Source organism: Pseudoliparis swirei, chromosome 19 (assembly GCF_029220125.1).
Source record: "Pseudoliparis swirei isolate HS2019 ecotype Mariana Trench chromosome 19, NWPU_hadal_v1, whole genome shotgun sequence".
Classification (NCBI taxonomy): Eukaryota; Metazoa; Chordata; class Actinopteri; order Perciformes; family Liparidae; genus Pseudoliparis; species Pseudoliparis swirei.
The window spans coordinates 5432939-5505027 of record NC_079406.1 but is presented as its reverse complement, the minus strand read 5'-3'; the positions used below and the strand labels follow the sequence as shown (position 1 = coordinate 5505027).

Sequence of the window (72089 nt, the reverse complement as noted above, 5' to 3'; positions counted from 1 at the left end):
TCAGGTAAACAATCAGGTAACAGGTAAACATCAGGTAAACATTCAGGTAAACAATCAGGTAAACATCAGGTAAACATTCAGGTAAACAATCAGGTAAACAATCAGGTAAACATTTAGGTAAACTCAGGTAAACATTCAGGTAAACAATCAGGTAAAGGTAAACATTCAGGTAAACAATCAGGTAAACAAGGTCAGGTAAACATTCAGGTAAAAGGTAAACAATCAGGTAAACAATCAGGTAAACGTTCAGGTAAACAATCAGGTAAACATTCAGGTAAACAATCAGGTAAACATTGGTAAACGTCAGGTAAACAATCAGGTAAACAATCAGGTAAAACATTCAGGTAAACGTATCAGGTAAACATTCAGGTAAACATTCAGGTAAACAATCAGGTAAACATAGGTTCAGGTAAACATTCAGGTAAACAATCAGGTAAACATTCAGGTAAACAATCAGGTAAACTCAGGTAAACATAGGTAAACATTCAGGTAAACATTCAGGTAAACAATCAGGTAACGTTGAGGTAAACATTCAGGTAAACAATCAGGTAAACATTCAGGTAAACAATCAGGTAAACAATCAGGTAAACATCAGGTAAACATTCAGGTAAACAATCAGGTAAACATTCAGGTAAACAATCAGGTAAACGTTTAGGTAAACATTCAGGTAAACAATCAGGTAAACGTTTAGGTAAACATTCAGGTAAACAATCAGGTAAACAATCAGGTAAACAATCAGGTAAACAATCAGGTAAACATCAGGTAAACATTCAGGTAAACAATCAGGTAAACATTCAGGTAAACAATCAGGTAAACAATCAGGTAAACGTCAGGTAAACAATCAGGTAAACATTCAGGTAAACATCAGGTAAACAATCAGGTAAACAATCAGGTAAACATTTAGGTAAACATTCAGGTAAACAATCAGGTAAACAATCAGGTAAACATTTAGGTAAACAATCAGGTAAAGTAAACATTCAGGTAAACAATCAGGTAAACATTCAGGTAAACAATCAGGTAAATGTTGAGGTAAACAATCAGGTAAACAATCAGGTAAACATTTAGGTAAACGTTCAGGTAAAGATTCAGGTAAACATTAGGTAAACATTCAGGTAAACAATCAGGTAAACAATCAGGTAAATGTTGAGGTAAACAATCAGGTAAACATTCAGGTAAACAATCAGGTAAACATTTAGGTAAACGTTCAGGTAAAGATTCAGGTAAACATTTAGGTAAACATTCAGGTAAACATTCAGGTAAACAATCAGGTAAACGTTGAGGTAAACAATCAGGTAAACAATCAGGTAAACGTTGAGGTAAACAATCAGGTAAACATTCAGGTAAACAATCAGGTAAACAATCAGGTAAACATTTAGGTAAACAATCAGGTAAACAATCAGGTAAACATAGGTAGGTAAACAATCAGGTAAACAATCAGGTAAACATTCAGGTAAACAAGCAGGTAAACAATCAGGTAAACATTTAGGTAAACGTTCAGGTAAACATTCAGGTAAACAATCAGGTAAACATTCAGGTAAACAATCAGGTAAACGTTGAGGTAAACAATCAGGTAAACAATCAGGTAAACAATCAGGTAAACATTTAGGTAAACGTTCAGGTAAAGATTCAGGTAAACATTTAGGTAAACATTCAGGTAAACATTCAGGTAAACAATCAGGTAAACGTTGAGGTAAACAATCAGGTAAACAATCAGGTAAACGTTGAGGTAAACAATCAGGTAAACATTCAGGTAAACGTTCAGGTAAACAATCAGGTAAACATTCAGGTAAACGTTCAGGTAAACATTCAGGTAAACAATCAGGTAAACATTTAGGTAAACATTCAGGTAAACATTCAGGTAAACAATCAGGTAAACATTTAGGCAAACGTTCAGGTAAACGTTGAGGTAAACAATCAGGTAAACATTTAGGTAAACGTTCAGGTAAACAATCAGGTAAACATTCAGGTAAACATTCAGGTAAACAATCAGGTAAACGTTGAGGTAAACAATCAGGTAAACATTCAGGTAAACAATCAGGTAAACGTTTAGGTAAACATTCAGGTAAACATTCAGGTAAACAATCAGGTAAACGTTGAGGTAAACAATCAGGTAAACAATCAGGTAAACGTTGAGGTAAACAATCAGGTAAACAATCAGGTAAACATTTAGGTAAACGTTCAGGTAAAGATTCAGGTAAACATTTAGGTAAACATTCAGGTAAACAATCAGGTAAACAATCAGGTAAACAATCAGGTAAACATTCAGGTAAACAATCAGGTAAACATTAGGTAAATTCAGTTAAACATTCAGGTAAACATTTAGGTAAACATTCAGGTAAACAATCAGGTAAACAATCAGGTAAACATTCAGGTAAACATTCAGGTAAACAATCAGGTAAACATTTAGGTAAACATTCAGGTAAACAATCAGGTAAACATTCAGGTAAACGTTCAGGTAAACATTCAGGTAAACAATCAGGTAAACAATCAGGTAAACAATCAGGTAAACATTCAGGTAAACATTCAGGTAAACATTCAGGTAAACATTCAGGTAAACATTCAGGTAAACAATCAGGTAAAATCAGGTAAACAATCAGGTAAACATTCAGGTAAACTCAGGTAAACATTCAGGTAAACAATCAGGTAAACATTCAGGTAAACAATCAGGTAAAGGTAAACATTCAGGTAAACATTCAGAACAATCAGGTAAACGTTCAGGTAAACAATCAGGTAAACGCTGAATCAGGTAAACATTCAGGTAAACAATCAGGTAAACGTTGAGGTAAACAATCAGGTAAACAATCAGGTAAACATTTAGGTAAACATTCAGGTAAACAATCAGGTAAACAATCAGGTAAACAATCAGGTAAACATTTAGGTAAACATTCAGGTAAACATTCAGGTAAACAATCAGGTAAACGTTGAGGTAAACATTCAGGTAAACAGGTAAACAATCAGGTAAACATCAGGTAAACGTTCAGGTAAACAATCAGGTAAAGATTCAGGTAAACATTGAGGTAAACGTTCAGGTAAACAATCAGGTAAACAATCAGGTAAACATTCAGGTAAACATTCAGGTAAACGTTCAGGTAAACATTCAGGTAAACAATCAGGTAAACATTGAGGTAAACGTTCAGGTAAAATCAGGTAAATCAGGTAAACAATCAGGTAAACATTCAGGTAAACATTCAGGTAAACAATCAGGTAAACATTTAGGTAAACGTTCAGGTAAACAATCAGGTAAACGTTGAGGTAAACAATCAGGTAAACAATCAGGTAGGTAAACGTTGAGGTAAACAATCAGGTAAACGTTGAGGTAAACAATCAGGTAAACAATCAGGTAAACAATCAGGTAAACAATCAGGTAAACATTTAGGTAAACATGCAAGTAAACGTTCAGGTAAACATTCAGGTAAACAATCAGGTAAACATTCAGGTAAACAATCAGGTAAACAATCAGGTAAACATTCAGGTAAACAATTCAGGTAAACATTCAGGTAAACATTCAGGTAAACGTTTATTCAGGTAAACATGCAGGTAAACATTCAGGTAAACAATCAGGTAAATGTTGAGGTAATCAATCAGGTAAACATTCAGGTAAACGTTCAGGTAAACAATCAGGTAAACATTCAGGTAAACAATCAGGTAAACATTTAGGTAAACGTTCAGGTAAACATTCAGGTAAACAATCAGGTAAACATTCAGGTAAACAATCAGGTAAACATTCAGGTAAACAATCAGGTAAACATTTAGGTAAACATTCAGGTAAACATTCAGGTAAACAATCAGGTAAACATTCAGGTAAACAATCAGGTAAACATTTAGGTAAACGTTCAGGTAAACATCCAGGTAAACAATCAGGTAAACGTTCAGGTAAACATTCAGGTAAACAATCAGGTAAACATTCAGGTAAACATTCAGGTAAACAATCAGGTAAACGTTTAGGTAAACATTCAGGTAAACAATCAGGTAAACGTTCAGGTAAACATTCAGGTAAACAATCAGGTAAACATTTAGGTAAACATTCAGGTAAACAATCAGGTAAACAATCAGGTAAACAATCAGGTAAACATTCAGGTAAACAATCAGGTAAACATTCAGGTAAACAATCAGGTAAACAATCAGGTAAACATTTAGGTAAACATTCAAGTAAACATTCAGGTAAACATTCAGGTAAACGTTCAGGTAAACATTCAGGTAAACAATCAGGTAAACATCAGGTAAACATTCAGGTAAACAATCAGGTAAACATTCAGGTAAACAATCAGGTAAACATTTAGGTAAACAATCAGGTAAACAATCAGGTAAACATTTAGGTAAACATTCAGGTAAACAATCAGGTAAACAATCAGGTAAACAATCAGGTAAATGTTCAGGTAAACATTCAGGTAAACAATCAGGTAAACATTCAGGTAAACATTCAGGTAAACAATCAGGTAAACGTTTAGGTAAACATTCAGGTAAACAATCAGGTAAACGTTGAGGTAAACAATCAGGTAAACAATCAGGTAAACATTCAGGTAAACATTCAGGTAAACATTCAGGTAAACATTCAGGTAAACATTCAGGTAAACATTCAGGTAAACATTCAGGTAAACAAGCAGGTAAACAATCAGGTAAACGTTCAGGTAAACATTCAGGTAAACAATCAGGTAAACATTCAGGTAAACAATCAGGTAAACGTTTAGGTAAACATTCAGGTAAACATTCAGGTAAACAATCAGGTAAACGTTGAGGTAAACAATCAGGTAAACAATCAGGTAAACATTTAGGTAAACAATCAGGTAAACAATCAGGTAAACATTTAGGTAAACATTCAGGTAAACATTCAGGTAAACATTCAGGTAAACATTCAGGTAAACATTCAGGTAAACAATCAGGTAAACGTTGAGGTAAACAATCAGGTAAACGTTGAGGTAAACAATCAGGTAAACATTCAGGTAAACAATCAGGTAAACAATCAGGTAAACAATCAGGTAAACATTTAGGTAAACATTCAGGTAAACAATCAGGTAAACAATCAGGTAAACAATCAGGTAAACATTCAGGTAAACAATCAGGTAAACATTTAGGTAAACATTCAAGTAAACATTCAGGTAAACAATCAGGTAAACATTTAGGTAAACATTCAAGTAAACATTCAGGTAAACATTCAGGTAAACGTTCAGGTAAACATTCAGGTAAACAAGCAGGTAAACATTTAGGTAAACAATCAGGTAAACAATCAGGTAAACATTCAGGTAAACATTCAGGTAAACAATCAGGTAAACATTTAGGTAAACATTCAGGTAAACATTCAGGTAAACATTCAGGTAAACAATCAGGTAAACATTCAGGTAAACAATCAGGTAAACAATCAGGTAAACATTCAGGTAAACATTCAGGTAAACAATCAGGTAAACATTTAGGTAAACGTTCAGGTAAACAATCAGGTAAACAATCAGGTAAACGTTGAGGTAAACAATCAGGTAAACATTTAGGTAAACATTCAGGTAAACAATCAGGTAAACAATCAGGTAAACAATCAGGTAAACATTTAGGTAAACATTCAAGTAAACATTCAGGTAAACATTCAGGTAAACGTTCAGGTAAACATTCAGGTAAACAAGCAGGTAAACATTCAGGTAAACAATCAGGTAAACATTCAGGTAAACAATCAGGTAAACATTTAGGCAAACGTTCAGGTAAACATTCAGGTAAACAATCAGGTAAACATTCAGGTAAACATTCAGGTAAACAATCAGGTAAACGTTCAGGTAAACATTCAGGTAAACAATCAGGTAAACATTCAGGTAAACAATCAGGTAAACGTTTAGGTAAACATTCAGGTAAACAATCAGGTAAACGTTGAGGTAAACAATCAGGTAAACAATCAGGTAAACATTTAGGTAAACGTTCAGGTAAACATTCAGGTAAACATTCAGGTAAACGTTCAGGTAAACATCTAGGTAAACATTCAGGTAAACAATCAGGTAAACATTCAGGTAAACGTTCAGGTAAACATTCAGGTAAACAATCAGGTAAACATTTAGGTAAACATCAGGTAAAGATTCAGGTAAACATTTAGGTAAACATTCAGGTAAACAATCAGGTAAACATTCAAGTAAACATTCAGGTAAACAAGCAGGTAAACAATCAGGTAAACATTCAGGTAAACAATCAGGTAAACGTTTAGGTAAACATTCAGGTAAACAATCAGGTAAACGTTGAGGTAAACAATCAGGTAAACCTTCAGTTAAACGTTCAGGTAAACAATCAGGTAAACAATCAGGTAAACAATCAGGTAAACATTCAGGTAAACATTCAGGTAAACGTTCAGGTAAACATTCAGGTAAACAATCAGGTAAACATTCAGGTAAACGTTCAGGTAAACAATCAGGTAAACATTTAGGTAAACAGGTAAACAATCAGGTAAACATTCAGGTAAACAATCAGGTAAACATTTAGGTAAACAATCAGGTAAACAATCAGGTAAACATTTAGGTAAACATTCAAGTAAACATTCAGGTAAACATTCAGGTAAACATTCAGGTAAACATTCAGGTAAACAATCAGGTAAACATTTAGGTAAACGTTCAGGTAAACATTCAGGTAATCAATCAGGTAAACATTCAGGTAAACGTTCAGGTAAACATTCAGGTAAACATTCAGGTAAACATTCAGGTAAACGTTCAGGTAAACATTCAGGTAAACATTCAGGTAAACAATCAGGTAAACATTCAGGTAAACAATCAGGTAAACATTTAGGTAAACATTCAGGTAAACATTCAGGTAAACAATCAGGTAAACATTCAGGTAAACGTTCAGGTAAACAATCAGGTAAACAATCAGGTAAACAATCAGGTAAACAATCAGGTAAACATTTAGGTAAACATGCAAGTAAACATTCAGGTAAACATTTAGGTAAACATTCAAGTAAACATTCAGGTAAACAATCAGGTAAACAATCAGGTAAACATTCAGGTAAACAATCAGGTAAACATTCAGGTAAACATTCAGGTAAACAATCAGGTAAATGTTTAGGTAAACATTCAGGTAAACAATCAGGTAAACATTTAGGCAAACGTTCAGGTAAACATTCAGGTAAACAATCAGGTAAACATTCAGGTAAACATTCAGGTAAACAATCAGGTAAACATTTAGGTAAACATTCAGGTAAACAATCAGGTAAACAATCAGGTAAACAATCAGGTAAACATTCAGGTAAACATTCAGGTAAACAATCAGGTAAACATTCAGGTAAACAATCAGGTAAACGTTTAGGTAAACATTCAGGTAAACATTCAGGTAAACAATCAGGTAAACGTTGAGGTAAACAATCAGGTAAACAATCAGGTAAACGTTGAGGTAAACAATCAGGTAAACAATCAGGTAAACATTTAGGTAAACAATCAGGTAAACAATCAGGTAAACATTTAGGTAAACATTCAGGTAAACAATCAGGTAAACAATCAGGTAAACAATCAGGTAAACATTTAGGTAAACATTCAAGTAAACATTCAGGTAAACAATCAGGTAAACATTCAGGTAAACGTTCAGGTAAACATTCAGGTAAACATTCAGGTAAACATTCAGGTAAACAATCAGGTAAACGTTGAGGTAAACAATCAGGTAAACAATCAGGTAAACATTCAGGTAAACAATCAGGTAAACGTTCAGGTAAACATTCAGGTAATCAATCAGGTAAACATTGAGGTAAACGTTCAGGTAAACAATCAGGTAAACAATCAGGTAAACATTCAGGTAAACAATCAGGTAAACATTCAGGTAAACAATCAGGTAAACGTTTAGGTAAACATTCAGGTAAACATTCAGGTAAACAATCAGGTAAACGTTGAGGTAAACAATCAGGTAAACATTCAGGTAAACATTCAGGTAAACGTTCAGGTAAACATTCAGGTAAACAAGCAGGTAAACATTTAGGTAAACAATCAGGTAAACAATCAGGTAAACATTTAGGTAAACATTCAGGTAAACAATCAGGTAAACATTCAGGTAAACAATCAGGTAAACATTTAGGTAAACATTCAGGTAAACAATCAGGTAAACAATCAGGTAAACAATCAGGTAAACATTCAGGTAAACAATCAGGTAAACAATCAGGTAAACATTCAGGTAAACAATCAGGTAAACATTTAGGTAAACATTCAAGTAAACATTCAGGTAAACATTCAGGTAAACGTTCAGGTAAACATTCAGGTAAACAAGCAGGTAAACAATCAGGTAAACATTTAGGTAAACGTTCAGGTAAACATTCAGGTAAACAATCAGGTAAACATTCAGGTAAACAATCAGGTAAACGTTTAGGTAAACATTCAGGTAAACAATCAGGTAAACGTTGAGGTAAACAATCAGGTAAACAATCAGGTAAACGTTGAGGTAAACAATCAGGTAAACAATCAGGTAAACATTTAGGTAAACATTCAGGTAAACATTCAGGTAAACATTCAGGTAAACGTTCAGGTAAACATTCAGGTAAACAATCAGGTAAACAATCAGGTAAACATTCAGGTAAACAATCAGGTAAACATTTAGGTAAACATTCAGGTAAACAATCAGGTAAACGTTGAGGTAAACAATCAGGTAAACATTTAGGTAAACGTTCAGGTAAACATTCAGGTAAACAATCAGGTAAACATTCAGGTAAACAATCAGGTAAACGTTTAGGTAAACATTCAGGTAAACAATCAGGTAAACGTTGAGGTAAACAATCAGGTAAACAATCAGGTAAACGTTGAGGTAAACAATCAGGTAAACAATCAGGTAAACAATCAGGTAAACATTTAGGTAAACATTCAGGTAAACATTCAGGTAAACGTTCAGGTAAACATTCAGGTAAACAAGCAGGTAAACAATCAGGTAAACATTTAGGTAAACGTTCAGGTAAACATTCAGGTAAACAATCAGGTAAACATTCAGGTAAACAATCAGGTAAACGTTTAGGTAAACATTCAGGTAAACATTCAGGTAAACAATCAGGTAAACGTTGAGGTAAACAATCAGGTAAACATTCAGGTAAACGTTCAGGTAAACAATCAGGTAAACATTCAGGTAAACATTCAGGTAAACAATCAGGTAAACATTTAGGTAAACGTTCAGGTAAACATTCAGGTAAACATTCAGGTAAACGCGAGGTAAACATTCAGGTAATCATTCAGGTAAACATTCAGGTAAACATTTAGGTAAACGTTCAGGTAAACATCTAGGTAAACATTCAGGTAAACAATCAGGTAAACATTCAGGTAAACGTTCAGGTTAACATTCAGGTAAACAATCAGGTAAACAATCAGGTAAACATTTAGGTAAACGTTCAGGTAAACATTCAGGTAAACAATCAGGTAAACATTTAGGTAAACGTTCAGGTAAAGATTCAGGTAAACATTTAGGTAAACATTCAGGTAAACAATCAGGTAAACGTTGAGGTAAACAATCAGGTAAACATTCAGGTAAACAATCAGGTAAACGTTTAGGTAAACATTCAGGTAAACAATCAGGTAAACGTTGAGGTAAACAATCAGGTAAACCTTCAGTTAAACGTTCAGGTAAACAATCAGGTAAACATTCAGGTAAACATTCAGGTAAACATTCAGGTAAACATTCAGGTAAACATTCAGGTAAACATTCAGGTAAACAATCAGGTAAACATTCAGGTAAACAATCAGGTAAACATTTAGGTAAACGTTCAGGTAAACATTCAGGTAAACAATCAGGTAAACATTCAGGTAAACAATCAGGTAAACGTTGAGGTAAACAATCAGGTAAACAATCAGGTAAACATTTAGGTAAACGTTCAGGTAAACATTCAGGTAAACAATCAGGTAAACGTTGAGGTAAACAATCAGGTAAACAATCAGGTAAACGTTGAGGTAAACAATCAGGTAAACATTCAGGTAAACAATCAGGTAAACGTTTAGGTAAACATTCAGGTAAACATTCAGGTAAACAATCAGGTAAACGTTGAGGTAAACAATCAGGTAAACAATCAGGTAAACAATCAGGTAAACATTCAGGTAAACAATCAGGTAAACATTTAGGTAAACATTCAAGTAAACATTCAGGTAAACAATCAGGTAAACAATCAGGTAAACATTCAGGTAAACAATCAGGTAAACATTTAGGTAAACGTTCAGGTAAACAATCAGGTAAACATTTAGGTAAACGTTCAGGTAAACAATCAGGTAAACATTCAGGTAAACAATCAGGTAAACATTCAGGTAAACAATCAGGTAAACATTAGGTAAACATTCAGGTAAACAATCAGGTAAACAATCAGGTAAACAGGTAAACAATCAGGTAAACATTCAGGTAAACGTTCAGGTAAACATTCAGGTAAACAATCAGGTAAACATTTAGGTAAACATTCAGGTAAACATTCAGGTAAACATTCAGGTAAACATTCAGGTAAACATTCAGGTAAACAATCAGGTAAACATTCAGGTAAACATTTAGGTAAACGTTCAGGTAAACAATCAGGTAAACATTCAGGTAAACATTTAGGTAAACATTCAGGTAAACATCAGGTAAACAATCAGGTAAACAATCAGGTAAACGTTGAGGTAAACAATCAGGTAAACAATCAGGTAAACGTTGAGGTAAACAATCAGGTAAACATTCAGGTAAACAATCAGGTAAACGTTCAGGTAAACAATCAGGTAAACATTCAGGTAAACGTTCAGGTAAACATTCAGGTAATCAATCAGGTAAACATTGAGGTAAACGTTCAGGTAAACAATCAGGTAAACATTCAGGTAAACATTCAGGTAAACGTTCAGGTAAAGATTCAGGTAAACATTCAGGTAAACATTCAGGTAAACAATCAGGTAAACGTTGAGGTAAACAATCAGGTAAACAATCAGGTAAACATTCAGGTAAACAATCAGGTAAACGTTTAGGTAAACATTCAGGTAAACATTCAGGTAAACAATCAGGTAAACGTTGAGGTAAACAATCAGGTAAACAATCAGGTAAACGTTGAGGTAAACAATCAGGTAAACAATCAGGTAAACATTTAGGTAAACGTTCAGGTAAAGATTCAGGTAAAGATTCAGGTAAACATTTAGGTAAACATTCAGGTAAACAATCAGGTAAACGTTGAGGTAAACAATCAGGTAAACATTCAGTTAAACAATCAGGTAAACGTTTAGGTAAACATTCAGGTAAACATTCAGGTAAACAATCAGGTAAACGTTTAGGTAAACATTCAGTTAAACATTCAGGTAAACGTTTAGGTAAACATTCAAGTAAACATTCAGGTAAACAATCAGGTAAACTCAGGTAAACTTCAGGTAAACATTCAGGTAAACATTTAGGTAAACGTTCAGGTAAACAATCAGGTAAACATTCAGGTAAACGTTCAGGTAAACAATCAGGTAAACATTCAGGTAAACGTTCAGGTAAACATTCAGGTAAACATTCAGGTAAACATTCAGGTAAACATTCAGGTAAACAAGCAGGTAAACATTCAGGTAAACAATCAGGTAAACAATCAGGTAAACATTCAGGTAAACAATCAGGTAAACATTTAGGTAAACGTTCAGGTAAACGTTCAGGTAAACATTCAGGTAAACAATCAGGTAAACATTCAGGTAAACAATCAGGTAAACAGGTAAACAATCAGGTAAACATCAGGTAAACGTTCAGGTAAACAATCAGGTAAACAATCAGGTAAACAATTAGGTAAACGTTCAGGTAAACAATCAGGTAAACAATCAGGTAAACGTCAGGTAAACAATCAGGTAAACATCAGGTAAACGTTCAGGTAAACATTCAGGTAAACAATCAGGTAAACATTCAGGTAAACATTTAGGTAAACATTCAGGTAAACAATCAGGTAAACTTTCAGGTAAACATTTAGGTAAACATTCAGGTAAACGTTCAGGTAAAGATTCAGGTAAACATTTAGGTAAACATTCAGGTAAACAATCAGGTAAACATTCAGGTAAACGTTCAGGTAAACATTCAGGTAAACAATCAGGTAAACATTCAGGTAAACATTCAGGTAAACAATCAGGTAAACATTCAGGTAAACATTCAGGTAAACATTTAGGTAAACATTCAGGTAAACAATCAGGTAAACAATCAGGTAAACAATCAGGTAAACATTCAGGTAAACAATCAGGTAAACGTTTAGGTAAACATTCAGGTAAACAATCAGGTAAACGTTGAGGTAAACAATCAGGTAAACATTCAGGTAAACGTTCAGGTAAACATTCAGGTAAACATTCAGGTAAACATTCAGGTAAACGTTCAGGTAAACATTCAGGTAAACATTCAGGTAAACAATCAGGTAAACATTTAGGTAAACGTTCAGGTAAACATTCAGGTAAACAATCAGGTAAACATTCAGGTAAACAATCAGGTAAACGTTTAGGTAAACATTCAGGTAAACAATCAGGTAAACGTTGAGGTAAACAATCAGGTAAACAATCAGGTAAACAATCAGGTAAACAATCAGGTAAACAATCAGGTAAACATTCAGGTAAACAATCAGGTAAACAATTCAGGTAAAATCAGGTAAACATTCAGGTAAACATTCAGGTAAACAATCAGGTAAACATTCAGGTAAACATCAGGTAAACGTTCAGGTAAACATTCAGGTAAACAATCAGGTAAACAATCAGGTAAACAATTCAGGTAAACATTCAGGTAAACAATTCAGGTAAACATTCAGGTAAACAATCAGGTAAACATTCAGGTAAATTCAGGTAAACAATCAGGTAAACGTTTAGGTAAACATTCAGGTAAACAATCAGGTAAACGTTGAGGTAAACAATCAGGTAAACAATCAGGTAAACATTTAGGTAAACAATCAGGTAAACAATCAGGTAAACAATCAGGTAAACATTCAGGTAAACATTCAGGTAAACATTCAGGTAAACAATCAGGTAAACATTCAGGTAAACGTTCAGGTAAACATTCAGGTAAACATTCAGGTAAACATTCAGGTAAACATTCAGGTAAACATTCAAGTAAACATTCAGGTAAACAATCAGGTAAACATTCAGGTAAACGTTCAGGTAAACAATCAGGTAAACATTTAGGTAAACGTTCAGGTAAACATTCAGGTAAACAATCAGGTAAACATTCAGGTAAACAATCAGGTAAACGTTTAGGTAAACATTCAGGTAAACATTCAGGTAAACAATCAGGTAAACATTCAGGTAAACAATCAGGTAAACATTTAGGTAACATCAGGTAAACAATCAGGTAAACAATCAGGTAAACATTCAGGTAAACATTTAGGTAAACATTCAAGTAAACATTCAGGTAAACAATCAGGTAAACATTTCGGTAAACGTTCAGGTAAACAATCAGTTAAACATTTAGGTAAACGTTCAGGTAAACAATCAGGTAAACATTCAGGTAAACGTTCAGGTAAACATTCAGGTAATCAATCAGGTAAACATTCAGGTAAACAATCAGGTAAACATTCAGGTAAACGTTCAGGTAAACAATCAGGTAAACATTCAGGTAAACAATCAGGTAAACATTCAGGTAAACGTTCAGGTAAACATTCAGGTAAACAATCAGGTAAACATTTAGGTAAACGTTCAGGTAAACAATCAGGTAAACATTCAGGTAAACAATCAGGTAAACATTTAGGTAAACGTTCAGGTAAACGTTCAGGTAAACATTCAGGTAAACAATCAGGTAAACATTCAGGTAAACATTCAGGTAAACATTTAGGTAAACATTCAAGTAAACATTCAGGTAAACAATCAGGTAAACAATCAGGTAAACATTCAGGTAAACAATCAGGTAAACATTTAGGTAAACATTCAGGTAAACATTCAGGTAAACGTTCAGGTAAACATTCAGGTAAACAATCAGGTAAACGTTGAGGTAAACAATCAGGTAAACATTCAGGTAAACAATCAGGTAAACATTCAGGTAAACATTCAGGTAAACATTTAGGTAAACATTCAGGTAAACAATCAGGTAAACATTCAGGTAAACATTTAGGTAAACATTCAGGTAAACAAGCAGGTAAACAATCAGGTAAACATTTAGGTAAACGTTCAGGTAAACATTCAGGTAAACAATCAGGTAAACATTCAGGTAAACATTCAGGTAAACAATCAGGTAAACATTCAGGTAAACGTTCAGGTAAACATTCAGGTAAACAATCAGGTAAACAATCAGGTAAACATTCAGGTAAACAATCAGGTAAACATTCAGGTAAACATTCAGGTAAACGTTCAGGTAAACAATCAGGTAAACATTTAGGTAAACGTTCAGGTAAACATTCAGGTAAACATTTAGGTAAACAATCAGGTAAACATTTAGGTAAACGTTCAGGTAAACATTCAGGTAAACAATCAGGTAAACAATCAGGTAAACGTTGAGGTAAACAATCAGGTAAACAATCAGGTAAACATTTAGGTAAAGATTCAGGTAAACATTTAGGTAAACATTCAGGTAAACAATCAGGTAAACAATCAGGTAAACATTCAGGTAAACAATCAGGTAAACATTTAGGTAAACATTCAAGTAAACAATCAGGTAAACATTTAGGTAAACGTTCAGGTAAACATTCAGGTAAACAAGCAGGTAAACAATCAGGTAAACGTTCAGGTAAACATTCAGGTAAACAATCAGGTAAACATTCAGGTAAACAATCAGGTAAACGTTTAGGTAAATATTCAGGTAAACATTCAGGTAAACAATCAGGTAAACGTTGAGGTAAACAATCAGGTAAACATTCAGGTAAACGTTCAGGTAAACAATCAGGTAAACATTTAGGTAAACGTTCAGGTAAACATTCAGGTAAACAATCAGGTAAACGTTTAGGTAAACATTCAGGTAAACGTTCAGGTAAACAATCAGGTAAACATTCAGGTAAACAATCAGGTAAACAATCAGGTAAACATTTAGGTAAACGTTCAGGTAAACATTCAGGTAAACATTCAGGTAAACATTCAGGTAAACAATCAGGTAAACATTTAGGTAAACGTTCAGGTAAACATTCAGGTAAACAATCAGGTAAACAATCAGGTAAACGTTGAGGTAAACAATCAGGTAAACAATCAGGTAAACATTTAGGTAAAGATTCAGGTAAACATTTAGGTAAACATTCAGGTAAACAATCAGGTAAACAATCAGGTAAACATTCAGGTAAACAATCAGGTAAACATTTAGGTAAACATTCAAGTAAACATTCAGGTAAACATTCAGGTAAACGTTCAGGTAAACATTCAGGTAAACAAGCAGGTAAACAATCAGGTAAACATTTAGGTAAACGTTCAGGTAAACATTCAGGTAAACAATCAGGTAAACAATCAGGTAAACGTTTAGGTAAACATTCAGGTAAACATTCAGGTAAACAATCAGGTAAACGTTGAGGTAAACAATCAGGTAAACGTTCAGGTAAACAATCAGGTAAACATTTAGGTAAACGTTCAGGTAAACATTCAGGTAAACAATCAGGTAAACATTTAGGTAAACATTCAAGTAAACATTCAGGTAAACAATCAGGTAAACATTTCGGTAAACGTTCAGGTAAACAATCAGGTAAACATTTAGGTAAACGTTCAGGTAAACAATCAGGTAAACATTCAGGTAAACGTTCAGGTAAACAATCAGGTAAACATTCAGGTAAACGTTCAGGTAAACATTCAGGTAATCAATCAGGTAAACATTCAGGTAAACGTTCAGGTAAACAATCAGGTAAACATTCAGGTAAACGTTCAGGTAAACATTCAGGTAATCAATCAGGTAAACATTCAGGTAAACGTTCAGGTAAACAATCAGGTAAACAATCAGGTAAACATTTAGGTAAACGTTCAGGTAAACATTCAGGTAAACGTTCAGGTAAACATTCAGGTAAACAATCAGGTAAACATTTAGGTAAACATTCAAGTAAACATTCAGGTAAACATTCAGGTAAACAATCAGGTAAACATTTAGGTAAACATTCAAGTAAACATTCAGGTAAACATTCAGGTAAACATGCAGGTAAACAATCAGGTAAACATTTAGGTAAACATTCAGGTAAACATTCAGGTAAACAAGCAGGTAAACATTCAGGTAAACAATCAGGTAAACGTTTAGGTAAACATTCAGGTAAACATGCAGGTAAACATTCAGGTAAACAATCAGGTAAACGTTGAGGTAAACAATCAGGTAAACAATCAGGTAAACGTTGAGGTAAACAATCAGGTAAACATTTAGGTAAACGTTCAGGTAAAGATTCAGGTAAACATTTAGGTAAACATTCAGGTAAACAATCAGGTAAACATTCAGGTAAACAATCAGGTAAACATTTAGGTAAACATTCAGGTAAACGTTCAGGTAAACGTTCAGGTAAACAATCAGGTAAACATTTAGGTAAATGTTCAGGTAATGTTTACCAAAATGTTTACCTGAACGTTTACCTAAATCAGGTAAACATTTCGGTAAACGTTCAGGTAAACAATCAGGTAAACGAGGCCCGGACCCCCACCTGACGTGGTCACTTCCCCTCCCCACACCTCAAGCCTGTGTTATGCACACACTACTTTGCACACTGAACATTGCACATACACTTTTGCACTCCTGCCCTGCTTTTTGTTTTGGATTGTAGTACTTATTGTGTTTGTATGTTCTATGTTTTATGTTCATTTTATGTTCACTGTATGCACCTATACACCAGAACAAATTCCAGGTTGGTGTAAACCTACTTGGCAATAAATACAATTCTGATTCTGATTCTGATTTGCAATTATTGAGAATGATCTGGCCCTATAGCTCATTTGAATATACGGACACATAAATGTCACACATAAATAAATGAAGAAATACGTGTGGACACATAAATAGAGATATAAATAAATGAAGAAATGTAGAAATACATTTATTTAATGATGTCCTGTTGAGTTATAACTTATATTTATTAATTTCTGTATTTATTTCTGTATTTATACATGTATTCTTGTATTTATTTATACATTCATTTAAGCATTTATTTATTTATTCTTGTATTTATTCATTTATTTATTTATACATAAGTCATTTAAAGTCCTCCCAGGGCTCCAAAAAGAAAAAAAGGGTTTCTATATATGGAGGCTCCATATATAGAAACCCTTTTTTTCTTTTTTTTATAAACGTCACTTTTCGTCGTCAGCCACCTCCCCCTCTGCGTCATCACGGTCCCCGTCTGATGACGTAGGCAAGTTGGTGTTTACAATGGCGGCTTTCTGCTAATTGAAAGAAAATGTGTGTTTTATAGCGGCAAGAAACGGTTGTGGTTTTGCGAAAACAAGTCGGAAGATATTCCTTTCACGATGAGCAACAGAACCTCTTATTTCTACGACCCGGACGTGGGCAACTTTCATTACGGTAAGTGTGGTTATCGCAGCGAACGGGCCCACAAAGGCGGCCGGTGCTGGAGCCGTTAGCCACATGCTAACGGCTCCAGAGACGCGGCTTTACGAGTCATTTACTTTAGCACTTCTAGTCGCCCTCTGCGTGCTTTGGGATGCGCGTTACGCAGACAGACAGCGCGCTATCTACCGGAGCATCGCGGCGCATTGTGCACATTATACAACGTTTGTTTTGCTTGGCTCGCGTCGGGTCTCGAGTTGGGTCTATTGACAGTTATTGAAATGCTCCATCATGTATCAGATGTCTCAGCAGCTAGAGACCGACACGCTTTAAATGTAGTTATTAGGTGATCGAAATGCAGTTATTAGGTGACCTAAATGCTTTAAATGTAGTTATTAGGTCACCTGAATGCTTTCAATGTAGTTATTAGGTGACCTAAATGCTTTAAATGTAGTTGTTAGGTGATCTAAATGCTTTAAATGTCGTTATTAGGTGACCTAAATGCTTTAAATGTAGTTATTAGGTGATCTAAATGTTTTAAATGTAGTTATTAGGTGACCTAAATGCTTTAAATGTAGTTGTTAGGTGAACTAAATGCTTTAAATGTAGTTATTAGGTGATCTAAATGCTTTAACTGTAGTTGTTAGGTCATCTTAATGTTTTAAATGTAGTTATTAGGTGATCTAAATGCTTTAAATGTAGTTATTAGGTGATCTTAATGTTTTAAATGTAGTTATTAGGTGATCTTAATGTTTTAAATGTAGTTATTAGGTGATCTAAATGCTTTAAATGTAGTTATTAGGTGAACTAAATGCTTTAAATGTAGTTATTAGGTGATCTTAATGTTTTAAATGTAGTTATTAGGTGATCTTAATGTTTTAAATGTAGTTGTTAGGTGATCTAAATGCTTTAAATGTAGTTATTAGGTGACCTAAATGCTTAAGATTATACGTATATCCGGATGACTTATTTCCATATTGGGCGTCGTTGAAGCGGCTGTAACGAGCGAGACGTCCGTACCGTAACGTGGACTCCGCCCCTGTCTGCCAGGTGCCGGTCACCCGATGAAGCCCCACCGCTTGTCTCTGACTCACAGTCTGGTGTTGCACTACGGACTCTTCAAGAAAATGATGGTGAGCAGCACGGATTCAGGCCCCGCGCGGGCTCCTCTCGCCGAAACGAAGCCGCCGCGCCAACGAGCACATCGTTTCATGCTGCCCTCCCCCCCTCAGGTGTTCAAGCCGTACAAAGCGTCTCAGCACGACATGTGTCGGTTCCACTCCGAGGACTACATCGACTTCCTGCAGAAGGTCAGCCCCAACAACATGCAGGGCTTCACCAAGAGCCTCAACACGTTCAATGTCGGGGACGACTGGTGAGTTCTAGAAAGTTCTTAATTCCTTAAAATGGTTGATTTTATTTTGTACACTATTGCAATTTATTGTCCTAGCATTTGAAATCCCCATTGACTCAGTCATTGAATACCAGGTCATCTATAATGGTTACTAGAGGACGGACTAAACCATGACTGAAACGTGTGTGTGTGTGTGTGTTTTCAGCCCTGTGTTTCCAGGCCTCTTTGAGTTTTGCTCCAGGTACACAGGCGCCTCCTTACAGGGCGCCACGCAGCTCAACCACAAGGTGAGACGCCCACGAGTGTCTGAAATCGTTATTGCCGGCGGGGGAAACCAGCGGTCTTCAGGGTTCGTACGGTCATGGAAAACCTGGAAAAGTCATGGAATTTTAAAATGATCATTTCCAGGCCTGGAAAAGTCATGGGAAAAAAACTTAAATCATAAAAGTTTGGGAAAAGTCATGAAAATGTGTTATAACCACGTGTTCATTTACGCAGAGTTTGAAATAATTAATATGTTTTTTAAAGAAAGACGCTCAAAATATAAGCCGGCCATGAAATAGTCATGGAAAAATCATGGAAATCCATTGGTCAAAATGTGTAAGAACCCTGGTTCTTGTCTGTCTTCTTTGAGTTGTGTTATTTTTGGTCACTTCCTGTGATGAGTTCGAGAAGAACACGCGTGTAGCAGACGACGCCTGGATCGCCGGACGTCACTCTTTATGTTGAACCGGCCGCAGCGCTGATCCACAGCCAGCGGTGGCTTTGTGACCTTTAATTGACTTTCATTGCTTTGTTTCTCCAGATATGCGACATTGCCATCAACTGGGCCGGAGGTTTGCATCACGCCAAGAAGTTTGAGGTCGGGAGAAAGCGCCGTACATTGTTCTCGCGTCTCTGCATTTACCCGTGTCTGGTTGAAGGACTGACGGGATTCTTCTGGGTTTTTGCAGGCATCTGGGTTTTGTTACGTCAACGACATCGTCATCAGTATTCTGGAGCTCCTCAAGTAAGAGAGGACGCTTCTCCGAAGGTCACGCGTTGATGCCGTTTCCCTCTTTACGACCGCGTCTCTCTGTGCGTTCCAGATACCACCCCAGAGTTCTGTACATCGACATCGACATTCACCACGGCGACGGCGTCCAGGAAGCCTTTTACCTGACCGACCGCGTCATGACCGTGTCCTTCCACAAATACGGGAACTACTTTTTCCCCGGAACGGGTACGGATGCCTTTCGACGCACGTTTTTTTTTAAATGGTGTCGGAGTGTCGCCTGGCCATTTCTGCACGTCAGCTGAAAGTGCCCCTCGTCTTCATCGTGGCAATTTAACTTTGATTTGTACTCTACACCAAGATGTCTGCTCGCGCCGTCATTCTTTTTTTTAAATGTCGGACTATGTACAGCTAAGAAAATGCATGGAAGTCTATGCAGGAGACATATTTGGTGTGATGTTTGGCTTGTAATATGAGCTGCTTCGTTATGCAGGAATCCTGGTGTTAAATGTAATACCCCATAGGTAAAAAGTCATATTAATCCTCCTGTTACCTTTCGGGTCAATTTGACCCCATTCAATGTTTAACGTCGGTGTTCTTTGGGGTCAATTTGACCCCAGGCTGTTTTTCACTGTCAAACATATAAGAAATATCAACTTTTTTATATATTTAAAGGGCTATTTAGGTAACAAACAAACATAAAGTACCTCACACTTAAATTTGGGAAACAATATTAATTCTAATAATTTTCTGGAGGTTTTAATTGCTGGGGTCAAATTGACCCCGAGGGTAAAATGTGTTGGTAAATGTGAAGGTGACAGGAGGGTTAAGCCTGTGTGTTGGTTTCAGGTGACATGTACGAGGTGGGCGCAGAGAGCGGTCGGTACTACTGCCTCAACGTTCCCCTCAGAGACGGCATCGATGACCAGAGTGAGCTCACGTCCCGCACGTCTACGTCTCGGGTAACACGGAGAGGCGGCAGCGCTGAAGTTCCTGAACATCTCTGTGTGTGTGTGTGTGTGTGTTTATTCTTTCAGGCTACCGGCAGCTGTTCCAGCCGGTCATCAAACAGGTGGTGGATTTCTACCAGCCGACCTGCATTGTTCTCCAGGTCAGTCGGTCTCATCTCGCCGTGTTGCGGGTCGTCTAGACCAGCGGTCCCCAACCTTTTTTGAGCCACGAACCGGTTCCGTGTCAGAAATTATTTTCACGGACCGGCAATATAAATGACGTAATAAATATGACATCATACAATTATACGAAGGGCATAAAGTGCCAAAACTACAACTCATCATTACGCCGAATTAGTGTGAGCCGTGCGCTTGTTTACCTGCAACGAGCCGCTGATGGAGACGGCGACACAGACGTGTGTTTGGTCCGCTGCTCCTAACCGAGTTCTGGTCGCTGTCATTAGAACACCGGCAGAGTTGTTGTGTGAAATGTCCCTTAAGGCCACCGTCATTTGCATCTCCAACACATTTTCTTCTAGCTCGGACGGGCTCGATTCATCGGGTGGGTTTGTTTACAAATGGGTTGCAGGTCTATTCTTTTGCAGTCGGGTCTTTTGTGGTTGGAGTACCGCTCAAACTCTTTGAAAAGCCTCTTCCACCCGGTCAACGTCTGAAACATGTAGAATATTCCGCTGTTCGCTCGCCCACACAGCAGCGACTTTATCGGCCAACTTGAAAACAGTTGTCATTTCCCTGAAGTGACAGAATTCATTGAGCAGGTTGAATCTGTTTTAAGATTCTTTGTCACTGTGCCGCCAGCAGAGGGTTCGGCGCGTGAGACTCGCCTGCAGCGATAAACCCGAACTTTAAGACTCCTGAACGCGGCTCAGACACACGGGTGGATCCGCTCCTTTTTCAAAATAATATATTTATCCGACTGATTTAAAAAATAAAAAAAATAAAACTTTTTTTATTCACTTTTTTTCCGCGGCCCGGTTCCAACCAAGCCGTGGACCGGTACCGGGCCGCGGCCCGGGGGTTTGGGACCCCTGGTCTAGAGAACGCCCCGCAGGAGTGACTCCGTCCCGTTGCCGGAGCGTAATCGGCTGCACGACCCGGATCTAAGACGGAGGCCCGTGTGTTCTTGTCTCCTTCCAGTGTGGAGCAGATTCTCTGGGCTGCGACCGGCTGGGCTGCTTCAACCTCAGCATACGAGGACACGGGTGAGACGTGGTTTAAATATAAATATAAAGAATGCCGTTTCCTCGTTGGGGTTAAACGTCCGTGGAAAGTGGGTTTAAAGCGACGGACGCAACGGTGAAACACGCAGGGCTCGTGTACGGTCCCGGGAAACCTGGAAAAGTCACAGAGTTTTAAAAGTTATTTCCAGGCCTGGACAAGTCCTTGAAGAAGAATTGTAATTTCCAAAAGTTTTGGAAAAGTCAGGGAAATTGGTTTTATTCATATGTTCATTTACGCAGTTTGATTACGAGAATACATATTTATATAAATGTGTATTCTTTTAGTCAAACTATTGTCTCATTCATTTGTGTCATTTAAGGTTTATACTCGTGTATTCACCGAGATTTCACAAAATGTTTGGTCATGGAAATTGGGTCGAAAGTCCTGGAAATCCATTGGTCAACATGTGTGTGTGTGTGTGTATTGTACAACGGGGCTTCCCATAAGGATATGGAGCTCAATCATTCCATCTTTCCCTTCTTATTAAGTATTACGTGTTGTCTTTTACAAACACCGACTCATTTTGATGCCACTATTTTCATACACACATTCCACGTTGGGTCATGTTTGTAGTTTCTTCGTAGCGGGAGACCTTTCTTAACTCATGTTAATGTGTGCGTCCAGCGACTGTGTGGAGTTCGTGAAGAGTTTTACGATTCCTCTGCTGGTCCTGGGAGGAGGAGGCTACACCGTGAGGAACGTGGCTCGCTGCTGGTGAGTTGTTTTTTCTTCTTTTTTTTCTATGTGGAGGTCACATGTTTCTGAGTTGTCACAAGACGGGCGTTGTTGTTGTTTTTAATCGGCATGTCTTGTTTTGTTCTGCCCGTAGGACCTTTGAGACGTCTCTGCTACTGGATGAAACCATCAGCGATGAGCTGCCTTACAGCGGTGAGTTGTATCACAACATACTAGACTAGAAGCGTTCAGTATTTTATAATTATTCACTTACGATAGATGTTGTTGTTTTTTTAGCACCATACTATTTTATTTTATTTATTTTGTTTATTTTATTTTGACACGTGAAAAAACTGCTGCTATTTCATTTGATAATTAAATGTAAACAATAATAACAATTTAAACCGGGTACAAAGTGATAACCCTTCCTGACGTCTGTCCCTCCTCTTCCTCTCCTCTCCAGAGTACTTTGAGTACTTTGCTCCGGACTTCACGCTGCATCCCGATGTGAGCACCCGGATAGAGAACCAGAACTCCAGACCGGTGAGGCCCCCCCCCCCCACCCCCCAATGGCGCTTGGACACGTTCCATGTTATCTGATGAAGGACGCGACGTTCATACACGTACGTGTTTTCGCCGCAGTACCTGGAGCAGATCCGCCAGTCGGTGTTCGAGAACCTGAAGATGCTGAACCACGCGCCCAGCGTCCAGATCCACGACGTGCCGTCCGACATGCTGAGCTACGAGCGCACCGACGAGCCCGACCCCGACGAGAGGGGCGGCGACGAGGCCTACACCCGGTGAGACGAGAGCGACGCCTTTCAGACGCAGTCAGTTTTTAAATCGATGTGTCCGCATCGCCGTTCCCTCACTGTGGATAATGTCTCTGTCTCCCCCTCAGGCCGGAGGCGGCGAACGAGTTCTACGACGGCGACCACGACAACGACAAAGAGAGCGACGTGGAAATTTGACCCGCGAGGACGAAAAGGAGCGGCGCTTTGGGTTTTGGATTCTCGCAGCGTTCGATTTCTTTGTCTCCAAACCGAGCAGAAACGATTCTGGAAGGACTGAAAAGACTCCACGAGCTCCTCTTCTTCCTCGTTTGAGGTAGACACACACACATGCTGACGTCGTGCTCGTTCCGACCCGTTGGAGCCGTAACGTGACGTTTGCGTGCGGTGTCGAACGTCACGGAGCACGGCGGCGGCACGGCAGTATTCACCTTTCTATGACGTAACAGACCGGGGTCACGGGGTCACGCACCGTGTCATGTCAAGTCTACCGGAGGTGGTGCTTGTTTTGACTTTGTCAACTGGTATCACAACACAAAACAACAACACTCTGTTTGTGCGTGTGAGGATGTGCACACCTAGATGTGCCAATAGCAGATTTTCTCTCCGTCACGTGTTAGCAATGCGATGTTTTTTAATTGTCATCTTTTGTTGTTGTTGTTGTATCAACTTATTGTATCGCTCATAAAGTGGCCAACAGAATTCAGTGCAGAAGAGACGGTTGTTTTAAGTGTCCGCCCCGATCCACGATTCTCACATTGGTCAATTCAGAGGTTTAAAACAAAGATTTGAATTATGTGACACAGAATCTCAGAGGTACACATTATTCGTGTGCCTTACAGCTCTGAAAAGGCGATCCTGTGTGAGTGTGTGTGTGTGTGGAGCTGGGCACTGGGTGATGTGGAAGAGGACGGACGCTCGCTTGTGGAACCTTTTGTCTGGAAGCAGTTCGTCGTTGGGCTCATGCCTGGAGGGCGGCAGACGCAGCAGGGACGTCTTCTACCATCTGCCACGCCCACTTTTAACCAGAAACGTTCTTTGTTGTCATTATTCTTTATTTTTTTAATATTGTCTACTTTTTAATAAAAAGAATTATTGAATCAATGCATGTAATATGAAAGTATTTTTAAAGGCAGATTTTGAACCTCTCCACCAGAGGGCGACGTGGAGCCAATGAGAATGGAGGCTATTGTCAAACGTTCAGGTTAGAGTACATACATTTTGGTTATTTTGTAAACACACACAACATGTACAGGACTATCTCAGAAAATTAGAATATTGTGATGAAGTTCTTTATTTTCAAATGTCATTCATCTGGATTCATTACAAATTCTGATTTATAGCTGATTATGGCTTACAGCTTAAGAAAACTCAAATATCCTATCTCTAAATATTAGAATATCATGAAAAAGTATACTAGTAGGGTATTAAACAAATCACTTGAATTAATTAAAAACACCTGGTTTCCTGAGCCTTGACAAACACTCAGCTGTTATAATATTAAAATTTTATGAGATATGATTTTAGTTTTTGCCATAATCAGCAATATTAAAAGAATAAAAGGCTTGCAATATTTCAGTTGATTTGTAATGAATCCAGAATGCATGACATTTTTGCATTATAGAAAATAAAGAACTTTATCACAATATTCTAATTTTCTGAGACAGTCCTGTATATGTAGTGATGAGATGACAACGGCGATGTTTCACCTGGGAACTTTAGAAAATGCTTTAAACACCTGACATTTATTTAGATGTCATATTATTTCTGGTAAACGGAGAGAAAGTTTGATTCAATTCAATAAGTGATAGATGCCATGTCATCAGAGAAGCTGAGTTTAAGAAGTGAACGTCTCATTATTTCAAAGGACGGATGATCTGAGTTCCTTCTGAAACTTTAGGAAACATTTGTGAAGAGACTCAAAGTCTTCAGTCATCACTGTTCTTTAGGCTTTGAATAACCGTATCAGTGTTGCTTCGGAAATTAAATAAAGGACTCTTTTAATAAATAGTTTGAAGACTAAATATTATTTTCTGAATAGAATAAATCAGATTGGAACAGCATGCGGCATTAACTTGTGTTTGAAAAAATATTTTTAAAAGATCACATGTGAATGAAATTAGGCTAATTTTACAAGACACTAAAAAAGAAATCTTATCTTTAATAAAAAAATATATTTTATTGAATAAAAAGAAACATTTGATTTCTAAAGATCAATTAAGTCTGAGTTTATTTAAATAATTAGCTCTTATTTTCCAAATGTAGTCAAAGTTGAACTTGCAAATGTTTAATATATATATATATATATTGTAATACTAGTATGTTTCAAAATATGAAAAAAAGCCTGAGCTTGGTTTTTCAAAACACCTGCTGACACACCCTAACACAAAATACATAAAGATGGATTTCAATTTAAAACATCATTTTTTTAGAGCCTACAATCATTCTTTTCACCGGTGTCTGAAATGAGAAACAAATTGCTCGTGTGATTCTGTGATTGAAGGCAGCAGCAACAGAACAGGTGTGAACTTTGACCTGTGATGTTGGGAATGTCCAAACGTGGAAGGACTATCGTGGAAATCGGTTGATTGTTGTCGGGCAGAATCTCCCGTTTCTGCAGGTTTAGTTAAAAAAAACATCATAATTTGTACAGAGAGTTTGAGAGGCGTGATCAGCGAACATCTGGAGAGAGAGAGAGAGATAGAGAGAGAGAGAGCTCGCCAACCTGAAACACAAAAATAATATAGTTTTTAGTTTTTGGAGTTTCATGTTTTTAATCTTCATTTCCTTCCATCTCTTTATTTCAGTTTGTCTCCTTTCTGTGTTTCATTTATTCTCCACTTATTATACCATAAAATCGCGAATTTTTGCTTCGTAATATATATAAATATAGAAATATATATATATAAATATAAATATAAATATAAATATATATATTAAGGCAGCAACCTCCATTTCTTCTGCAGCCATCAGGCTTGACTTACATATTTTCATACGGCCACAACATTGAAAGCGAGCCGCTGGTCGGTCGTGTTCCTCCATCGGCGTCGCAGCGTCTGCCAGACGAGGCCGAAGAGCCCCCAAAAAAGACAGAAAGTAGACCCAGTTAAGAGTTAAGATTTTATTTTCTTCTTCTTCTGTGTGCAAGACTAGACGTCATATGTACACGTAAAAGTCCCCACATTAAAAATGTACGTTAAAAGTATGTAAAGCATAATAAACTTGACAATTAAAGTCCACCGTGGTTGGACGCCAGTGGTTATTTCCAATATTGATGAATCTGCATATTTCTTTTTTTTAATTGAGCAATTGATTGTTCGGTTTGTAAATAATATAGAAACAAAAGCATCAATTAAAATGTATTTTAAAACTATATTTCCAATGTTCAACGTTTTAACTGATAATCGCCTCAGTGGTTTTCCTTCCACGTGTCGAGCACAGCAAATATTAATAAAATAGAAAATACCAATAGAACAGATAATAATAATTATAATGATGTCAAACAAATGGGTCGTGTGAGCATTCCTCCTGGAGTCATCGTGCTCTTCGTCTCCACGGCGCTTTGTTGCCTCGTGAACATCATCGGCTCTTCTGACGGCGTCTTCCTCGAAGCTGACCTGGGCGCCGCTTTGCTCCTCGCTGCTGTTGACCACGAGCCGCTAACACGCTTCACAGTTCAACAGCGTCGCATGATGATGACGAAGAGCACAGGCCTTCGTCTGCATCGCCACGGACTCGGTCTGGATGTGTGGGTGTGTGTGTGCTTGTGTGTGCTTGTGTGTGTTTGTGTATGTGTGTGTGTGCACATGTGTGTGTGGGTTTGTGTGTGCACGTGTATGTGTGTGTGTGTGCATGTGTGTGTGCATGTGTGTGTGTGTGTGTACATGTGTGTGTGTGTGTTTGTGTAGGTGTGAGTGCCTGTGTGTGTGTATGCGCATGTCTGTGTGTTTGCTTGTGTGTGTTTTTTTGTAGGAGTGTGCCTGTGTGTGTGCGCGCATGTCTTGTGTGTGTGTGTTTTTGTAGGTGTGTGTGCCTTTGTGTGTGTGTGTGTATGTGCGCATGTCTTTGTGTTTGTTTGTGTGTGTGTGTTTGTGTGTGTGCGCATGTGTGTGTGTTTGTTTGTGTGTGTGTGTGTGTGTGCGCATGTCTTTGTGTTTGTTTGTGTTTGTGTGTGTGTTTGTTTGTGTGTGTGTGTGTGTGTGTGTGTGTGTGTCTTGTTTTTGACCCCGGGGCCTGAATCTGTTCTGTGAAGCATCTGCTTGCTCGTTGAATCTCAGCGTTTGTAGTTCTTTGTATTTTACTTGTCATTTTCTATGTATTTTATTATATTTTAATGAGTTGTACTATCTGGACCTTCAGTCCGAAATAAAAGTTTGATTGATTTATCGACACAAGAGCCCAAACTAACTTCCTGTTTGTCACCGCCATGGATCTTTACGACATTCTTCCTTCCTTTATTGTGAAATAGAAATAAAGATGCTGCATGGAAGCACTTCTCCGTTTTAGTTTTTAATATGTTTTTCTTTTCTGCTTTTATCTTATGTCTAGTTGGTAAGTTAGCGATAATTATGAAATTTATTGTTGTGTATTGGCCAAAACAAAAGGCCACTGAGTGGTTCTAAGTGTTGGTACTCAACTCCCAGCAGGCCTTGCAGGGCTTCATGCGGGGCTCCACTACGTTCCACTGACTTCATGAGTCTCCTCCCCGGGGTCATCATCCTCCATGACCTCACCTGCTGCTGGACAGATGTGGAGAATTGCAGCACATGTGGTCACAGATGACATCAAGGAGAGCTCCGTGTGCCTCAGGGAGAAGGAAGCGTCGTTCTGGACGCACTGCACTGTAAGAAAAGTATTTACTTCTATTTTAGATTATATGTTGTGTATAACATTTTGCATCTAAACTTTTTTTTACTGATAAAATGTGACTGAAGTAAATGTAAGTGTAAAAATCAGGAAAAGGTTCTTAAAGTATTAAGTAAAAATGCTCAATGCAGACAGAGTGCATTGAGCATTTTAATTTTTCTTCAATTATCTTTTACTATGGATTTATCTGCTGATCATTTCTCAATTTATTAATTCAAATCCCCCAAATCCCCAAATGACACCTTCACATTGTTGTGCCGATGAACAACCATCCAAAGCTCAACATTATTTGTAAAAAATTAAATAAATAAAAGGAAAAGAAGCAATTCCTCACATTTCAGAAGCTGGAACCATGAACATTTAACAGATTAAAAATGGTCTGAAAAACATTTGTAAAAAAATGTATTCTTAATTTCCTGCCAACTAATTGAAATAATCCTGTTTGCTGTTCTTGAATATACTGTCACTTATATTTAAAATGGCGCATCACATTTTACAAGCCACGAATCAGTGCTGGATAGCTAATGCTAGCATGCTAGCATGCTAACACACTTAAAGGAAACACGGTAGCTTGAATGTAATCGCTGCTCAACAGCAGGCTTTACAACCCGCGCGGAATACGACACGTCTATCTCCAAACCATCGATTACGATAAGGAAAAAGCGTTTAGCTAACGGCATTTTGCTTACAGTCGGCGCTGCCTCGTAGAGCCACTAGCATAGCGTTAGCGTCTTAATCTTGTCATATTTTCCATTCTACAGATCCAGTGTGTGATCATTCTTGGAAAAGAAAAGCTTAACAATATACAGTACATTATCAGCTGCTGACCCAGTACACAACTAACCAATTGCATAGCAATTTATTTCATACCATCCCAGTTATATTGCCTCGTGTACCGCAGTAACATGTGACGGGCCGCCTTTGATTACAACGACCTTCTGTTTGACCCAGTGACACCAGGAGAGGCCGTGTGTTGTGGCCCATGGGGCTGTGGACTGGTCAGTAAAAGTTGCATAACAGTAGAAAGAGCAGTGTGCACCTTGTAGATCTCGAAGAGAGGAATTCAATTCCCTCATTCTGAAAACACTCTGATGAACACCGTGAGGAACACGGAGCCGTGGGACTCGAAGGGGAACCTGTCGCAGCAGGCAGGACTGGTTCCTACAGAGAGAAACTGTCAGGAGATTTGTTTTGAATGAAAACAATGCAGTAATCACAAGATGGTGCCGGAATGTAATTTACACGTGAACTGATGCAATTATGTGCACGCTTGTGGTTTCACGGGATGGAACCTCGCTTTGCAAGAAATGCCAACGAATAGATCTTCATCAAAGAGATGACATCATGGTGATGGATGCCCTGTACAGTAAACTCTGTGCGGTACAGTCATATCCCACACAGGGACGAAATGCGAAGGAGGATGAGACTATGACGGATTTATCCACTTCTTAAGTTGGATTGATCTTACAGCTGAGAACATTTTTCACAAGTAATAAAACAGGGGTTTTTTTCAGTTTCGAAAGTATTAAATCTTAAAGGACCCATATTATGCCAATTTTTCCACAAGTTGATATGGTTCCTTGGGGTCTTAATGAAATGTTTGTAACATATTTTTGTCAAAATACCACAAGAATCATTTCAAACAGCACCCTTTTTACCCTGTCAAAAACACCTCCCCACAGATTAACCTGTTTTGAGTGCCTGTTCCTTTAAATGCTAATGAGCCAGCTCTCCCCCCTCCCCCCTCCTCCACGAGATGCGCTCGCCTAGCTGCTGCCTGCAGATGAAGATAGCGTCGTGCAACCATATCGTTTTGAACCAGAGTCAGACCCTGAACAAGAAGAGGCTCCCGAACAAGTTCGAGAAGTTAGGGCTCAACAGGACGTTTCTGAATGGTAAGTTAACTTTGTCACTTCTACATTTTTTTTTTTGGTGTACATTGGCTCATGTCACCGAACCGTCTTTAAACTGGGTGGGTCGAGTGGTGGTGGGGGGCGGTCCAAGGCCATGTAGCCAGACTCCCTACATGGGCGTGCTTCAAAATCTACATAGACGTTGGTGGTGACCCCTTTGGACGCACTCAAGCATATCGTTTCTGACACAGAGGAACCACAACAAGCCGCGTGAGTTGTTTTTTTCCAGCGTTTTTGTGTTGGGAGACATGCCAGATACCCAAATTAACGTATAGAAGCACTAAAAAAGTGGAATTTTCATAATATGTCCCCTTTAACTCAATGTGCACTTCCAGGCCTTTTTTATTTCGACCATTGGGCCATCCCCATGAATAAAGAGTACATTTCGACAGCCGAGATGTAGGTGCAGGGCATGTTGTTAAGTTAATCTTTAAAGGAAAACATTTAAATATAACCCTCTGTGATTGTCAGTCTGTCTTTCATAATTTGCGTTAAATCCAATCGCGGCTGTGAAAATAATATCAGACTGCGAGATTCCTACGGATCTCTCATGCCAAAGAAGGATGTTGTGAAGAGGAACATTTTGGCAGTTTCACCCCACATCTTTAACAAAAATGTAGTTCCTTTTTCCCAAAGAATCAGAAACTTCAGCTTGTGGAAAACACAAAACAGTGCAACACACTGCAAATGAAGAGCATTCAGGTTTTATGCTGCGTCCGTTAAGGGGGTCTTGGCTCTGCGAAGGCAGAAAGTGCGTGACAAGAGGTGGAGATGAGCAGCTGAGGAACATACACGTCCTTCAGCTCCTTCTGTTCCACTGCTGACAGATCAACACAGCTGGGACGCACAATTTAGTGAAAAGAACTTAGAAGAGGTCCAATAAAAGGCAATAACAGAGAGCAAGCAGAGGAGGAAGAGGCCCCCGAGAGCACAAACACACAGCCGTGTATCACTCTGCAATCTGTGGACTGGACACATCTTCAGTGGGAGGTTGCAGCTTTCTCTGGAGTTCTTGGAAAACATTGGAAATATGCATGTCGGAGTTCTTGTATTTTGTAGGTATTTTATAGAATAAATTTTTTCCGAGTGATTATATATACAAAGCATGGATTGATTATTAAACAGGCCTAATGGGCACAGGCCAAGGGTCCCAAAGGGTCAGGGGTCGCTCGGCCTTTCACCGACAAAATGTCTCTCAAAGAGACACGTCTACCAACCAGGGAGAGACGGGGAATGACATCCTGACTACAAAGAGAGGAAAAATAGCTCCAAAGAGATCATAAAGAGACTCATATCAACTATCAACCATCTCAAGGAGACCCAAATGTACTACAAATATACACAAAGTATAAAGTGACACATAAGGACCATAAAAAGACCAACACTACAAAGGGATGCAAAATAGCACACGAAAAGACAAATGAAAGACTCACATCAATTATGAAAAGGTGCAAAAATACCTCAAGGAGACTCAAATGTACTACAAATATACACAAAGCAACTATAAAGTGACACATAAGGACCATAAAGAGACCAAAACTACAAAGGGATGCAAAATAGCACACAAATAGACATATGAAAAACTCACACAAACTATGAAAAGGTGCAAAAATACCTCAAGGAGACTCAAAATCACAACAAATATCCACAAATATAAAGTGACACAAAAGGACCACAAAGAGGGGGCGTGGCTACGTCGTGATTGACAGGTCGCGACCACGGCGTTGTCCATCCCTTTTTTCATCTGTAACTTTAGACCCTTTCACAGTGTGCTTTCAGTGAATTTGTTGTGTTTTTACTTAGTCATCTACAAATGTCTTATTCAGTATCTGGCTCGAGCTCCGCCCCCTCGTGTCACTTCTGGTTGCCAAAAACAAGATGGAAACCAAAACTTGAAGATGTCAGTGCACACATCAGCGGTTTGTTCACTTCTTATATACAGTCCATGAGTTTAACCAGGCTCCCCCGGTCTGTTCATTGTTCTGTCGTCCGGAGAGAGAACAGGAGATTTCCATCTTCATAATGAATGAGCCGTTAAAATGTTTATGTGTGCAAAGATTGCTGCACAATACACACACACACACACACATCAAAAAATATTCCAAGAGGCGAGAGAAGAAGCTTGTCAAAACAGGGGGCAGAGTTTGTATATGTGTGTGTGTGTGTGTGTGTGTACAATGTTGCTGGATCCCAGAGAGTGATGACAAAGGGTAGCTGTCTCCTGAAACAGGAACCAGATCGCTTCCGATACCAAACTCAAACATGATGCAATATTCAGTCTGATATTGTTTTTTTATTTTTATGCCATTTAATTTCTGTAAATCGACAAAGTTCTACAGTTGCATCAATGTCAGATAATGCGTGTTGCTATTTTCACGGCAATTTTTTGGGATAAAAAATCGTTCCGTCTCTGGCAAATTACCAAAAAAAACGTAATTTACAAAGCTACCTGGATCAAGTTGTTCACATTTGAACCCTTAAAAAAAAAAGGCAGATGTGAGAAGTGATACCAACGTGAGGAACCCAACCAATCATGATGCATGAATCACTCTAAGAAAAAATAAATCATAATTTTGACAACAATTACCTTTTCTTATGTGTGTTTGTCTTCTTTTTTCTGATTTTAACTAAGTTTAACACAACTGTGGTGTTGTAACGGGGAAGAATCATCAACTCACGTATTTATGGTATTGAACTCCAGATACAGTGAAGTCCAAATATGGCCAAAAGAATGTAAAGGCTGCCTTGGACATCTATTCGTGGAGGAGGACGACCATTAAAAGATCGAACAAACTCATTTCTTATATAATTTATACATTTTATTGTAGTTTTTTACTCTTACTGCTATTGAATTAGATTTCGCAATGTATTATTTCTTTTACATCTTATTATTGTTATTCTATTGTTCATATATGTTCATATTTTTCTTCTCCTGTTGTAATCTTTAATGAATCTCTGGCGCTAGAATTTTCTTCTTGATTAATAAAGTTTTCTTCCGATCTCGTCTTTTCGCTCCTCTTTTTTTCATTTTCACCGAAGCGTTGCATTTTTAATTGTTTATATTTTCTAAAAAATAACTCAGATTTAATCATCGCACAGAAGAAAATCAGTGGATGTGGAGGTGGTAGGGGGAGTAAAAAGATCTTACACACCGACAGGCTTTCCCCCCTTATGTTTAACAATCGTCGGCTTGTGTCACGCACATGAACGGCGGCTTCTTCCTTTTCTCCTCCAGCTGAAGTAAACGAAATGAAAAAGGAGCTCCGGTTACAAAAGACCTATTCAAATAGATTTGTTTGGAGCTTTTGACTCCAGGTCGGTGACTTTAAGTGTTTCCAAATATTTGCGATAAAGATCAAACCTATGAGGCCGTTTGAGCTGCTCCGATGCCGCCGGTTTGTGTTGCGTACAAAACAAACAAAAAATCCCCAAACTTTACATTTCCACATGATAAAAAACATGTCTTTGAATCCTGTAAAACGGCTGCGTCAACGCAGACGATGTTTTGGTGCCGCCGTGTTTTCAACACTGCATGGATTAGGGACAGAATTATGGCTTAGAGGGACAATTGGACTGTTGAAAAGCCAGCCATCCTGCTGGGAGCCACTGGTAGATCTAATCCGGCCTGCCAACTTCTGAAAAAGTGCATCTCCGGCGTGTGTAGCTGCCGCACAAAGGCTTCATTTGTCCAGACGGATCACTGCAATGGGATAATCTGTGCTCCAAAAAAAGCTGCAATGTACCTTGGCGTGGGAGAAGAGAGAGAGAGAGAGGAAGAGGAAGGTGGAGAGTTGGCAAAGGTGAAGGCAGGTGAAGAGAAAAACAGGCAGGAGGGGTAGAGGGGGGGGGGTTAAGAGGGATAGAGGGAGTGAGGAAAACAGTGAAAAATGGAACGGAAGGTGATCATGTTTCCAGCAGGATTGGCTGCGTAGTATGGGACTCAGAGTCTCAGAGAGAGAGAGAGAGAGAGAGAGAGAAGGGATAGTTAAAGCAGAGGGGAGAGGAGATGAATGGAGGAGGCGAGGGGAAGGAGCAGAGGTGTAGGAGGCGGATGGAGAAGCAGCATTCCTGTAAGGGAACGGGGACGAGAAGGAGGTGATCTGAAATCCAGATGCCCCGAAGAACCAACAGACGGGTCACACACACACACACACACACACACACACACACACACACAGATAGAGAGCGCTCCATCCCCTCTCCTGCTCCCTCCTTTACAGACGTCGGGACCTCGGCGGCTTTGCAAGTCAGCAAACATCCACAGGACTAAAACATCAACTGGATACTTTTATTTACTTTGGAATTTTTTTGTTGACGCTTGTTTTCCTCGTAAAAGCTCCGGAGACTTTCCAGCCTGCAGTGGAAACTGAAGGACTTGTCTTGGGGCTTTCATTCTTTTCCTTTTCACCAGCACATTTCCAGGTGAGTCTCTTGTGGGGTTCTTTTTTTTACAATGAGAACTGGTTAACCTAAGTAAATTGAACGTGGCTTTAGTGTTTTGTCGGTTGTAATGCAGAGAGATGCTCGTTGATGCAACGATAACACAAAAGTTTGCATTCACTGTCGTCTCCGACTGCGAACAGAAGGCAGCTGACGCGTGTGCGACGACCCATCGCCCCGCATATAGCCCCCCCCCCCCACCCCGAGGGTCAAGTTGTTGAAGTCGAGGTTGTCCAAGAGGTGTCAAGAGGTTGCAGAAGTGACACTTTTAGAGCCGCCGCGCTCCGAGAATCGGATTGCACGGCGACTGGTCGCGGCGTGACGGATGTGGTCGTGTCACGGGACCCCCCCCCCCCCCCGGACTTGGAATCAGCAGGAGAGCATCAATCCAGTTCCGTGAAAAACTCTCTGGCCTACACATTGTTTTGGCCCAGCGCCGAAATGAAAAAGACTTACCCCCCATATGATTAATGTTCATACGAAGTTGCAAATATTTACTGCGTTCGCGAGACACAGAAACCTCAAACAGAGCCGGTTCTCCGGGAGACGTTTGTTTACGACGAGCGGGTCCTTTGGCGAAGTGCGCTTCAATCGCATCGGCACCGACGAGCGCCGCAGGCAAACAGACGCTATAAATACGTATCTATGAGCCACACGCTGCTTCGTTTTCCCGACTTACGGGTTTTCAGTCATAATAAGCAACAGAGAGAAAAGAAGAGATCGCTCGACTTTGCCTCAACAATGCGCAGCTTTGTAGAGTTGCTTTCAAAGCCGCCTGAGCGTCCCTCCATGCCAATGCAGCGAGCCAACGCTGAAGCCTCGAAAGATTTACGGGCCGCACTTGGAAGCCTTTCTAGTCCTCAAAGGAATCTGATTCAACAGTCTGAGAGATTAATTAACATCCAGTCAGAGGACTTTGTATCGCATCCAAAAGACCAAAAGGAAAATGGACATTTGTTCCGTGTTTGTACCGTTGGATGTTTTATACTCGTCATAAATAAAACTGACTTCTAAAAACTAAATAATACTGTTTTTACCCTCAGATATGAAATAGTAATCTCACTCAGTCATGAATAAAAAATAAAATACCACAAGATGTGGACGAAGTGAGGCGGATTACATCCCCGTGAATACTTTAAATATCAAAGTTGAAATGTATGTCATTAATAAACTAGAACGGGCACTCGGTAGAGCGCATACCTTCGTATATCACAAGATTGGACATTGAATTATGAACAGTTTGGCATTAGTTGCATGCCAATTGGATATAAATTGACCGTACTATGGTAAAAAGAAGATGTTGACCTATTTGACCTTGACCTTGACCTTTGACCCGATTGATCCCAAAATCGAATCAAATGGTCCCCGGATAATAACCAATCATCCCACCAAATTTCATGCGATTTAAGAAGATGTTGACCTTTCATGAACTTGACCTTGACCTTTGACCCGATCGATCCCAAAATCTAATCAAATGGTCCCCGGATAATAACCAATTATACCACCAAATTTCATGCGATTCGGTTTAAAACTTTTTTTGTTATGCGAATAACACGCATATAAATAAATAAATATATACACGGCGATCAAAACATGACCTTCCGCATTTTCAATGCGAAGGTAACAAGGGTAGCAACATCCGACTGATTACGTTTGAAGAGATTTCCGAATGCTTGTGATATTTGAGACTTGCATGAAAACATGTGGGAATCATATTGTTGTCTTCTCTTGACACGTCTCGGATAGAGCAGCTGTGGCTCGGCTGGCAGTCGGCGTAATGCTTCTGACAGTAAGATGCGTTGGCCGTACTCAGACGTTCTTAAAGGCACACGCTGCATATTCAGTGGGCTGGTTTGGCTATTCGATCTGTTTTAATGGAATTAAGCACGGGCGCCAATAATCTACCAAGAGCGGTCATTTCGATTATTGACCGACGTGCTAGATCGAACCATGCTCGATCACCCTAGACTTCCCCGAAAAGCGAAACACTGTGTAGCTCATGTGTGAGCATTAGCAATATAAAACGACATGTTTTAGGCAGTCGAAAAAAGATATCCCAAACACCAATCTAACAGTGTGTGACGGTGTGAATAAACGGTAAGTGCATCACGTACATTAGCACCATGCTGAAGACTTTGATCACACTGAAGTCTAAATATCAAAACAATGCTAAACTAGAACGGGCACTCGGTAGAGCGCATACCTTCGCATATCACAAGATTGGGCATTGAATCCCAATTGATAAAATTGACGTGCTATGGTAAAAAGAAGATTTGGACCTTTTCATGATCTTGACGATCCCAAAATGGTCTAATAAACGGTAAGTGCATCACGTACATTAGCACCATGCTAAATAAATAAATACACGGCAATCAAAACATAACCTTCAATGCGAAGGTAAAAAGTGCTTCAAATCTCGCCTAAGCTAAGATAACTACAAGTAGGAAACTAGCATGCATTGGGAAACGCTAGTATTTTATTGACCTTGTTGTTATTGTTAGCGTTTTGCTAAACCAGACTAGCTTAATATTTTACTCACCGCCACTGGTAGCCTACCAGTGGTTCTCAAACAAACCTAGTTAGCTTGTGATGCTAATGTACATATGAAAATAGACATCTAACTAGAAGGACCAGGCTATCAAGTTAGCGTAGCATCCGCGTAGTCAACGTAGGAAACTGTCAATAAACACAGAGCCATGTTCTCAAACTGTCCCGTGTTTAAACACAGAATTGTTCAGATCTCGTAATTTTTATGAAAATGATTAGCTCAGACTGCCAGCTGATTCAATTAAAGCTTAGGGCAGGGGTTCTTGCACCGTTAGGGTTCTAAGGGCAAGAGGCCAATTAGCTCCATTGTCACGGACAGTTGGTTCAAGTCTGTCGGAAGTCTCAGAGCCTTGACCGGTCAAAATGTTGTTTGTTTGTTTGTTTACATCGGAAGTTGCGTATGAGACAATTAAAGGCTCCTCTCAAATCAAACTTTACCATCAACTGTATTACAGACAAAATAAGAAATACACTACATTTTACTACCAAAAATATGATTGTTTCTTTTTTTTATGTGCACGTAATCCTGCTTTTTTCAACCTATTGTAGTCCAAAGTTTCATATGAGGATCCACTGGGAGTGTTTTCTACTGTATGTTCTGTCCCACAAGTTCAACCCATCCTTCATTCGTTCAATCATAATTCTCCTTTCTCAGCATGACTCCTCGCATAGTTTAGTCACCGAAGAAGTGGATGATTGTAAGATGGAAAGAAAAGCCCGTGTATAAAAGAAACAAAGGAGTGAAGGACCACGCTCTGTGCCAATGAACATATGATTTCGATAATGCAGGAAGTCAGATGGTGCAGCGCTCTGGCTCCTTTACTGGAAGTACTTTATCTCCGTCGGTTGAGAGTCTGGCACGGGGTAAAAAGTAATTTCACTTTTATCACCTCCCCAACTCTCCTCATCTGTTTTCTCTAGCTCTTCTGCTCTTCTCTATCAATACCTGCCCTCCCCTTCCATCTTTTCCCCCCTCTCCCCTCATTTCCTTTCCTGTCCTCTCTCCTGTTTCCGAAGTGCTTAACACAGGAGAACTGGCAAAGCCATTAGAGAGCGGGAGCAGAGAAGCCAGCTGGCGGACATCATTCACCTGTGATCATCGTAACCTTTGATACTGGAGACCGACACCTTTATTACCTTCGCATTGAAAATGCGGAAGGTCATGTTTTGATCGCCGTGTATTTATTTATTTATTTATTTATTTATTTATTCATTTGTATGCGTGTTATACGCATAAGTAAAAAAGTATTAAACCGAATCGCATGAAATTTGGTGCGATGATTGGTTATTATCCGGGGACCATTTGATTAGATTTTGGGATCGATCGGGTCAAAGGTCATGGTCAAGGTCATGAAAAGGTCAACATCGTCAATTTATATCCAATTGGCATGCAAATAATGCCAACATGTTCATAATTCAATGCCCAATCTTGTGATATGCGAAGGTATGCGCTCTACCGAGTGCCCATTCTAGTTGCTCTGTCAAGTCAAAGGAAGCAGCAACAGGTTTTTAGTCTTACCTGAGACATATTATGTATCTAATAAAATGCATCCAATTTCCGATCAGCATGTCATTTGAATTATAGGACTGACGACCACATATTTACAGACACTGTGGGACGTTCTTTCTTTGTGAGCCTTAGGTATGGTGTATTTGTATAGGTCCAAAGTCAGATACTGGATTTTAAACAATGTTAAGCATTTGTATGATCTTGGACACAAGTCGTTAAAGACCCGACGGCACACATTCAAGCCACTGAAGTATCGTCCACAACAATGAGCCTCTGCTCGCCTCTGTTAGTTAACCCTGACCTCTGACCTCTCCGTGGACGATGCAAGAGGAGAGGATTTCTCCCCGCGGATCAATGCAGGGTTATTATCATATAATGTTTATATTTGGATTGAATGTTAATCTTTGACCCTTTAGAGAGGCAAAGTAATCTGAATTTAAGGGTGCACTCGTCTTTATTTTAGGGTAACAATGCTTCAATGGAGTTTTCTATCAGCTTGATTATCTGCGTCAAGAATGTTGTTTTTATTCTCACCAGCTATGTCTTGTAAAACAATCTGAAGATGATATTTCTGCTGCCACTAGTTAGCCACTTCCTTTTAAGAGCTTCAAAATTCAAATATATTGTAGAACAAGACATTCATTTCATCCTGGCTGACCTCTGTACGGTGAATGTGTTCAGAGAGGAGCGTGAAAATCAACATCCAGGTCAAACTTTAGGGCACTTTCCCTCGTCTTCCTGTCACTAATGTCACAGACACACACACACACAAAACACACACACACACACACACACACAGCTGTTAGGCGAATTACAGAGAACCCAGAGATAGAAGGGGAAACCAGAAACCCCTAAACTGGCCTCTAATGACTTCAAAATATGTATGTGTGTTGTTTGGTACCTGCGAATGCTTTTCTTTCTCCCCCTCCATCCAATTTCTCCCTCCCCTGTGTGTGGGGGCGGGTGGGTGTATGTAATTGGTATGTACGGTCGATGTGTGTGTGTGTTAAACATTTAAACTAACATAGTGAGCGCCAAACCACCTGGCACTGCAGCAACCCACAACTGCCAATGTCAAGTGCTTCTTTTCCACTCGACACCCTGATTACCTTCTTATTGAAAATGCGGAAGGTTATGTTTTGATCGCCGTGTATATATTTATTCATTAATTTATTAATTTATTAATTTATTTATTTATTTATTTGTATGCGTGTTACTCGCATAACACAAAAAGTATTAAACTGAATCGCATGAAATTTGGTGGGATGATTGGTTATTATCCAGGGACCATTTGATTCGATTTTGGGATCAATCGGGTCAAAGGTCAAGGCCATGAAAAGGTACCGAGTGCCCATTCTAGTTTGTAATGTGTGCGGTAGTCGTTTGAGCTAAAAGAGCTCAAATCAACACATATGTCCTCGTTTGGAAAAAGATTATGTCGGTTAAAGAGGATTTACACTCTGCTCAGCACACACACACACTTTGGGAAAGGTGTAATGAAGACTGGCAGGATGTAATCCAGTCAAATCTGTCTAACAGGTTGTCTTAACCTCGAGGGCAAAGAGTTTGGTATAAATATGGCTGCTACGGTCATCAACCCACTCAGCCATGTTTTTTTGTTCTTTTTTTTTACAGCTCTCACTTTCTCTTCTTTCTCAGTCATATGCTATCATGTGGATTCTCTCTCTCTCTTTTTCTCTCTCTCTTTCTTTCTTTTCCTCTCTCCCTCTCCCCTACGTTCTCACATGGACGAAATCAAATCGTGCGTATAATTCGACATAATCGTTTAGCAGGGACAGCAAAAAAGTCCCACAAGGCTGAGGGGAGGGGAGGTCGATGAGTCACCGAACTTCCGCTGTTTATTTGGCCAAAACTATCTCAGTAATGTTGTTGCATATACCTAAGTTAGTTGACACACTACGTATAGCAGTACCCCAACATCACTCCACCGAGTCGCCGGTTTAACAGGGACACTAGCACGACATGCAACCCACTGACCGATCATTCCTTCCTGCAGGAGTATTGATGGCGTAAGCGGTCAGTCAGCCGTCCAGTCATGGCGCTGTGGTGGGGCGCCAAAGTCTCCTGCAGGTTGGCTGCAGTGTGGTTTCCCCTGCTCTTCTCATCACTGCTATGGCAAACGGTAAATCTGCAACGCAGAAGCTCCCAACGTCTTATAGCAGTGGATTAGCTGCTTGAATCAGAAGAGTTAATAAGTTACTATAAGTTAATTTGTTTTACTGGCGGTGAAGATAATATGTATATATATATATATATATATATGTACATATATATATACATATATATATATATATATATCTCCACACTCTTCTTTATGTTGTATCCCTACACAGAGAAAACAAATGGTTCTTAAATGGTTCTTTAAAAGGTTTTGTGGTTCTAGGAAGGACCATGACCTACTGAAGAAACATTCTTTTTCATTTGAGGCACCATTATCGGTTCTTTAAAGAACCCTGGCTTGAAAGGTTCTTTGTGGAACCAAACATGGTGCCTTAAAAAAACATTTGTTTCAGGTTTTTTGAAGAAATCTTTAAGGAAATGGTTCTTTAAAGAACCCTGGTTTGAAAGGTTCTTTGTGGAACCAGAAATGGTGCCTTAAAGAAACATTTGTTGAAGGTTCTTTGAGACACCTTTATAGGTTATTTGAAGAACTCTTTAAGGAAATGGTTCTTTAAAGAACCCTGGTTTGAAAGGTTCTCTGTGGAACCAGAAATGGTGCCTTAAAGAACAATTTGTTGAAGGTTCTTTGAGACACCTTTAGAGGCTATTTGAAGAACTCTTTAAGGAAATGGTTCTTTAAAGAACCCTGGTTTGAAAGTTTTTTTGTGGAACCAGAAATGGTTCTTCTATGGCGTCACTCTGAAGAACCATTTTCGGTTCCAGATGGCACCTTAATTTTTCTGTGTGACACCTCTCCGTTCGATCGCTGTCCGTCGTTAATCTGTCCGTAGATCTCCCCCGTTCATGCCGGCCCACCCTGCCCTCGGAGCTGCAGCTGTCCGGGAGTGAAAGAGGTCCACTGTACGTTCAGACACCTCACAACCGTACCAAAAACCTTCTCCAAAGACACAGAGAGGCTCAACCTCGGGTAAGACTCGATCACTGTGGACACACACACACACACACACACAGCGTTGACAGATTATTGTGTGAGTGGCAGCCCGAGGGGAAAGAAAAGAAACCCAAACACTCTTTAGGAAGTAGTGTGGAATGTGTAGGACTTAGAGGAGTGTTTGCTCAAACAACCTTTAAGTACTCGCAAACCAAAATGCAGAGGCAAGTGTTTTTCTGTTGTCAAGGATGAGATCACTTTATTGTATGCTATAGGGGAGTTACTCTCTTGCTTTAGATCGTGAGGATCATGAGAACGTATCGCTGCTTGCCATCGTTTCTCACGCCAACTTTCCATAGGAATAAAATAAGCCAGTTTTTACATGAAAGAGTGCAGTCTCATCCCGTCACTCCCGCATGCAGCCCATGGTGCTTTTATTTCTGTCGACATCTGCTTAAAAAAACAAAAGATAAGGGCTTAGCAGCAGCATGCCGAGCAGAGCTGACTCCAGCAGGGGCAAACCTCCTAATAACATCCATGTGGACGTAGCGTTCGCTGCCCTCCATCTCAGCACAGAAAAAGCCCAGCGACTGTTTTGCGTGCAACAAACCGACATGTCTAATAATTGGCTCCCACACGATCCATATTTACACGGCAAACTGCTTGGCAGGCAGGAGCCGGAGCCACGCCGTTGTTCACCGGAGGCTCCCCATCGGCATGTGGGAGCTATCGCTGCATTTCATGTGCATTGCGTTTGTGCTTTAATTAGCTCTCCAACTCTGGATATAATGGTGGGATGAACCATCGAAGTAGGTAAAAGCTACAATGCGGTGCCAAGCTACAGTCCCGAGGAGGTAAACTGCCTCCATATGCGCTCTTGGGAACAGTTGAGCTATTAGTAGAATTCCAGATAATCTTGGTCTTGAACCAATACAGAAGGCATGTACTGTTAAATACAGCCAGCATTACACTGCTGGGACTTTATTAGGAAGAGTTTGACAAACAGCAAATGTTATATTAATATTAAATTACACCATCCCCCGGAGGACAAATTGAATAAAGAAATAGATTCCTACAGCAATAGCGGATTTTTGCTTTTGTTTTATGATCTAACCATTGTAAAGACATATTGCAAGGTGGAAACATGATAAAAAAACACATATGGTAGAAATGAACAGACACATGAAATCTTATATATCATCAGAAACAATCAGAAAGTTATCTAAATTAATGATATTTCCACTTGGCATCAACAGAAAGTGAGAGGCTTATGTCTCTGACTTCCTCTTTTGATTATATATATTATATATTCCTCTATATAACCTAACAGCAGCTATCCAATCATATCTTAGGGGTGCTTTTACAACTGACCCGTTTGTTTCGGTTAAAGCTAACTCAAATCCGTCAGCCTGTTTAACTCGCTCACGTAAGTTGCAAACATTAGCATATCCAGCTAACTAGCTTCCTGTCTACAGTAGTGGACAAACACAGTTGCTTCCATAGCCAAGGAGCCACTGTGTGAGAACTAGTCCTGGATGCTACTAAATCAAAGTCTAGGGTGGTGTAAGCGGCTCTGTCTTTCTCTTTATTACATTTGGAGAAGTTTACAGTCCAGCAAGCACAGCCAGGCTTGTTATGCGAAGTAGCATCGCAGCAAACTCATTTGGACGTAATTCTAAAAGTCTCTTCTTATGTAACATTAAACTGCAGTATATTATTTTAAAATACAAATAAAAACGGATACAAAATAACCCTGTTTTAATTATCTTAAATTGTCTTAACCCTTGTGTTGCCTTCGGGTCATTTTGACCCGATTCAATATTTAACCCTCCTGTCGCCTTCGGGTCAATTTGACCCGATTCAATGTTTAATGTCGGTGTTCTTTCGGGAGTCAACAAACAAACATAAAGTACCTCACACTTAAACTTGGTAAACAATATTAATTCTAATAATTTTCTGGAGATTTTAATAGCTGGGGTCATATTGACCTCAAGGGTAAAATATGTTAGTAAATATAAAGGTAACAGGAGGGTTAAACATTGAATCGGGTCAAATTGACCCGAAGGCGACACAAGGGTTAAGTATGTACGCTTAGCAACCAAAACCATTATATTAAACTGGATTACAAGTCTGAATTTAGCTTGTTCTTGGTTGGTTAGTACAATGCAGAATGTTTGCAATGGACAATATCATGTGTGCAGCCGTCACGTGCATATTTGAGACAAATAATTCTTCTCTTTTAACCAATTAGCTTGAAATATTAAAAAGTCAGTCAGTGTTAGCGCTTAGAACCAACGTTTGGAGCTAACGTTAGCTTGCAAGCTAGCTGCAGGATTTGTATTGGTCAGTTGAAAAGCTGAACGCTCTGCTTTTGAGTGAACTGTGTGTGCTGCTAGCGGATTGTTTCATGTTGCCCTTTTGCATACGCTATCCTGATGTTTGTTGTTTGTGTGGGGCGGAAGGCAGTGGCTGTGATACCGGGAATAAAAGGAATTTCTCAGGAACACTTCGGCAGAGCAGACGTTTGGAGGGAGACCAAACCTTGAGGGAGTTAACAGGATCGGTCTTTCTAAACAATCGACCACCCTGCAAACGGGGGACTGCAGACCAGAGGGATTTAGTGCCTAATGCAAAACTGTTGCTATACGTTCACACCGGGCATGTTTGCAGTGTTTATATTTACAGTCCAGGCCTGGTTTTCTTTAGTCTTTAGAGAAATGCCCTTTATATTAACCCTTGTGTTGCCTTCGGGTCAATTTGACCCGATTCAATGTTTAACCCTCCTGTTACCTTTATATTTACTAACATATTTTACCCTTGAGGTCAATATGACCCCAGCTATTAAAATCTCCAGAAAATTATTAGAATTAATATTGTTTTCCAAGTTTAAGTGTGAGGTACTTTATGTTTGTTTGTTGACTCCCGAAAGAACACCGACATTAAACATTGAATCGGGTCAAATTGACCCGAAGGCGACAGGAGGGTTAAATATTGAATTGGGTCAAAATGACCCGAAGGCAACACAAGGGTTAAAAAGAAAACTGCTCTAATAAATGCAAGCATCTATACTCTTTCGAGAATCTTCTGCGTTGAGTAAGTGGTGTGGAGGATGGTATGGACCACTAAGCACCTGGCAGTGGCAATGGGGGTTTAGATTCAGCTCATTCTCAAGTACTCTGTCTTGATGTAGTAATTATGAATTATTGGCAAATCTGCCATTATTTATGCTTCATTATAATTAACTGAATCTTGCATCTTCGGTTGCAAGGTGTATTTCACTGAGAATTAAGAGCTGCTGAAAGTTGGAAGTTGAAAACTTAGAGCCTCGATATGCTTCAAACTGATTGGCGTGCTGTGCGGTGGTAAAAAGGTAGGAAGGTGAAGACTACAAAACTACATCGGACACTTTTGGTGAGTACAATCATGTGCACCGCCGTGAATGCTGAGAGATGTCTGCCGTTACCCCATTTGTACAATTAATTGTGTACTGCAAAGATATGGAAAAGACAATTGTCAAACACGGACGGAATTGTGCAATTTGATGATAAAAATGCAATGACCTGTAAAACGCACAATGCCATGGAATGTACCACAACGTGGTAACATTTATGAAAGTCAAGGTTTAACATCATAAGCGTTTCTTTCACAACTCCTGAGCCGAATAAACAGAAATATACTACGGGGCTATGTTTTGTTTTCATTCACAGCCGTACTGCTTCTCTCCTCTCCTGTCTGTGTTGGTGTTTCATTTTCTTATAAGCTGTAAAACACACTTCTATACTTAAGGAATGCAACACTTTTCGTCACGTTATAAATGTCAAACACTTACACTGCCAGTGTTTTTTCACTTCAGTTCCCTACACTAAATATATGTGTATGGTAGAACAACACTTTGGATGAAAGTGACCACAAGATGATATATTGTATGCTGGCTGTTTTATTGATAGCAGTGAAAAAACACCACATGTGTTCAATTCGTTACCGCAAAGAGGGAAAGTGTGTTTTGCTGCCGAAGAACCCACGACAGGATAGAAGACTCTAATAGACAATATAGTGTGCTGATTCCTGTTGATGGAAAGCCTGCAAACTCTCAAATACTGAAATACATCAAAGGCTGTAGAACTCCTACCGTGAGACAATGTTCTCTGCTGCGGTCCTTTATTGAATCATGTCCTTGGCTCTGGCTTCCACTGTTCTGTACTGCACTTTGAAATCAGATTGACTTGTCAGATGTACTCCGAGAAAGTTTTTGTATCTTGACTGCTGATATAGTTATATACCGGGCCCCCACATAGACCCCTGGGGCCAAACTAATATAAATAAACTGCATTTTTAAATGTACGCTGGGCCCATGTCTACTGTGACTACCTAAATTGAGACAAAACCAGAGCTTTGATTGGGATGAGAGAAAGTCAAGATCAAGAGCAGAGTGTATAAAAGTAACACGAACATAGGTTAGTGCACTTATAAGCTAGATAGCTTCAGCCTCGACCCTTTCGGTCAGCCACTTTCTTCTTTTGTTGAATTCTGATTGTTGTATATTTTGCTGATCGAAATAAACTCAACTCAAACTCAAACTCAAAGCTGAGACAAAGTCAAGACGATGACCAGAGAGTATCGTGAGCAAGACTCATCAGTCTCCTCGGTGCTTGTTACAAATGAGGAAATAGCTGTGGTTCAAAGGTTGTTTGAGGTTTCCATCCATTCTTTACAGCTAACTTTCCACCCTTAACTAAGATTTGTTTCCTATCCCTCTCTGACTCCTCTAATGACCCGCGCTTACTCTTTCATCCCAGTAACTGGTCCTGTTTCTTTTCCTCCCTCTAACAGTTATAACAGCCTGACGGAGGTAGCGGCGTCAGAATTCAGGTCACTTCGACGACTGGAAATGCTCATGTTGCATGGCAACGACATTATCACAGTCCACCCTGGGGCGTTTTACAGCCTGAGATCACTACAGGTACGGTTTGTGTATGTGTGTGTGTGTTTGTGTGTGTGTCTTGGTCAGTCAACGACAATACCAATACCTAACTTGTCTGAATTCATCAACCCAAATGGACCATGGAGAAAGTGAACCTGCACGTATGACGTGTATTGAACTTCATTCTTAATCAATGGCTCATCATTAAGACTTAAAGCCCATAACCCATTGGATTTGGTTCTGTTTGGTTCAGTTTCCCTTGCATTCCGTTCCGGTCCAATGCTCCAAACAGATCTGAGTCAAGTTCAAAGTGATTTATTGCTGACGTGGTGTCTTTGATATGCGTTAAACCCTCTTGCGTGTTACCTTCTCCATATCTATACCAAAATATGTCAAAGTAATGAGCCACGTTGGTGCGGTCCAAAGCCAGAGCAAGATAACATGTTCCCCTTTTGAGACGATAATGTGTTAATAATTTGATTGCTTGACTAAAATTCTGTCCTGTTGGGTCCAGATGGGTCCAATCAGAACTTTACTAAGAACTGATTCTAATCCGGCAGAAGATACATAAGAAGTGGATACGAATCACAATTTGAGTTACAAAAAAAAGATGGAATAATAACTGAAGAATAATAAAGGAGTTTGTGTAGATGATAACGTTTCTAAATTAAAATAGCCCCTAATGTATTTTTTTTTTTTTTTTAAGTAACCAGTGCCTGCAGCTCTGCCATGTTTAAGCTACTTTTAGCTCATTATTTCCTCTGGCAGCCATTTCCAACCCAACTAGCTGAGACAAGCCGGGTGTACACTGGCTGTCAAGCATAAAAAGCCACAAAATAAGCAAGAAGCTGAATACATTTTAGACTTGGACCATCTATCAAGCTAAATATGACCACATTTCTTTTGTAGGGCGTTGATGGAATTAGCTAGTCAGATTACTTATGTCCTATCTCCAAGTATAAAACCCCTAGCCAGCTAAATTATCAATATAGTTTTAATGTTGAAAGCAATGTCAGTGCAACACTAATTCTTCCCCCCCCCCCCCCCCCCCCAGATCTTGAAGTTGAGTTACAACAAGCTAACATCCGTGACCCCGGGTCTGTTCGAGGGCCTTGCTGGTTTGGTCCGTCTTCATCTGGACCACAACCTCATTGACTTCATAGAGCCGTACTCCTTCTCCGGCCTGAGCTCCCTAAAACTTCTGCAGCTGGAGGGGAACCTTCTCAAAGACATCCACCCTCATACCTTCATAACGGTGTCACTACTCGGAAGCTTTTGGGCCTCTGGACTCAAGTAAGAAACCAAAAAAGGCGGAAGATATTTCTCTTCATTTTGGAGAGTTGAACTACTTTTGGAGCGTCTACTGATATTTATTTAATGATAGGTAAAGTAAATTAATTGAGTTGCTATACCTGCACCTCATACCTTATAGAGACTAGAGTAATATGAGTTTCCCTTCCCCATGCAAATTGCATGCAAGAATAACCATCATCAGAAGGTGAATAAAATTGTTCTTGTTTCAGACACTTACACCTGTCGGACAACCTGTTGGAGCAGCTTCCTCCCGCGGCGCTGAAGACAGCTCCCCGGCTTGAGATCCTCTCTCTCTACGGTAATCCCTGGACCTGTGACTGTCAGCTCCACTGGTTGATAGAATGGAGCTCCACACATGAAGGTAAGAACGCATGAAGGAACACTTATATATTCAGTTTTCTCACATTAAAACACTACTCCTTAATTCTCCACTTATGTGGTGGCACACATTTTAATCTTAAAGCTGCTTTGTTTGATTATTCGGGCCACCTGGGGGAAGGAGATCGAGCAGAAAACTCAACTTCCACACGTTAAGACTGTATCAAGTTATTTGGACTTGTGTTTGTGTCCACCATATTGTATATTCCAATAAATTTCAGTTCAGCTCTACCAACTCCTGGGAAACACATGTGAGCTTGTTAGCGAATAGTTATTTATGTACACATCCTGCAGTTAGGGAGCAACATGTATGTGGAGTCGTGCTTCTGACTAGCTGGCAGATACGGGAGTCCAATTATTCACTCTCTTTTATTCTGTAGTTGGTGTCCAGCTGGCTTTTTAGCTCCTAAACCCTCCACTATGTTCACCAGCCAATCACAGAGCAGTGTCTATCTGCGGTTTGGTGCTGAGCAGCGAGTGTATAATGTGTATTTAGAGCTTTGTCACTAAAAACAGCTGCAGGCAGCAGCTCAAAACAACATTTGTATAGCGGCGGTGAGTAAACCAAAACAGTTGTGAGCCGGAGACACCAGAAACAATAACTGTCACAAAATAAATGGGGATGGAGATCAAGACTCAGAGTAATTGGACTGACTTTTAAAGTGAAAAACGCTATATCAAACAATGTTAACCTGCAAATGAGCACAAATCTCAATTAAAACGTTCAACTTAATACTTGGTTGCAACCAGTTAACTATATTAACAACAAATGCACACCAAGAATAATGCCTCCGGACGTCATACACATGTTTTTGTTCCAGAAACAGAGCATAGTGGTGTCAAATAACTTTGCATTGATTGTCCTCATAATGTCCTCATAACTCAGACACACGTAGGACACAGCTTCCCTCAAGACATTGACTGCATTTGAGATGCGATCTGGTTTCTTCAATCTGTCTTTCTCACTCAATATGTTCCGTGTGCTTCGTCTCATTTGCCGCTACTTTGTTACATTTTTGTGAATATCCATGAACCAGTCCCACATGCTAGCTGTTTGTATTAACACAATAGCAGATAATATATCATTGGTTTTATGGCGTGCTACATCTGAAAATAGGGTGTCGTGACAGCCAAGTCTTATTGGATCCAATATCCAATAATCTTCATTGAACTCAAACCCATGAAGGGATCAAATTGTTTCTGCATTATTCCAAACCTTTATAATACCAGAATCATGTTTTATTTTTGGGATTTTTTCTCTCTCACCTTTTCCCTTTCTATATCTCTTACAATTCCTCAGATCCACAGACCACACGGTCGACTGTGGGTCAGTGGTTAGCAGGTCCGTTTTTCAATCAGGGTGATCGGCGGTTCAATCCTCGCCCTCGTCGATGTGTCCTTGAGCAAGACACTTAACCCTGAATTGCTCCCCATAGCTGTGTCTACGGTGTATACATGTATAATGATTGTTAGTCGCTAAATGTAATGTTTCCATTTGCCTCAAGTCCTGCCTTTTTCACCCCCCCCCTCCCCACTTTCTACCAGGCGTTATAAAATGCAAGAAGGAGCGTGGCTCCAGTGAAACTTGCCCCCAGTGCTCTTCGCCTCAAACCCTGAATGAGACCATTTTGCTCGAACTGACTCCAGCCAAGCTCACCTGTGAGCGTCCGGCTCTTCGCTCGGCCCTCAAACAGCGGGACAATCCAGTGTGGCCTGAGTCTGAATCGGAGCCGGACCTTCCGTACACCCGTGACTTTGAGAAACCTTTAGGCCATCTGATCGTTGTTCTCTCTGACAGCCACGGAAACAGTGCTCACGTGGCCTGTGATGTGCGGCACCCTGGAGACAGTTCACCCATGACTTGGATAGTAAATTCACAATCACCCGGGGAGTTGTCCGTCAATGTATCACTAGTGACTGTCCTCGAGTGTGAAATTGATCGGGAGGCGTTGCAGAATCTATGGCAATTGGTCGCATATTACTATGAAAGCCCTGCTATCTTGGAGAGAGGTGAGCTGAAGGGAAATGCAAGCAGAGTGGCGTATCAATACGTCCAAGCTGTAAATGAAAATTCCCCATATTTCACTGAATTAAAAGGGCACCTGGTAGCAGAACCCTCATGGCTGCTTCAACCAAGAGTCACTTTGAGGCTCAACAGACAGCAGACAACCAACAAGAAACTGGTGATGGATTTCACCACCGTAATTACCAAGCACATCAACGGCCGTCGAGGATCAGAAGATGACAATGACCTCGCCATGTCCTGGGCTCTAATTCGCAGAGGGGCAACCGGACGGGTTCAGTCTGCTCTCGAAGGTTCAAAGGTTAATTTGGAGTGCAGTGTTGTCACTTCGGAGCCGGAGGTGAAAGTGGAGTGGATGCTTCCAGATTTGTCCATTGTGGAAGAGGCAACTGATACAATTGAAATTTCAGAAAGAGGAGAACTTGTCATTTTAAATGCCACATTGTTAGACTCAGGCCTTTACCATTGTATGGTCAGGACCATAGCCGGTGTGGACTTGATACCTCTGAGACTCACCATTAAAGAACTATCACTCAGCCCAACTGCTTTCAACGGTCAGAAAATTGTAGTTGAAAAGGGGCACTCTTTTTCTCTCCCGTGTGAGGTTACCTCAGTCCAGCCCAGTCAAACTATGTGGTACCTACCCAAAAACCAAATTCTTCTTCCAACGCAACAGACAAGACGGACAGAAGTCACGGAAAATGGGACTTTGGTGGTAAGGAGATCGACACAGGAAGATGCAGGGGAATACACCTGCCTGGCCTCAAATCTGTATGGAGTTGATATGCTAGCACACCTGGTGGAAGTTACAGGAGAAGAAAAAACCTCTGATAGATCCAAAGTACCGACGGCGAAAGAGGAGCAGAGTTTACCAGTTGACATTGAGGAAGGAGAGGGTTCAGGGGGAGATTACCAGGAAATTATACAACCTCTTGCTACACTGTTCCCTAAGAAGGTAGGAACGCAACAAAGGAATCAGAATGGGTTTTCAAAGAGGATAAGAAATAAAGAATCAAAGAGAAAACCCAATAAATCTGTGAAAGAATTAGATCCCAATCGTTGGGCAGAGATATTGGCAAAAGCTAATGCTAAACCAAGTGTTGGTCTGCCCACAGAGGCGCCACTTCCAGAGCCCAGCACTGTAACTATCCAAACAAGTACGTCCAAACACACTACGACAACTGCCGCAAGAATTTAGACGAATGCTTATAACTTACCTCCTATTACTACCCCTCCTGATGTGAGGATAGCGCCAACTAATTTACCCATCAACACAAAAGCTTATACTAAAGCCTATTCTACAGAGAAGAAAGGTGATGACTCTGAGACATCGGAAAGTCAGCCAGATGTGTTACTACTTCCACAACTCAGAAGTACAGAATCAACCCCACGCCTCGTTGGCGGGATGGCAGAAAAAACAGAAGCTGTCACAGACCCTCCTGCTCTTGGAACCGCTCAGTCAGAAAGTAAGCACCCTGGAGAGGGGAGAAGGAGCAACATCCTCCTTCCTGGTCATATGAACAGGAGAAGGCCTCCTTATAGGCGTAGAAAACCCACAATGAGAAGAGTCCGTCCGCACGGACACCCCATGTACCATTCATCAAAGACAGAACAAACAACAGTTGTCCAAACAACCATCCCGCCAACAACTACGACTACTACAACTACTACTACGACTACTACTACTACTACTACTACTACAACAACACCTGTTCCAACCACAGTGGAAAACCATGACATCTTAACTGCTGAATATCAGACAGAGGAAGATACAGGTGAATACAATGAAGAATATGAAGACAATGATAGTGGTAGTTTTGATGCCAAGGAAGATTTAAACAGTGAAACCCCTCATGCCACTCATGATCCCGACAGTCGGCGTACCGTATTACCAGCTCGAGAAAAAGACGCTGGTATTTCACGACTTAATCCAAAGACGATTGTCACTTCAAAGCTTGACGGTACTCCTCATCCCACTGAAAGCCCTGTTGAAGAGAAGGAGGCGGACACTGTAAAGATAAAGGAATCTGAGAAACAGAGGGTGGAGATTAGAACGCAAACTGAAGAAAAGGGCAGAGACAATGAAGATCTGGTAAGAGAGAATGAAAAGGAGGTAATAAGAGCAAGGGAGCGGGATGAAACACACAAAATAGACACAGAAAGCAGTGAGAAAGACACAGAAAAATATGAGACGGATTGGGTTACGCAGAGCTACGATACACTGGTTAACATCCGGTTCATCACACCGAATAGACCGAGTCTTAATACTCGCCCCTCACCGGAACAAGATACACCAACCCAAGCAAAAACTTCATCTACCTCACATTCAGGCAGAGAAAAAGAACTCACACAGGAAGAGGATGAAGACGTAAACAAGCCAAAGGTGAAGCTTGAAATCCACAGGTTCCCAGTAATGGGGCCCGTTCACCCTTGGCTCCATCAGACCAAACAGGGAGGTGGGCAAACCACTGCTTCCAGGACAACACACACAAACCAAGACAGAAATACAGCAAGGCAAGGCGAAGTGAATCCGGGCCGGCATTCCCAACCTCCCAGAGTCCCCCCGACCTCCCGCTGGTCCTCACACCATCGTTACCATCCACCCTACCCTTCCTGGCCTGGTCAAAGGTCCTTTCCTCATCCAAGGCAAGGTAAATATAGTTGTGTTGCAATGGTTTTCTTTCAAGGTGATGACCAAATGTAATTGATTGTAAGAGATAGTGGATAGAACAAATTAATATAGCAAATATAGTATAAAAAGGCAATATTATATTGGCTTGGTGTTAGGACGAGTCACCCTAATCCTGGTTGGAATGCATGGATATAGTGTATATGTGATAATATTTTTGTTCTTTAGGTCCTGGATCCCACTCTGTGCCCACGCAGAAACCCTGGGCTCAAAGCCCGGTTATCACTAACCGACCAGAGATCATCGCAGAAACGGTGAAGGCCACACCTACTTTCTCTGGAGCGATGGGACATTCCAGAGATACACTCTCTAATCCCCATCTTTCACATCATCATCATCACCACCATGTGGATGGCAGGACCCAAACCAGAGACTATCTGTTTCTATCTAGGTTGAGGAACAGATACAGACAGGTATGATAAGGCGTGGTTTTGTGGGTGTGCAGCATATAGTGCATCAAAAGGGCTCTAAAAACAAAGAGTGAGTGAGCAACAGTTAGCTCTGTTAAAAACAGACCTATGGCCTAGACTCGCTCATTGAACGCAGACTAGCCCATCATCGTGTAGCATTGGCCAGCTCTGACCGGCTGCCCTCCACAGACTCTCATGGAATCATTTCACATTTTCTTATTTCTCTGGCTGGTTTTGTGGATTTCAAGCTAGTCATAGTTGTCAACTCGTTACCCGGAAAGTTTCTTAAACTTCTCTCCATAAAAACCTGTGACGCTAACATTAGCATAGCATGTTAGCACATCACTATTTAGAGATACTGAATGTATAGACATGCTTTTTCATGATTGTTTCAGGGAATTAGGATTCGGTTTACAGGAAAATGTGTTGACATTGTCTGTGGCAGCAAAGGCGGGACTTAACAAGGGTTTAATTACTAAAGATGGCGATGATGATGAACCAGCTCTCAGAGAAGAGATTTATTTCCAGCTAAATGGGTTAGTACTATAATAATTTTCATTTTTATTTTTCCAGACGCAGCTCGAACGCATCGCTCAGTTAGGGAGGATGGTGACACCCAAACCTCACATGAGCTACCGCAATCCATCCCCCATCACACCTGAACCCAACCTTCCATCTTTACATAGACCGTACAACCCTAAACCACCAGCACCCACTGCTTCTTACATTCACAAGCTGCAACCTCTGAACCCTGCTAAACCTTCAACAGCATCATTCTCTGGTTTTCACACCCCCCCTGGTGTACCATATGGAGGTCGGTGGCCTGTTGGAGGTAAGAGCCATTTTTGGCAATGTATTCGAAATACAAAATGAGCACTATATTTGAATCAGGGATGATTATATTATTTTTTGTCTTTAATGTGTCTTTCTAGCAGGCCGAATTAGCTCCCGGTGGCCCACAGCTGCCCCTCCTTTCCAATGGGTGTTGGGAGCTAGAGGTGGTGGGCCGCAGCCCCGTATTACCACGCTGAACACTGCTAGTGTGTCAGCACTGGCGGAGAGTGATGTGTTCCTGCCCTGCAAAGCTACAGGGAATCCTGAACCCAACATTACATGGACCAAAGTCTCCACAGGTAAGGGAGAGAGGTACAACAGTTAAATAAGCTTCTAGCGTATTCTTCTTACTGGCCATCTGCCTGCTGCTGTTTCTCTTTAGATACTATCACTGGGGAGCGCCAGAGACAGACGTTTTCAAATGTGACATTAAAGTCTCTCATTCATAATTACTTCTTTATCCTTTCTGCCCTCCCTCTCAGGTGCCACCATCCCAGCCAACACCAAGCATGGTCCCCGTTTTGAAGTCTTCCAAAATGGTACTTTTGTCATTAAAAACATCCAGCTCCAAGATAGGGGCCAGTACCTCTGCACGGCCCAGAACAGCTTCGGATCAGATCGCATGGTCATCACCTTAGCTGTCCAGACTGAGGCACCAAAAATCCAGCCGCCCAAGTCCACAGAGATAGCGGTCTACTTTGGGAAAAGTGTGACTCTTGACTGCCACGCTTCGGGTAAACCCCCCGCCCAAATTTCCTGGATTCTTCCGGACAGGACGTTTGTGCGTGAAGTCGGGGCTGTCCACACTCCCCTTTCTCCGATACATCTGCTTCAAAATGGAACCCTGCAGATTCACTCTCTCAATTTCTCCACCAAAGGGGACTATAAATGTATCGCAAGCAACGCAGCAGGTGCTGATACAATCACATATCATCTGCATGTGGCCGCTCTGCCTCCGAGCATCAGTGAAGGAGCAATGGATACTGTGATCATTCAGCCAGGTATTGGACAGAACTTTGACGTCCGTAAACTTCCCCTGACAGGACGTTTGTCTCATGATGTGAAATGTTCATCATCTAAACTAATACAATCACGTTTAATCAGGCAGGAGTGTGTATGTTCACTGCTCTGTGAAGGGCGAACCGGTGCCTGCTCTGAAATGGACGCTCCCAGGAGGCGGCCATGTAAAACCATCACAGTTTCTTGGACGCAGGCTGTTTGTCTTCCCCAATGGGACGCTGTATGTGAAGAATGTTTTACCGGCTGATGCTGGGAGGTGAGATGTGCATTTGTTTTAGTCTATTCATGATTCCGTCTTTCTGGTCAAATGTGTGGTTGAATATGTGTACTTACTGTTTCATAAGATGGGGTGCCTGGCTTTAGTTGACCTACCTGGATGAATCGAAATGTGTTCTTAATCACCTATTCTAGTCGAATAATCGTCTCAATTTAAGTCTAATTTCACTCTGAAGCTTTATGGGTTATGGTTAGTCCAATGCTTTGATATTTGACGAAATGGCATTCCCATCAGGCTCAAAGATCTGCATACTTGTAATTTCGATCTACCAAGTGTACAATTTTATCTTCTGACCTTGAGTGGCATGCAGTAATATCAAAGGACACTCAAGGTTTTGTTGACTACATTTAAAGTCAGATGTTGTGTACCTTCATGCAAAACAGTATTCCAGTCCTGAGCAATACACATGTACAATTCAACTCAAAAGGTTATCAGGACATTTAAAGTATTCTTCTCAGATTGTTGATCTGAGCTCACCAGTCCGCTGTCAATCCTCCCACAGGTATGAGTGTTTGGCCTCTAACGCTGTAGGCGTGGCCAAAAGAGCTGTCCAGCTGGAGGTGAGGGCAAATTCCCCCTCCTTCTCCCGCCAGCCTCCTCCTCCTCCTCCTCTTCCCATCCCCCCAACCCAACGCCACGGTGGGCCGTCCCGACGGCACTCTGTCTCAGCTATGTACGGATCTGCTGTGTACCTCCACTGTCCAGAGTCTACTCCGTCCACAAGAGGGACCATCTGGCAGCTACCCTCCAAGACCATCATGGAACATCGATACAGGTGGCTTAATTTTGCACATTTATAAATCATCACAATACTGATCATGTTATAAAATACATACATATATGTTGGTTTCCATTCTACTTCACTGACTGCATTAATGTAACCCCTTCTGCCTGCAGTCCGGAGAGACCCATTAAAGTGTTCCTAAATGGCACTCTGAGGATATTTCAGCTAACAGAGCTGGATGGGGGAAATTATCTGTGTGTCTTTCAGCGGCCCAATGGGGAAGACATGGAACTCTTCCAGGTATGAACAGGACCGACTTCAGCCAGGTTTATTTTGCTGCCAACTTTTTTTTCATTATGCATCCCTTCCTTGTTAATGAGTGTCAAAGTCAAACTAAAGATGTCTATGGTCAAGAATCAAAGTTGTGGTCTGCCCTTAATTAAGAAAAGGTTTTTAATTTCTCTGTATATGTGCTGGCAATGTCTGTAACAGTGGGTTATTCAATTATCAATACTGTCTCAGCATTTTCCATGCTTTCACTGGTGTATTTGCTAATATTTATGTATTCTCTTCATCAGGTGGAGGTGTTAATGACCCCTCCAAGAATTGAACATGTGAGAACTGCACAGAGCAGGGTCACCCTTGGAGAACATTTTCAGGTATTCTTTTGAGCAAGGTCAAGCTTTATCTAAAGAGGAAAAGACATTTAAAAAAATCTAATAAACCCTACAATCTTTCAGCAGAAGTCTAATTAATTGCTGAAATGGAATAATGTAATAAGTACCCCTAACAAATAAGATCATTATTTAGAAATGAGCCTAGGATAATCCTGACACTTCTTTTTCAAATTCCCACACTTTGTTTCTGTTTCTAGGTGGACTGTGTTGCAACAGGTCTCCCTGATCCAGAAGTTACTTGGAGTCTCCCCGATGGAACTTTAATCAACAACGCCCTTCAATCGGACGACAGCGGCCTTCGCAACCGCCGCTACGTTATTTTTGGCAATGGGACTTTACTTCTCCAGCAAATGGGCAAAAGAGACGAGGGTGACTACACTTGTTTTGCCAAGAATAAACTTGGCAAGGATGAAAGAAAAGTAAACGTCAAAGTGGGGCCGAACGCTCCAAAAATTACATTGAAATCTCAATCACTGGTTACGGTAAAGTTAGGAGAATCAGCTAAGTTGAGTTGTCAGGCAACAGGTCAACCAACACCAAAAATCATGTGGATCTCACCCAGAAATGATGTGATATCTTTGTCTTCAGACAAATTTCAGGTCATGGACGATGGGATGCTAGTGGTGAAAAAAGTAATACTGGCCGACGAAGGGAAGTATGCGTGTGTGGCAAGGAATTCTGCTGGTGATGATGTCAAAAATGTGAAACTTGAAGCTGAACTCCAAGAACCCTTTATTAATGGCGTAAAAAAGAGGAGCACCACAAAGGTCTTGGCTGTTTCTTACCAAACGGCGCTTCTGGAATGCAGAGTGGAAGGAAAACCCGAACCAAGAGTCTGGTGGGTTACTCCTTATGGGCATTCCCTCCCAACGCCCTACCTCGGCGGTCGCTTCCAAGTCCACCGGAACGGGAGCTTGGAGCTGAGAGGGGTGAGGAAAACCGATGAAGGGGGATACATGTGTCTGGCCAAAAACAATCTGGGTGATGCCTCACTTTTGGTTGAATTAGACGTGGCATCAATTGCCGAGAAACCGAGTTTTGCTGTTCCCAATATTGAAATCTTACCAATAAAGCAAGACGGTGGAGAGTTGATTCTGGAGTGCCCCGCTCGTGGCAAGCCGAACCCGGAGTTTGCATGGATTCTACCCAACGGGACGATGTTAAAGCCCGGTGTGAGACTCCAACGCTTCACACATCATTTGGGTAAAGGAACTCTACAGATCTCTCATCCGGTTGCAAGCGATAAGGGAGTGTACCGCTGCCTCGCTAGAAATGTGGCAGGACAAGCAGAGAAACGTTATGCGCTGGAGTCGGGCAGAAAGCCAGTGATCAGAGGATCTACAGGTATGTTTTGTCATCTCAAATTCATAAAGCATAAGTCTCCTTAGTTTGATCAAGTGAAAGACTGGTAAACTTATTGTGTTTATCGACTCTGTTTGGTTTCCTCTGACACAGAAAAGCATTCGAATGAACCAAAAAGCATCACCAAAAGTCACTCGACAGCTTTTAATCATTTGAGATACAAGTTGTGTTTACCGCAATTACATATTAGCTTCATTTCTCGGGAAAAAGGTCCTGGAGAAGATCTATTTCTCCAGATTCCAAATTACATCCAAATTATTTGATATACCGCGATCACTTCTTCTGAAAGGTCTTGGTGTGGTAGTTTATGTCTGTATACAAGAAGAATTTCTGTATTCAGATATGCCCAAACAAAGTGTACCAAGGGGGAAACCAAACCAGAGTAAATTCAACCAGACTAAATCAATCAATGGCACATCTGGCCATATTTGTGATTTTGTGTTGTATCAATACTTTTTGAAGGAGATTTGCTTACCATTATAATTGTACTTTTCCAGGTGGTATAAGGATCACCTACGGCCTTAATCTCAATTTGCCCTGCACTGTGAATGGCTGGCCGCAGGCATCAATCACATGGACCCTACCCAATGGACTTGTTTTGGACAAACCTCAAACTATTGGCCGGGTATTTTTTTTTGCCAATGGGACCCTCCAACTCCGGCAGGTGGCCACCTTCGACAAAGGAACGTACGTCTGTAAAGCCTCCAACTCTTTCGGCTCGTCGACACTATCCTACCCGGTTGCAGTCCTGGTTTTCCCTCCACGTATCACCAATACGCTGACCTCCATCACGAGGGTCAACCGGGGATCACCAGTGAAGTTAAATTGTGTGGCGACCGGTATTCCCAAGCCGGATATTTCGTGGACGTTGCCCGGACGCACAACGCTGGTTCCACACAACCGGTTTACAGTGCAGGGAGGGATTCACATGACCGGGGAGGGCAGTCTGGTCATACAGAATCCAAAGCTCACGAACTCTGGCATCTACAAATGCAACGCCAAAAACGCACTTAGCACGGACTTTAAATCTACTTACCTACAAGTGGTCTGAGTGACAGTTGCAATTAAGACTGGATGAGGATTTTTCCATCAGGATTTGAATATATTCTGCATATTAAAGACGCTCCGGAGAGAGACTTAAACATCCTGACTGGCAGCTCGGCTTGAGACACCTTGCAAACAAAATTCCACAGAACATTGATGTTTCGAATAACGCTCACCGTTGGTGATTCTTTACTGCAGTTTTTTTTTTTTCATTGTGCAAACGTTGCAGAATTCTTTGAATTCTAAATTTCGGACCTTGAAGTATATTTTCACTTTTCAAAAAGCCGTATAACTCACTGCTCAAAGTTTTGCCTTTGGCCTTGCCCTCTTGACCCCTTTCACATTCTCCATTATAATGTGTGAAATGTTACTCTGACAATGCTTGTTGTGCAACTCCACAACTTAAGACTCCTCTGTCTTCAAATTGCTATATCTAAATAGAAGATGTACCCCTTATAGGATTATTATTGTCAAAATGTGCTGGTAGACTTTAAACTAAGAGTTGTTTCATCAGCACATGGTGCATATTAAATTGTTTATATCACATAATAAGAAAAACAACCTTAGAGTTCATCGACAAGCATTGGTGAGTAGTAGAGTGTCATAATTCTTGAACATGGGTGCATAATCAACTATTCTACTATTCTATTAGTGCCATATTTCGTGAACTCTTTCTATGATTATACAAACACCCCCGTCCCTGCTGCTGCTCTACATCGTGTACCAGCGAATGACCGTATGTATCAATTTCATTTATTCATGTTCATGGCGCTGGGAACGTAACAGCTCACACAATCTGCGTTGTGAGCTTCGTCGAGTGACACAAAGGGGAACTTAACGACAAATGTGTGAGTACATAATTTATAAAAAAAATAAAACATACAGTACAGGTATTTATTGTTGTCATTCAGTTGTGTCATTTTTACCATGTTAAAACGACAATGGCGTGACTAATTCAAACTGAAATCCACTCCAAGCCAATAGAGTGGCTTTATACTTCCTGATGGCGCCGCGGACGCCTCCGGTGGATGGTGCGATGTTTTTGTTGTTTGTAAAGGTGTGCTCACCTTGCGCCCGCCTTGTGGGCGGAGAGGCGAGAGGAAGGGGCAAGGAGGGGCGCCGGCCACGAGGAGGGATCATCGCAGCGCTGGCATATTTCTCTTCAACGTCCGCTCACTGTGCAAGGGAGAGACAGAACTTCTCCTCATCCTCCCTCAACAACGGCTGGTGCAACGACGTAACGGTGATCCTTTCTTTGTGTTCCCTTCATTCATTCATCCTGGCTGAGTTTACACGCCGCCGGGAGGCGGTGCGAGCTGGCGGACCCCTCGCCGAACAGATACGGTGTTGTGGGCGGACCTTCCGGACTCTTTAGTTATTGTACTCGGGATTTTAATAAGGAAACCTCAGCCACGACTCCCTAAACCATACATAGGCAGAGACTAAAGCCTGCAAACCTGTGGTGAGGAAAAATACAGGTTTAGCAAGGCGGTGAGAGATGCTAAACGACTGTAACCCAAATCCCCCCACCCTCCATGAATGACAATGTGCTGGCAGCACGAGAAAATGAGTTCTACTGCCGCTCCATTCCTGGGGACCCTGCAGTTCGCCCACAGTGTACGATGCAGTCAACATGGCCCTTCTGGCCAGAACAACCTGAGCTCAACGCCTAACAGGAATGATGGGCCACAATTACACGGCCATCGTTGAGTCGCATCATCCGGCCGCCGAGGGGGTTCGGGTTGCATCTGCCTTCCTCCAGGTCTGGAAGGGCAGAAAGATTGTCGCTGACCCCTCCCTTCCTCCTCCTCCACACACACTTTAACATGCACTTTAACTAAAAACACACACCTTGAAGCACACACCCAAACACTTAATAACAGGGCCCGCCCACATATTTGCACCACTGACGAATAGCAAGAAGATCTGACAGTGCTGCCATTTAAGGGAATAGTGGAATCCCTTGTAGACTATGAACTGTAAAAACACCAACCCTCCTCTGTTACAGGAAAATTAATACGTAAATATATATAAAGATTTTTTTACAAACAAATTAGAAAAATACATGTCTACAATGAGTGATTTCAATTGTTGCCCTGTGCTTACACGTAGCACATACAGTTTGAGTGCCACAACCGCATAGGAAAGTGTAAAAGCCACAACATAATTTTGGTGGGAATTCGCACACACATCCAAATGTGTGTGTGTGTGTGTATGAAAACAAATATGCGATATTTCACTGTCGGTTTGTCTTCGCCAGAATGTGAATGTCCCACTGGGCCTTGCTTCCAGACAAACAGGTCTTTGACTGAGGAAGAAGAGAGCTTTGTCAGACACAGGCGATTCAACACACCCCGTGTGTGTGTGTGTGTGTGTGTGTGTGTGTGTGTGCGCGTGTGTGTGTGAGAAAAAGAGCTGATGTGTGTCTCTTTGAGAGACCGTGTGTATGTCTGTGGGGAAGAGATTGTGTCTGTGTGTACGGGACTGTTCCACACAGTGAGTAGCATGTCTGTGTAAATGTATATGTGTGTGTGTGTGTGTGTGTGTGTGTAAGAGAGACATTCAATAAGAGAGGGAAAACAGGGCAAGTGTCCTCAGTCTACTATCCACAGACAGGGAGTGCACGTGTGCGCACATTTGTGTGTGCGCCAGCGTTTTTTGTTGTTGTGGTTTTCATGCTGTTGTTGTTGCTGTTGTCAAAATGGAAGCAAAGCAGCTCTTGCTCACCGCAGCTCCGTCTCACACGGTGAGTGACGCCGGATTTCTCTTCATTTCTCACCTCCGATATCAGCTCTTGGAACCCCATGCTGCCTGATTCTACTTCTTCTTGACATCTCCCATAATCAATAACCAACTAAATGGATGGAATCTGCACCGCTGCTCATTTGTAATGTGCCGTTTAGATAGCGGTCACGAGGAGAAACATGCTAATAGTGAGATAATGCAACGGTTGTAATATTATTGGTAGCCATGGCGACAGCGCGGCTCTTGGGATAAACATTTCAGTAGGTTGGATTAATAATTATTGGATGGATTGCCACAAACTTTGGTACAGATGTTCATGAGGATGAATCATAATTACGGGAGGTTTTTGACAACTATGGTTGCATGATGTTTGGTTCACACTGGTTGCTTCGACAAACAGCCAATGGGATTCTTCCATTGGGTTTTGGGGTTATTGCAGAAAATAAGCTCTGTGACAAACGCACGTTTATGATACATAAAGATAATCTTCTCCGATGAACACAGTTTTTGTGATTTTCGAAGCGTGAGTGTAATTGTAAGAAGTTAACGGCTAACGTGTAAACCAACTACACCACAATCAAATGAGCAGTAGTATTGATCTTTTTTTTTAAACATGCACAAAATTCAACATTCTTATTAATATTCACAAACATATTTTATTGTAGAACGCAACTTTAAAAATGTCTTAACCACTGGCATCCAAACAAAAACCCACTGAACAAACGCATCGATGAGGGAGGCGGAAGAACAACAATGATGACTTATTTCCTGTTTTTTGGACTCATTCCCGCAGCGCTCTAAGCTTCTTGACCTCAAATTCCTGTTCGCTTTTACCCAGCAGCCCTCTCTGCAGGCAGGCCGGCAAGCTGGTGTTGATTCTGCATCACAATAAAAAAGGAAATATACTAATCATGTCGGGGAAGCTGTGCGAGAAACTCTAAAAAACCAGCATGATGTATTTTCCATTGACTTAGAGGGTTTCCTGAGCTTTGTCTTTGAAAGGGTTCATTTCAAGGCAATTTGTAATGACGTAGATTTGAACGGGAATCCCTGCTAATTGATTTGACCTTTGCCCCCAGGCTACAGCCTCCCGGTGACACTGTAATCCCCCTTTGCTTTACGGCTATGTTGATTTATGGAATGTGATCAAATGACCAGCCGCTCACATCACATGACTCGATTGTGTGAGAAAACCTGTTTCACTTTCTCGCTCTGTTAGAACCCCGATAGATACAATCGCCTCGTTTTTGAATGATGAAATGTTTTAGTATCTAATTTGGAAATGGAATCCGGTGATTTTGAAGGTTTCAGGAAAATCAGTTCAGAACTGCTGATGCGTCAGTTTGCACCAATGTGGAGAAAATAAACGTGTAATACTTTCTGCTTATGAAACGCAGGTCTTCATATAACTTATAAGGTGGTAATGAATAGTATTACTCTTTAAAACACCATCTCCGATAATAAAAGAATCGAAAAAATCTCATTACTTATGTCTGTTAGTCTAATTAGCTCTACATAGGTCCTAGATGTCTATAAGGGGGCCGTAGGGAACAGGGATGGAGGAGGGGTGTGATGAGTGCCTTTACTTTAGTAAAAGTACCAATGTTAAATTGTAAAATAGATTTATTATAGAGTTAAAATCCTGATTTCTAAATCTTCAGAGAGCTCTCCAAAAGGTACAAAGGGATCTGCAGCAAAATAACACTTCAGTGCAGAAAAACTGAACCTTGTAACTGCTTGTGTGTGTGGTTGTGGTTGTGCGTTTGTGTGTGTGGCAATCATACACACAACACTTGGTTGTGATATGACTGATGGGCAGGAAAGAAGAGAAAAATAAGTTGTGTAACACACATTTGTATAATAATTGTTTTTCTTCTATAAAAAAATAAGGAAAAAAAGGAGCCATTAAAGTGTTAAACTACCAGTTTAATCTATATATCTATCTATATATTTATCTACTATGTGTTTTAAAAGCATCTGTTTTGTAATGTAACAACTCCATCTGCAAATAAACTACAGCTGTTATTATATACATATTCATACATGGTTTTTGTGTTGTGTTTATGCATCCTGGCATCCTAGTTCACTGGCCCTCGTTTCATTAGGAATTATATAACTTATTTTAATAACAACTCTTTTACGACGCTTCTCCCTTTAAGGCCACACTCCGCTGCTAAAGGAGAAGCATCGTTGCTATTGTTGCCTCTCTCGTCTCCTCCTTCCTTCCTCCCTCTTTCCCCTCCCTTCACTCATCCATCCATCCGCGTACACCCCCCATCCCTGCTCTCCCGCACACGCACACCGATTTTCGCATCGCCTCCTCCGGCACGATGACCAACGATTCCCCGGAGGAGACCCGAGCTCCGGGCGGCGGCGGAGGAGATAGGGGAGGAGGAGGGAAAGGGAACACACGGAGGAACCGAGCGGACGACAATGTCACCATCCTGACATCCTCCATGGACCTCCAGAGAGCCAGCAGCCGGAGCCGAGCCAGCAGCAGCAACGACGCCGCCCCGAGCATCACCTCCTCCCTGGAGCTGAGCATCCAGACGCGGATCTTTAAGATCATCGTCATCGGGGACTCGAACGTGGGCAAGACCTGCCTCACCTTCCGCTTCACCGGGGGCAGCTTCCCCGACAAGACCGAGGCCACCATCGGCGTGGATTTCCGGGAGAAGGCGGTGGAGCTCGAAGGAGAGACTATCAAGGTAAAAAAAAAAAAAAGCAACAGAGGGGCTGGATGTAGATCAGTGGTGTTTCCTCCCTCCCTCCATCCCTCCCCCTCCTCCTCCTCCCTCTTCTCCTCCTCTTTTCTTTTCATAGATCAGCTGCCAGTGGATCCTAATTGTGTGTGTGTGTGTGTGTGTGTGTGTGTGTGTGTGTGTGTGTGTGTGTGTGTGTGTGTGTGTGTGGGGGGGGGTCTTTCATGTTATCCAAACAACAGAACAACACACTACATGTCACAGCACTCATATATTATTATATGATTTGTCCGTTCACATTTTTTTAAATGTAAAAAATATATATTTGTGTCAACATGTGTCTTTGTGGAACCAAAAGGAAGGGACCGGAACAATGAATGTCATCCGAATGGCCCCCGGGGGGGGCGGAGCTTTGTGAGGGTTACATATGTTCTGAACAATAGGGATCCTCGTCAACATGTGCTTGGATGTGTTACCTGAGATTAAAGCAAGAATAAAACAAGCCCTCAGATCGGCTGCGTTCCTTTGTGTTCATACGACACCAAACTGAGCAGCTCGGTTATAGACTGTCGGCTGGACGACAAAAGCAACTCGGAGACGTCCACTTGGACTCAGGGAGGCTGTGATGTGCAATTTACATTATTGTCAGAACATTTTTTAATCAAGTAATCGAGATGATTGAACCATCTGAACCAAGAAAGAAAATACAGCCGGTCCATCTTAAGGGCACGTGTCAGCTAGAAGATATAATATAAGCTATAATATCTATATTATACTAACTTAAATCTGCTGGCAATTCCCCTTTTATACCTTTTAAATAAACATATCAGGGCTGTTATGGTATCTTGTTAATTATTGTATTAAAATGTAATGATGTGAACATCCTTACTGATACCTAATCAATTAAAGTGCAACAGCGTGATGACAAATAACATTTCAGTTTTTTATATGTCTGGTGGCGTCGTTCATACGGATGAGCCGCGACTACATATGAGGCTCTTTATCGAGATCTCTTGTTCTGGTGGGTAACACAGGCCCACACACCTCCCCCCTGCTCACTGTGTGTGTGTGTGTGTGTGTGGGTGTTGGGGTGTGTGTGTGTGTCTGTGTGTGTGTGTGCTCCCCCCTCTCCCTTCAGTCTCAATAACCGTCTGTCTGTAACCTCCAGGTGCCCCCTGGATGCTGACTCATAAACACCGCGTACACCTATTATTAGGTCAGCGTGTCCGAAATCATTGACGTCCTCATCGGAAAAATTCATTTTCAGAAATAAACGTAACCCGACATTTTTAAAGCTTTTGTTGACGTTCCACTGGTGCCGTAACACTTTTGAGCAACGGATTTATTTGATTGACTTGTGCCAACAATGTGGTTGTATTGTGAGAACTAAAGGCTCTAAAGGTGTGTCTATACAGGTGTTTCAGTTCAGCCTCCTGGCAGAGATGATACAATATCTATATTTATTTTTTATTGTTTCCCTCTCAAGTTGCCGGCAGCTGAATAAAAGTAGAACACACGGATTGGAAACGACAAACGTTTCAAACTTGCGGAAGTCTAGAAATAGAAGTAGGGTGAGGTTTCAGAATAAAGGTGATGATTGACAGCTGTTGACGAGCAGAAGTCTGTCGACACGCAAAGACTTTTGGGTTTCCTCAAAGACGTTCTCACTGACGACAGGTAAACAACGTGTAGAGAAAGCCTCGCCGTCAGATCTACTCGGTGTGTTTTTTATAGGTGAAATCAATATCAGTTCTCACATCGTCCCTCTGGTTAAATCTGAACCATCCAATACGGCAATTAGGAAATTGCTTGGCGGTAATGCAGCCCCCCCCCCCCCCCCTACTCGTCCCCCCACATGAGGCACAAGTGTGCAATAAAGCAACTGGAGGCAGATGAATGGGCTCGTGAGTCTTAGGGTGTCACCACTATGAAGTGATCACCGGAGGGCAGTGAAAGCAATGCACTCTGAGTATTTGAGATTGTTGACCAGGCCGGCTTGCTTTTAAATATAAAATGAAAGAAATGGAGGCAGGTTCCCAAAAAAGGTAAATGTTTCTTAAATTAACTTGGTTTTGTCACTTTGAGTTTATTTTAACTTCTGTGTTTTGTTTGTTTGTAACTGTGTGTTTCTTCTGTTCCTGCCTGTCTTGTCCAGGTCACCCTCGAAAAAGCGTTTTTTTTTTAATCACAATAGGACTCACCTGGTTGAATAGAGGTTTAAATTATAATATAAATTAATTAATATTTCTTGGGAGTTTTTCCTGATCCGATGTGAGGTCCTGGGACAGCGTATGTGTACAGATTGTAAAGCCCTCTGAGGTAAATTTGTAATTTATGATAATGGGCTGTACAAAATAAACAGAATTGAATTGAAATAAAATAAAATATAATGTAATAAATAAATAATGGTTCCAAAAGGGGGTTTTAATCTTATTTTTTTAACATGTGTCTCCACATACAGCAGAGACGACCTGCCCTGAGGCCTTCGTCGTGGTATAAGCTTATAAACTTAGACAGCTCATTGTATATGTCGTATATATGGATAATGAGGTCGTAGGTCTGGATTCTGTCACTCCGGGTGCTTTTTCATATGACTGAAATACTATTTCACGTGAACCGTCTCCTCTCGTCTCTCTCTCACAGGTGCAGGTGTGGGACACGGCGGGCCAGGAGCGTTTCCGTAAATCCATGGTGGAGCACTACTACCGCAACGTCCACGCCGTGGTCTTCGTGTACGACGTCACCAAGATGGCCTCCTTCCGCAACCTGCAGACGTGGATAGAGGTCGGTTTCAAGTTCTCACGCTTTTTCATTTGCCATTCGTGCCGAGACACAACGGTCCAGAACCATTGATTTCCAATGGGTCTCGACCCCCCCCCCCCCCCCCCCCTCATGGTTTGCATCTCTGTGCAGGCCGATAAAGAAGAAGTGCTTTCCCTTAGAAAATGAATTATTCAAAGAGATTTGGCGTAGTCGACTGTTTTTCAACGTGTGCCAAAGTGCTTTACGATATTATAGATCCGGAGGGGACGGACGGAAGGGGCGGGACTTCGCCTGAAAAGAGTCGCAATTTACGACTTACGTCGGCTGGTCCAGCACCGCGGACAGCGGCGTGGATTTATTATCCAAATACATGCACGGTTAGGCGACTGATAGCTCAGAGCCACTCATTCTAACCTCAGTCAGATAAAAGATCAATGAGTCGTCAGGCAGACTAGACTCAAGTAGTCTGAGAGTCTTTTCTCTTAGAAGGGATGATGGCATTTAGTACGGCTCCATTCCACTTTCTATATCCAAGAGCTGAACATGAGGCTTATTATGGTAACTAGAAATAAATCATCATTAATGTTACGAGTCAAATCTGTGATTGACAATAACAATAGCTTGTCGAATATGAGTTGTACGTATAAGACCTATACAAGCAAACACATAATTAGTTTGAAGTCGTTTGAACGTTACCAAAAAAATGAAGCAAACCACTTGGGTTAGTAGATCATGGTTACGGTTAAATAAGTTATATATTAAGTTTCGTACATAAGCTAAGGGGGTTGGGGATGAGGAGAGAAGGTCAGTCTATTAATGATGTCACACTAAATGCTGCTATTCAATAGTTATTAACATTATTATATCTTAAACTCAGGTGTCACCCCGCAGAGGTTTATGTGAGATTGTATATATAACATATGAATAATACATACATTTATATATGTTTTTAATTTCCATTGCTGTTAAATAATAGACCCAGAGAAAAAAACGCATGTAACTCTACGCATGTTAAGACTAGAACGGGCACTCGGTAGAGCGCATACCTTCGCATATCACAAGATTGGGCATTGAATTATGAACATGTTGGCATTAGTTGCATGCCAATTGGATAGAAATTGACCGAGCTATGGTAAAAAGAAGATGTTGACCTTTTCATGACCTTGACCTTTGACCCGATTGATCCCAAAATCTAATCAAATGGTCCCAAATGATCCCAAAATGATCCCAAAATCTAATCAAATCATCCCACCAAATTTTATGCGATTCAAAAAGATTTTGACCTTTTCATGACCTTTACCTTGACCTTTGACCCGATCAATCCCAAAATCTAATCAAATGGTCCCCGGATAATAACCAATCATCCCACCAAATTTCATGCGATTCGGTTTAAAACGTTTTGTGTTATGCGAGTAACACGCATACAAATAAATAAATAAATACACGGCGATCAAAACATAACCTTCCGCATTTTCAATGCGAAGGTAATGAGTAAAAGTGTCTCGTACGAAGCGGCGGTCTCCCGGGTGAAAGTCATGCGCCTCCCAATAAGGACTTCCCGCTTTTTAAACTACGTGACCTGACTTTCTCGGGTCACAGGAGGCCAAGGCCGTCGTCCTGTAAGCGTGACGGTGGACCGGCCATGTGATTAGAAGACGGCTGCCTTCTGGACATCAGGCAGAGCAATTCAAAAGAGAAGAGCAAAAAGTGACTTGGAGATCTTCATGCTTTATTCAGGCACTAACTCTGCAGCAAATACACACACGCACACACACACACACACACACACTTAGCTGCTTCTATTTTTCGGTCACATATCACACGAACGTGACTAAAAGCCATACTCCGCTGTGTTGCAGGAGTGTAACGGCCATCGGGTCTCAGCATCGGTGCCTCGAGTCCTGGTGGGGAACAAGTGTGACCTCGTGGACCAAATACAGGTGAGCGCCAGCTTCTCCACACGCAGAAAAATAATGGTTCTTAAATGGTTCTTTGTGGTTCTACGAAGAACCATCACCGGCTGAAGAATTTTTTTTCTCGTTTGAAGCATCATTATAGGTTATAAGGAAATGTTTCTTTAAAGACCCCTGGTTTGAAAGGTTCTTTGTGGAACCAGAAATGGTGCCTTAAAGAACAATTTTGTTAAGGTTCTTTGAGATACCGTTATAGGTTATTTGAGTAACTCTTTAAGGAAATGGTTCTTAATGGAACCCTGGTTTAAAAGGTTCTTTATGGAACCAGAAATGGTGCCTTATAGAACCATTTCTGAAAGGTTCACTAAGATTCCGTTATAGGTTATTTGAAGAACTCTTTAAGGAAATGATTCTTAATGGAACCCTGGTTTGAAAGGTTCTTTGTGGAACTAAAAATTATGCCTTAAAGAACCATTTCTTGAAGGTTCTTTGAGATGCTTTTTTTAGGTTATTTGAAAAACTCATTAAGGAAATGGTTCCTTAAAGACCCCTGGTTTGAAAGGTTCTTTGTGGAACCAGAAATGGTGCCTTAAAGAACAATTTTTTAAAGGTCCTTTGAGATACCTTTTTAAGGTTATTTAAAGAACTCTTTAAGGAAATGGTTCTCGAGGTGGTATTATTATTATTATTTTACGCCCAGTTGTTTGGTGCTCTCTCCCAAGGTGCCCTCCAACATGGCGCTGAAGTTCGCCGACTCCCACAACATGCTGCTGTTCGAGACGTCGGCCAAGGACCCGAGGGAGAGCCAGAACGTGGACTCCATCTTCATGTCGCTGGCGTGCCGCCTCAAGGCCCAGAAGTCCCTCCTCTACAGAGACGTGGAGAGGGAGGACGGCAGGGTGCGGCTCACACAAGAGACTGAAACAAAGAGCAGTTGTCCTTGTTGAGGGGAGAGAGGGAGAAAAGGGAGGAGGGGGAGGCATAATGGAAGGGGGGAAGAGAGAGAGAGAGAGAATAGTAACTGTACATGTCAAGGAGGAGGATGAGGAGGAAGAGGAGAGGGATGATGGTGAGAGTGAGGTTAAAACGAGAGTCTTTTAAATTCAACTTTATTTCCGGTTGAGGAGGAGGAGGAGGAGGAGGAGGAGGAGGAGGAGGAGGAGGAGGAGGAACGGGGTGGGGGGGTTGAGGCACCAACAGCAACGTGTTTCGAGGAAGAGGAGGATGTTGTGGAAACGGGTAAGAAGAGGGGCGATGATAGAGAGGGAAAGGGTTTTATGAACAACGTTGCCTTTTAGACTACAATGGGTGGTGTAGTAAATATTCCTTTAAATCAAACACGAAGTGAGTAAATCCAACTTCCAAAGGGCGACAGATACAACAAGCCGGCCCCTAGTGCCCCTAGTGGCCCTAGTGTGCTATGACGGCCATCACTCAGAGGCAACGCATCACTCCACGGTCTTATTAGATTTCACTCAGCTGTTTTCTACTGCCTTAAAAAGCTGCCTCGGCCTGGGGGGAGTAGCATCGAGGTCTTAAGTATTTTAACCGCTCCGGGTGATCTGGGTTCACACGACCGGACCAAACATGTTCACGGGAAATATCCACAATCGATATCAAAAAAATATCAACTATTTCAGAGGATGAATGAGTCTTTTTTTCTTCATTTTTTTCCTTCACGAGCAGGACAGTCGACTTAAAATCACTGTGAGAATCATACATTTGGAGAGTGGGGGAAAGGAAGGTGGGGAGGGGTACACTTCTTAAGGCAAGCTACGCAGAAAGGACCTTGGCAGAGAGGGGTTTTTTTCTGACAACGGAGCACATAGAGGTTGTCCGGCAGCATGTCACGTATATATATATATATATATATATATATCAGGGCTCTCAAGTGTCACGCATTGACATTTCGGTCTTAAGTCACGCACTCCCGCCACACATTGTATTTCTCACGCTGAAAAAAACTCGGCTATTTAATGTTTTAATGTGCTGCAGCGCGCAAACATGAGCTGGCCGGGCTGCCCTCACCGTGGAGGAATCAAGCGCTCCCCTGGAGGTCTGCTGTGATGCCACTTATCAGCCAATCAAAAAAAAGAAATGGGCTACACAATAGCCAATCCGAAAAAAAAACGTATCTGTTGTATCTGGGTCAGATTTAATCCAGCAACCAATGAAAATAAAGGGGGGGGGGGGGTGCTGATGGAACTGGTCACTCTTGCCTGTCTTCAAAACTTGAGAGCCCTGTATATATATATATATATATAAAGGCTCTAGGATCCTCTTACCCTGGCGCAGGAGAAATGCACTCTCATAGGACGACGCGAAGCTTTTTTATTTTGTAATCGATCCTGATGCAGACATATGCTGATCCGCCGTGTGCAAATACAGAAACACCCGGTCCTACGTGGCCGTGGGTGAATAATTCCGTAACGAACACGTTTCAAAGTGCAGGCCCCTCTGTCAGTATCACTGCCTCCAGCCTCAGAGGAGAGCAGCCATACTTGTTATTTACTCTCCGCATGAGAGTGACATTGAGATGGATGTGTATACGGAGCTACGAGGCCTTTGTAATAAGGCGTCAATCCGCACGCCCCGACTGTGACGCCACAGTCTCTATACCCCGACCCTATTTTAACA

The 72089-nt window shown here is 40.9% G+C and overlaps 3 protein-coding genes across 3 annotated transcripts; all 3 read left to right on the top strand.

Annotated features, from left to right (window-relative positions):
- Window positions 1-17172: 17172 nt before the first annotated feature.
- hdac3 (histone deacetylase 3) lies at window positions 17173-24411 on the top strand. Its single transcript, XM_056440006.1, has 15 exons — window positions 17173-17316; window positions 18352-18434; window positions 18534-18676; window positions 18861-18942; window positions 19461-19517; window positions 19609-19664; window positions 19744-19877; window positions 20499-20579; window positions 20687-20760; window positions 21758-21822; window positions 22466-22555; window positions 22671-22729; window positions 22980-23059; window positions 23159-23316; window positions 23418-24411. Exons 1-15 carry the CDS (start codon window positions 17262-17264, stop codon window positions 23485-23487), a joined length of 1287 nt encoding a protein of 428 aa, XP_056295981.1. The 5' UTR covers window positions 17173-17261; the 3' UTR covers window positions 23488-24411.
- A 9836-nt stretch (window positions 24412-34247) lies between these two features.
- Window positions 34248-60222, top strand: si:ch211-159i8.4 (matrix-remodeling-associated protein 5). The gene is given in 18 exon segments (XM_056440081.1): window positions 34248-34332; window positions 34423-34508; window positions 40601-40726; window positions 41556-41692; window positions 46487-46616; window positions 47632-47870; window positions 48101-48252; window positions 49815-52943; window positions 53150-53394; window positions 53965-54223; window positions 54324-54524; window positions 54708-55226; window positions 55330-55501; window positions 56025-56297; window positions 56420-56546; window positions 56825-56905; window positions 57121-58267; window positions 58783-60222. Coding segments are annotated over 16 exon segments (7452 nt in total). The 5' UTR covers window positions 34248-34332; window positions 34423-34508; window positions 40601-40639; the 3' UTR covers window positions 59337-60222.
- A 1161-nt stretch (window positions 60223-61383) lies between these two features.
- On the top strand, window positions 61384-70399 carry rab33a (RAB33A, member RAS oncogene family). Its single transcript, XM_056440051.1, has 4 exons — window positions 61384-64782; window positions 67420-67560; window positions 69399-69479; window positions 70175-70399. The coding sequence occupies exons 1-4, from the start codon at window positions 64405-64407 to the stop codon at window positions 70397-70399; spliced, it is 825 nt and encodes a 274-aa protein (XP_056296026.1). The 5' UTR covers window positions 61384-64404.
- Window positions 70400-72089: the final 1690 nt, after the last annotated feature.

Bases quoted from the DNA above. Each gene is read 5' to 3' on its own strand.
- rab33a (XM_056440051.1), top strand. From the start codon at position 64,405: ATGACCAACGATTCCCCGGAGGAGACCCGAGCTCCGGGCGGCGGCGGA. The intron at 67,561-69,398 runs GTCGGTTTCAAG...GCTGTGTTGCAG, and splicing joins ACCTGCAGACGTGGATAGAG to GAGTGTAACGGCCATCGGGT. The intron at 69,480-70,174 runs GTGAGCGCCAGC...CTCTCTCCCAAG, and splicing joins ACCTCGTGGACCAAATACAG to GTGCCCTCCAACATGGCGCT.
- hdac3 (XM_056440006.1), top strand. From the start codon at position 17,262: ATGAGCAACAGAACCTCTTATTTCTACGACCCGGACGTGGGCAACTTT. The intron at 19,518-19,608 runs GTCGGGAGAAAG...GGGTTTTTGCAG, and splicing joins ATCACGCCAAGAAGTTTGAG to GCATCTGGGTTTTGTTACGT. The intron at 21,823-22,465 runs GTGAGACGTGGT...GTGTGCGTCCAG, and splicing joins CTCAGCATACGAGGACACGG to CGACTGTGTGGAGTTCGTGA.